Consider the following 72,089-nt stretch of genomic DNA (forward strand, 5'->3'; position numbering starts at 1 on the left):
GAGTAAACCACATAAATCTCATGTTTATGTATATGCGTATGATTTACAAATTTTATACATTTGTTTTTCTTTGTTATTTGTGTCTCACTTATTCTTGTTAGGTGTTTGTTTAAAATTCCTAACATATGATGTGTATGAAACATTATGGTGGTCATAGTGGATGATGTCAAAATGATAGTTATGAGCGGCGTAATTGAATTGGTGGCTCAGATTTTTTGAGGGAGTGAAGACAGGGACTAGCAGGATGCGAAGATAGTATAGTTTTTAGTTTTAGTTTTAGTTTTTGTTGTTGTTTTTGTTTTTGTTTTTGTTTTTTAAGTTCGGAAAATAGGTAAAATGAAATCATAACAATTAAATAGTTTTTTCATAAATAAGAACACCTTGTAACCTTGGTTTATGCATAAATAGGACCGCTACCTACTTCTCCAACTTCTTAATCTTTATAGAAATCGAGTAGATCCTTCCACCTATCAAGAACAGCATACCTAGCAAAATATTTTCAATCAAATTTTGAAAACGAATACCTGCTAATTAAAAGCAACTACATTCAATGTGCTTCATGTCAAGAATAGGGTATCTCTCTCGTACTCTCATTTTGTTGTGGTAGAGAGTGTATTTGGGATCGGGAGACATGAGAGAGTGGGATGTGGAGCATGTCCATCTAACATGCAACATGGATGTTTCAACAAGTACGCTGTTTCTTAGGTCACTCTGTTACAAATTAAAAAGCATAGATGCCAATTAGTAAATATGATTTTATGTAAGAGCTAGATATATATAACGTCAACCCTGGAGTTTTTAACTTGAGTTTTTGACTTAATACCTCTCTACTATCTTCACTTTCTCTCTCTTATGTTTACACATTATTTTTTAACTTAATTTCATACTAATCAATTCAACTACTTATAAACTCAAATATACCTAATTTTATGACCCAATTTCCAATTTAATTACATCTTTAAATATGCAAACATACATACATATATATATATATATAAAGAAATTCAAAATTGGGGTGTCATTCCACACTAATTCTTCCCCCCTCCCCCCAAACAACTTATTACAAGGAAGGTTCAAACTTTTGAAGTTAACGGTCATGTTTAGACTCATAGGTCTATCTTGAGTCCCGTTTTGAAAAAGAAAAATGATTTGCACCCCCAATTTTGAAGACCCCCAGTGACCTCCAGCTGATGTGGCAGCACGCGATTGGCTGAATTTTATTTATTTATTTATTTATTTTTATTTTTACTTGGTCCACAGCCTCCCACGTGGAGTGGGGGTGCTGGGGGTCACCCCCAACTGGGGGTCCCCAGCACGGCTGTTTAAAAAAATTGAATCATTTATTTTGTAAGGTTATTTGTGTATATCATTTAATGAAAAATAAATAAATCAATATGATATTTTTATCTTTCTTATTTTAGCCCGTTTTTCTCTAAAAATAAATAATCTATTATAAAAAATAAAAAATAAAAACCCTCTGGCTTTATTGGTGATGAAATAACAATTCAGCCTCCGTTTGGGAAGTGGATTGACTTTTTGGTTTTTTGACTTTTTTGACTATTTTAGCTTGGGGCTAAAAAGCCTGGTTTGGAAAAGACTTTTTGATTTTTTTCATTTGTTGGTAAGGTGTCTTCCTGTTCATTTACCAAAGTGCCCTTGTTGTTGTTGTTTTTTTTTTTCCTCTTCTTTCGGTTTGAATTTGGCTTTTTTTGCTAACCTTTTTTTTTTTTTGATTTTGAGTTTGGATTTGGCGTATTTTGTTTAAATTTTTTTATTTTTTTATTTTGGGTTTTATTTTGGCGTATTTTGGTAAAATATTTATTTTTTTATTTTTTTATTTTGGGTTTGGATTTGCCGTATTTTGTTTTATTTTTTTATTTTTTTTAAATTTATGTTTTAGTCATTTTTATTTTTTTATACATTAATTAGTTATTATTTTTTAATTTACGTTTTTTGCCTTATTTATTTTTATTGGTATACAATAACATTTTTTTTTATTTATGTGTTTCATTTATTTGTAAATTACGTGGCGAATGGTAATTTATGTTTTTATGTTTTTTTTTAATGTATTTTTGATGTGTTTTATTTCAAAAATAGGTTTTCATGTGTTTTATTTATTTATAAATTACATGGCAAATGGTAATTTCTATTTTTTTTTTTTTGATGAGGCTTATTTTTGTCGTTCTTTTTTTTTTTTGAATTTACGTTTTTACAATTTTTTAAATATTTTTGAATGAGGCATATTTTTTTAAAATAATTTATGTATTTTAAGTTTTTTTTTTTTTTTTTTTTTTTTTTTTTTGCAAATGGTTTTTTCATGTGTTTTTTATTTTATTGTTATTTTAATTTTTTTTTCATTTTATGTGAAATGATAAAAAGTGAGGTTTTATTTTATTGTCTTGCCTATTTTAAATAATTTAATTTAAATTTAATTTTAAATATTTAAATAATGTAAATAATCTAAAAAATTTAATAAGCAAAAAATTAAAATAAATATTCAAAAAATTTAAATCGTAAAAATTTAAATAATTTAAATATTCAAAAAATTATTTTAACAAAAAAATTTAAATAATTTAAATATTTAAAAATTTTAAATAATTTAAAATGTTAATATTTTAAATTTAAAAACAACTCTACACTCAAATCGTAACCAAACATATAAAATAAAACTCAATTAGTAAATTATTTTTAAAACTCATAACCAAACACATAATTCGAAACTCATACTACTTTCACAATTCTACACTCAAATCATAATTAAATACATAACAAAAAAATTAAAATATTTAAAAATATTTTTATAAACAGGTTTGAATTTATTTTTATAAAATATTTTAACAAAAACCAAAAAAATGTTTTTAATTTTTTTTTTTCAACGTCCTGTGTATTTTTCTGGGAATAGGTGTTTTTTGGGAAGTGATGTGAAGCTTTTGTCTGGGAAACGTTGAGGTGATGCCCCTCTCTCATGTGGGGGTAATTTTGTAAATTTACCTTCACAATTGTTGGTACCAAGTGATTGCCTCCGTTTTTGTTTCCACGTGGCTAAAATTAATTTTTTTGTCCTTACATGGCTAATTTAGTCCCAAAAGCCCTTCCCAAACACCACCTCAGTAAGTTTGCTCAAAAAATAAAAAATTAAATTAAAAAAATTAAAAAAAGGGGCTAAACATACACTGGTCTGATCCCACAAAAAAAAAAAAAAAAAAAAGAAAAGAAAAAAAAGAAGCTCAACTAAGGCCAAGTTTGGGAAGACTAAATAAGTGTACTTTTTGACTTTTTATGAAATATGGGTTGGATTTGGGTTGGGTTTGAAGTGATGTGTTAGAGAGGTGATGTGACTTAAATGAGATGATGTGACTTAAATAGGATAGTGACTTTTTGACTTTTTGAATTTTTGAATTTTTTAAAAGATGTCAAACTTGACCTAAATACATGAAGTGGTATTTTGTGCTGTAGCAATGTTTTGTGTATTAAAGTATATATCCTTTTTCTATGAAGAGTCGGGCGATCCCAGCGTTGCTAAAGCTAGAATCTTCATCGGATGCTTTAAAGCCTTTTTTTCATAGGCAGCTCTGCACGTTAAGTATAACACCATGTCCTTAAGGTTAAGGTGTATTTAGATTATAAATTTTGATACGAATTTAAAAAAGAAAAAAGAAAAAGAAAAAGAAAAAGAAAAAGAAAAAGTAAAAGTGAGTGATGTGCATTATATTTTATCCAAATTTGTTTTTTTTTTTTTTAATTTAAAGTAATGATCAACCAACAGTACATCGGAAACACATATTGGAGACACCTTGGTTGCTAACAAAGACTTGTGTGGTTAGGTTTAACCCCTTTATTTTTTTATTTTTTTATCTTGTAAAAATATTTGAGCAAATTATATCTGTGATTCCTGTAATTTGTTTTTTGTATCAATCTGATTTCTATAGTGCTAACTGTATCACTTTTATCCTTTAATTTTTCACATTATGTCAATTTTAACCTAGTTGATAACATCCGCTAAAAAATTAAACAAAAATCAAGAACAAAATAATTTATTCGAAAGGGAATGCACTATTTCAAATTAGACGTCTACCTCTCAATCACTTTGACGAAAGTGAATGAACTAGTTTTTCCTCTTGATTTCAATCAAATTTCTAAAGAGAGTTATTAAATGGGCAATATTCACACAACGTGAAAAAATTAAAGGTAAAATTGATGCAATTAAAATTATAATGACTAAATTGACATAAGAAATTAGCTATAGACATTATTAGTGTAATTTGCCTAAATTATTTTTGGAAATGTAGACACCCCATTTTTGACCGTCCTCAAGACTTGGACGTCACCGTTTGAACACTCGGTGATTATCCATGTTTGTGTTCGTTTGGAGTTCCCGGAGGTCTCGGCTCGCGCGCCTTGCCTCAGGATCTCCGAACTTCACTGTTTAGTGTCTGGTTTTACACCAAACACTTGTGTTTTGCCTTTGAGAGGCAGGGTAGGGGTTGTGGACCATCCCCACCCACCACTGACAGTGGCTAGAGGCCACCGGTTGGTCTTTTTCTGCCATCGGCACTATTTGTTGCCGGTCGGCACATTTTATTGCCGGTCGGCATAGTTTGTTACCGGTCGGCACCTTTTTTTGTCGAAACAACTTTTTTGGGCAGCCGACCACTGTTCATCCACTTTATAGAGATATTTTGTGCCAGCTGTGATAGCTGGCACCAACTCTGCCTCCCTCCATACACGTGTATGGAGGGATCTCCCTCTAAGCAAGCTTGTTGTATAAGCTTTGCAAGAGGGAGTCTTATAAGAGGAAGGCTTTCCTTTTTGATTTAGGTTAGAAAGTTGGAACCAAAAACCAGAGCTTAGAGATATAGATACATATTATCTCTATATCTCCCTCTTTCTCCTCCTTTGTGTGTGTTTCTTAGCTCAAAAGTGTGTTTTTACCTTACTTTTGCACCATTACACACACTATTACACCTTGCTCCGAGATTGAGGGACTTTGGGGGGTGTTTCTTGAGTTTTTGGACTGATTTTGATCAAAAGAAGAGGGTTAGACCATTTGTTCTTCAAAGGTTCTTCAAGGGTGAGCATCTTGCTTTATATTCCCCAAACTTGCAATCATCTTTTACCTATTTTGCTTTTTGATTTAGCTTTTGTGTATAACATGAAAAAGGCTTATATTTTCATGCTTTAGAACTTTCATTAAGGTTGTTTGGTGTTTTGAGTGCAAACTCACTCTATTAGGCTTTGTTTGGCCACTTTTGTTGCCTCTTTGGTTAAGCTTTGGTCATCTTTGTATTTTGATCTCTTCACCACTGAAAATCAGTGTATTTTTAGTGTTGAAAAAGTCGGTTTGAAGTCTTGCATAGGGGAGGGACACCCCTCTCCCTTTATTGTCTTGTTTCCTTGAGTTGTGGCCCAAAAGGATGACATGCATGCTTGCTTGGTTTTTGCTTCATTTCAGAACTTTTTGGGTGTTTTTAGGTCATGTGGGATCTCTATTCTTGGCCGAATTTGTGCCTCCTTGTATGCTTGTAGTACTTGCTTTGTATTGCTCCATTTGGCCTAGAAATGTCCCTTGTGTTTAGACCATGATTTTTGCATGTGTTGGCTTGGTTCCATGAAGATATTAGCACTATTTTTCCATGCTTAAAGTCCGTTGGTTATCCATTTGGTCATGTTTGACATGTTTGATATGGTTGCTATGCACTTTGGCTTGTGAGCCCTCAAGTATATGAGTCACAAGCATGCCTTAGTTGGTCCACTTTAATGAGTTGAAGTTGTTTGCCATGCTATTTTAGTCCCTAAATCATGTTTGCATGCTTGCATTTATGATCTCTTTTGTGTCTTGAGGGTGTGCCCTTTTGTGCCTACATTTGAGCCTTGGTGCATACACTCCTTTGGAGTCATTTTAGCTGCCATATTAGGAGGGTTTGGGATCCTATCTTGGTCTGTAAAATTCTGTTTTTACTTGTTTTAATCATGCCATGAGAGGTCATGTTGGTGGGGGTAAAATGTCTCCTTTTTGTGCCTTAACCTTGAGACCATTAGTTTGCTTGTTAGCATGAGTATTGGTCCACCTTTTAGATATCTTTTGGCCACTGTTTTGGGGGGGATTAAGGTCTGTCCCTTTATGGCTTAAGGCCCCATTACATGCTTGTTCCATGTTTGTTGCATGGTTGCTTCATTAAGCCTCGTGGCATGTTAATCCCATTCCCAAATTGGTCCATGTTTGCATCACATTTGCACCTTGTATGCTTGGCATTACACATTTGTCATGTTGGTTGCATAGTACTTGTTGTGCCTTACATCTTGGTATCATGTTGCATTTTGAGCCATGCTTGCATAACATGCATTGCATTTACTTGGTTTGGGGTGTCAAACCAAGTGTGGTAATCAAGGAACATTCATACTTCAAGTGATGTAATGTGCCTCGATTTCCGGTCACCGGGGCCTTTGACTCCAACTTGATAAGGCTTCGGTTCTCATTTTGTTTGTTGCATGCATCTTTATATCAAATGGCAAATTTGATTCTTTGAGCCACCACGCACCATTGATGGTTCGGGGATCGAGGGACATGTTTCCTTGAGTTCAAAGCATGATAGGAAATATGACCATGCTTACATGTGCCTGAAAACCCCATGCCATGCACTGTCTGTTCTCTGTTTGCTGTCAAACTGTCTTCTGCAGGAAGTTTCTGCCGACCGGCAGAATTTGGTGCCGACCTGCAATCATTGAAGTGTCGATGAGTCCAAGAACAGCCGGTGGAAATTGTGGAGTGCCGGTGGGAATTCTGTCTGGCCGGTGGTGCTCTGCAGAGTGTAAGGAACCTGCTCCTGGACTTTGGCAATTTTTAGAGAGACAAGGCAGTACAAACAGAGGTGGCAGGGGTACGGTACGGGTTTTTCGGGCGAGTCAAGTTCCGAGCATGCATCATCTGCGCATCTCGAGGCAGAGGCTGTGGCCACCCTCTTCTTTCTTTTGCATCCTTTCTGTTAATTAATTAGAAATTTTGTAATAATTTTATTTCTTTATTATTTGGGACTGTAATATTTATTTGGATCTTCCGAGTGAGGGCAATGATGTAATAAGTGTGGGTGAGTGTGTGTATGTCTTCCAATCCCCACCTCTTCCTTCCCTTTTATTTACCTGCTTATGATGGTAGATTAGGGCATTTTTTGAAATTAGCATACCTTATGTTATGTATGCGTGCATTCATGCATTTGTACTGCATACATTAGGCTCGGTACATCACGCTAACTGCATCTGTACTTCAATTCACAAATTGAATATGTGGTAGTTGATCGCATTTCACATGCCATGTTTAGGGTTAGCCGAGCCTGCCTAGATGGCATTTTTGCATGTGATGCATTAGTCATTTTTAACATGAACTAGGACATGCATATTTGCTAACTAGTTTACTGTTTTGGCACGGAGTACAATGTAAGTAGTTATGCTTTAGCATCCCGCATGCGTGTGAATGTTGCCATGACGGTATGCTTGCCATGTGGCTAGATGCTTATGTGATAAACTGTTTGAATGCCTGTGGGTGAAGGTTGGATTGTTTGAGTTGGAAAAACTCGTTGAAATCCGTGTTTTAGCCTACTTGCGAGTAGCAAATTCCAAAGTATTTTCAAAACAAACGGATATGCAATGTTTGTTTCCAAATTAGGCAATCTAGTCTATACTTGTTTACTGTGCGCATAACATAGTAATTCTAGGCTAATAAATGGAATAAGAACACATAACGTTTTCAAAACTGGATATCACGGTTAGTAGAGGCCGGTCTTCGGACCGGGCGAGAGGGGGTGCTCATAGCTGACCTTCCCCAATCGTACCCAAGTTCCCGAGCCGAGGCAACTTTGGTGATGACGGACACGTGGCCTTAGGCAACGAGTCAGGGTTTCCTAAATTTCCCAAAATAAAATATTTAGGTGGCGACTCTGTATCTGGCAAAGCAGTCCATGTTTGGCACTTCTTTCAAAAATCTGTTTTCTCAAAACGATTTGCCGGATTTGGACTCTTTGGTTCAGATTTAGAACCGTGGCAATTTGAGAGTCCTGAGCTGTAGTGACCCCAAATGAACAGAACGGGAGCTCGTTTCTCCCGGGGCGTTCGGGGACGTCTACAGGAAGCTACGCTTACTTTTTTTTTCTCTTTGTATCATTTTGACTTGATCGTCGGAGTGCCCCCGGGTGGAAGAGCCACCGCCGGAGCCTTTTCTTTCTATTACAGGTTGACTGAAGCCATCTATTCTGCCGGTGCTCTCCAGCTGGTCACAAGACGGGCAGTGTGGTTAGATTTTCACCCACACAATTTGGCGCTGTCTGTGGGAAGCTTAGAAGAATAGATGGCCAGTAACGGACAGAGGGAAAACATTGGGGGCGACACTCCTGTTGGGAGTGGCAGACCAATTAACCTTGACGTTGAAGGAGACAACCACAGTACAGAAAATCATGACCAGGGCCACGGAGAGAAAGACGTCGGCCAGGAGGGCGACGCTTCGAAGAGGACAGACCAAAGCAAGTATTATAATGAAGATAACCTTCAGGTATGGAGGGATAGGTGCCTACGGAGAGATGGGGAAGTAAAAGACTTGGCAAACAAGTTGGCAGACCTACAGGCAGTGGTCAACTTCATGATGCAAAACAATGTCATGCAGCCACCATACCCGCTGCAGGATACGCCAATGCCAGCAACTAACACCTAGAAGGGAGGAAGAAGAACGATTACCGAAGTCCCTCAGCACACCAGGAGCGGAAGGCACTCTCATCAACCTTCCAAGGAAGGCGGACGAGAGGAGCCGAGACGAGAGGAGTCCCGAAGAACATATCACACGAAGGATCCAGAGCCCAAAGAACATCGCCATGTTCAAAGGCAGGCGCTTTGCTTTGATACAACACATGGAGAGAGATCAAAACGAGCCCACCACGAGGCCGAAAGTAGTATGCCGAAGAGATTGAAATCAAAAGATAGCCGAGCTCCAGGAAGGAGTAAAGAAGACTTGAGAGATTACCTCAAGAGGAGGCAACGGAATGCTGAAGCCGAGGTAACTTCCCCGGTTAAGCCGAGGACACCATTCTCCGTGGAACTGGACAAATTTCAAGCACCAAAACGATTCAGTATGCCAAGGTTCCAAACATATGATGGTAAGACAGATCCCAACTTCCACGTCGGTCTATATCTGAATTCGATGGCTTTATATAGTGGGAACGAGCCGTTGCTCTGCAAAGTATTCTCCTCGTCTTTTGGGGAAATTGCATCAGATTGGTTCCACAAACTACCGAAGGGAAGCGTAAAGACTTGGGAAGGCCTAGCCGAGATGTTTGTGGCCAGGTTTGTAACAAATAAACTACAACCCTTGAGGGTCGACGCACTGATGGCTTTAAAGATTGCCAAGGACGAAGGCCTTAGGACCTATGCAAAAAGGTACTATGAGGTGTTCAATCGAATACCTGATTGTAACCAAGAGGTGGCGGTCGTGTCCTTCAAAAACGGCCTGAAAGATGATTGCCCATTACGAAAATCTTTGGCAAAAACATTGCCAAAAAGCATGGAAGAACTCATGGCGAGAATAGAGAAGTACGCCAGAGCCGAGGAAGATACGTCGGGAAATAAAGAAACAAAGCAGGAGAAAGGAAACGGCTCGCCGAAGCGAAGCCGAGGCAACAATGGACCAACCAAACAAGAGACTGAATTGAGGGGTAAACAGGCGGTATTCCGAATCCCTATCCATAAAGTCCTGGATCAAATTCAAAACCAACCTTATTTCAGGGCACCAGCAAGAGCACCAGGAGAATTTATGGGAAGAAACGTTGGTAGGCGTTGTGCTTACCACAATGAAGAAGGGCACCCAACTCAGGGTTGCAGAGCCTTAAAAGCACACTTAGAAGACTTGGTAAGGCAAGGCCTTCTGAGGGACCTGGTCGATAAAGCCAGGACAAGGGAAAAACAGGCAGCACAGCAACCACAGGCAGGAGGACCACAGGTGGTTAATGTGATCCACTCAAGGGTCAACGAGAACGAAGTCAGAGGAGAGACCCAGAAGGTAAGGCATTTACAGCATGTCTACCAAGTCGGGGAAAAAAGACATCGGCCAGAAGAGCGCCAAGGACCGGTGATAGCCTTTACTGAAGCCGACCTGGAGTTGGTCCAACATCCGCATAATGATGCCTTGGTAGTATCCCTCCAGGTTGGGGAATGCCAAGTGAAACGCATCCTGATAGATCAAGGCAGCTCTTGTGACATCATGTATGTTAGATGTTACAAGGAGTTGGGCCTTCACTCAGATGACATGGAGCAATCGAATGGCCCGATGGTCGGCTTCAACGGAACGCCGACGTGGCCACTTGGCGCAACAAGCTTGGAAGTTCAAGCCGGCACGAAGAAAATCAAGGCGGAATTCATTGTGATTGATACACCCTCGCCGTATAATATCATCCTGGGAAGGCCATGGTTGCATGCAATGGGGGCAGTTCCCTCAACGTTGCATCAACTGCTACGGTTCCCAACAGAACAGAGGATTGAAGAAGTCAGAGGAGATCAACTGCAGGCAAAGAATTGCTCCATGGCAGCAATGAAGTCCACCTGCAGCATACGAGAACCAGAGAAGGCAGAAATTGAAGATGAGGACGTAGAAGTCCTAGAAGACGTCGGTAAAGAACCAGCCGAGAAGAGCGAAGAGACGCTAAAGAAAATCCTTGTCCAGGATGGGGATGAAGAACGGTTCTTTCTTCTCGGCTCAGGCCTAGCCGAAGAAGAGGAGAAAGAGTTGGAAACTTTTCTAAGAACCAACATTGAGGTGTTCGCCTGGACACCCTACGAAATGCCTGGCATTGACCCCGAGGTCACTTGCCACAGACTGAATGTCGACAGGTCGGCAAAACCTGTAATTCAACGAGCCAGAAGACCGACGTTGATGCACGTGGAAGCAGTAGAAGAAGAGGTAGACAGACTTCTGGAGGCCAGGGCCATCCGAGAAGTTCACTACCCGACATGGCTGTCCAACACAGTAGTGGTGAAGAAGAAGAACGGCAAATGGAGGGTCTGTGTAGACTTTACCAGTCTCAACAAAGCCTACCCCAAAGACAGCTTTCCTCTGCCCAAGATTGACCAGCTAGTAGATGCTACTTCAAGGCATGAAAGGATGAGTTTTCTGCATGCATACAGGGGGTACCACCAGATTGCCATGTACCCTCCAGACGAAGAGAAGACCGCGTTCATCATCCCTAAAGGCCTGTACTGTTACAAGGTAATGCCTTTTGGGTTGAAAAACGCAGGAGCAACTTACCAAAGGTTAGTAACAAAGATGTTCAAGCACTTGATTGGCAAAATGGTAGAAGTCTACATCGATGACATGGTCGTGAAGACCAAGGAATCTAAGGGTCATTTTGCCGACCTAAAAGAGGTCTTTGATATACTCAAAGCATACCGGCTCCGACTCAACGCATCAAAGTGCGCGTTTGGAGTTGGATCAGGTAAGTTTTTAGGGTATCTGGTAACAAGAAAAGGCATTGAAGCCAGCCTAGACCAAATCAAAGCCATCTTAGAGCTGAAGAGTCCGATGTCGGCAAAACAGGTTCAGATGCTTACTGGAAGGGCCGCAGCCCTAAACAGATTCATCAGCAGAAGCTCAGATAAGTGCAGACCCTTCTTCAACCTGGTGAAAAAAGCCACAGACTTCCTGTGGACAGAAGAATGCGAAGCCGCTTTGACCGACCTGAAGAAGTACTTGACCACAACTCCGGTTCTTTCCAATCCAGAACCAGGGGAAGAATTGTTTCTGTACTTGGCAGTTTCAGAACACGCAGTCAGTGCAGTACTCATTCGAGAGGAAAAAGGAGAACAAAAGGCTATTTATTATGTAAGTAAAACCTTGGCCGATGCAGAAACAAGGTATCTACCACTGGAGAAATTAATGCTAGCCTTAGTAATGGCTTCAAAGAAGTTGAACCGTTACTTTCAGGCGCACAAGATTGTGGTCCTAACAGAGCATCGACTGAAGTCCTTGTTACAACAAGGAGACTGAACAGGAAGGATAGCAAAATGGGCAGTAGCCCTGGGTTAGTATGACCTGGAGTTCAGACCGAGAACAACAATTAAAGGCCAAGTTTTGGCCGACTTCGTGGTAGAATTCACGCCCGAAACCATTGAACATCGGGCTCCGTTAAGCCAGGATGAGCATTGTCCCAGCAAGCAAGGAGAATCCCAGCCAAAGGCAAAAGAGCAAAGGCAGGAAAAACTCAGACCTTGCAGCATCTACATCGGCGACTCATTCAGACTATTTGTCGATGGAAGTTCGAACCGACAAGGAGCAGGGGCAGGAGTACTGCTGATATCTCCAGATGGAGAAATAATAGAACAATCCATCCGTTTAGGGTTCAAAGCCTCAAATAATGAAGCAAAATACGAAGCATTAATTGCAGGGCTAAAACTGGCAGCAGCAGCAGAAGCAGATGAGGTAATAGTTTTTTGTGATTCACAACTTATTGTTAACCAGTCAACAGGAGAATTTGCAGCCAGGGACGAAAGGATGTCGGCATACGCAAAAGAGGTCATCAGATTGGCAGCCCTGTTTCAGAACTGCCGACTACTCCAAGTTAGCCGAGATGACAACACCCACGCCGACGCGTTGGCTAACCTGGCAAGTTCAATACAAACTGGAAAAACAAGGACAATTATGATCGACTATATGTCGGGCCCGAGCATAGAACCACAGAGCACAGAGCAAGAAGCAATATGCGTGGACTTGGGACCAAGCTGGATGGATGCAATCGTTGCATTTCTAAAAGAGGGAAAGCTGCCAGAAGACCATAAGGAAGCACATAAAATCAGATTGAAGTCGACCAGATTCAGTCTGACAGCAATGGGCCATCTCTACAGAAGGTCCTTCACTGGACCCCTTTTAAGGTGCGTACACCCTTTGCAGGTTGAAGATTTTCTATACGAGATTCATGAAAGGATTTGTGGAAGCCACGCTGGGGGCAGATCATTAGCCCACAGGGCCATGACCCAGGAGTATTGGTGGCCCTACATGCAAAAGGATGCTGAAGCCTACGTAAAGAAGTGCGAACAATGCCAAAGGTTTGCACCTTTGATACATCAGCCAGCTGCCGACCTGAACCCAGTATCCAGCCCTTGGCTGTTTGCCCAATGGGGCATGGATCTTGTTGGGCAACTTTCCCAGGCAACTGAGCAGAGAAAATACTTGCTGGTAGCAACAGATTACTTTACGAAGTGGATAGAGGCAGAACCTCTTGGCAAAATCCGAGATATGGACGTCAAGAACTTTATATAGAGAAACATCATCACCAAATTTGGGATTCCAAGAGCAATAGTTGCTGACAACGGAACACGGTTTGACAGCAAACTCATCAAGAATTTTTGTGCAAAATTCAAGATCAAGAATTACTTTTCAACACCAAATTTTTCCCAAAGCAATGGGTAAGCAGAAGCATCCAACAAAGTAATTTTGGATGGAATAAAGAAAAGGCTGCAGGCAGCAAAAGGAAAGTGGGTAGACGAGTTGCCCAACGTACTTTGGGCATATTGGACTACGCCGAGAAGATCAACAGGGGAATCCCCCTTTGCCATGGCTTATGGCACAGAAGCAGTCATCCCATTGGAGATCGGCATCCCAGGGATCAGAACCCAGGGAGTAGAGAATGGCACCAATGACATACTCTTAGCCCGAGATCTGGATCTTTTGGAAGAACGAAGAGAGAAAGCTGCAATTCAGCTCGCAGTATACCAGCAACAGCTTGCTAGAGCTTACAACAAGAAGGTCAATCCAAGAGATTTTCAAGTCGGCGACCTAGTCCTGAGAAAATTCGTCGGCAACAAGAAAGATCCCAGAGAGGGCAAGCTTGGCCCAAACTAGGAAGAACCCTACAGAATTACTTCGGTATTAGGCAATGGAGCTTATCGGCTTGAAGATAAAGAGGGCAAAGCACTGCCAAGACCTTGGAACACTTGTAATTTGAAATTCTTCTATCATTAGATGTGTAGTATTTTTGGCCGATGTCATCAATAAAATCTTTTCCCTTTTCTTTAAAACACATATGATTGATAAAGTTACATATTGGTGTTTTTGGAGACATGAATAATGAGAACCCAAGTAGAACTCAGGTTCACATTGGGGGCATAGAGAAGACAGAGACACTTAATTCACTTGTTGAAATTTGTAGCAATTTACAAGTTGGAGTTAAACTGATTCCTTATCTTCACTTGTTGAAATTTGTAACAATTTACAAGTTGGAGTTAAGCCGATTCCTTATCTTCACTTGTTGAAATTTGTAGCAATTTACAAGTTGGAGTTAAGCTGATTCCTTATCTTCACTTGTTGAAATTTGTAGCAATTTACAAGTCGAAGTTAAGCCGAGATTATTCCTTAATTCACTTGTTGAAATTTGTAGCAATTTACAAGTTGGAGTTAAGTTGATTCCTTAGCTTCACTTGTTGAAATTTGTAGTAATTTACAAGTCAAAGTTAAGCTGAGATTATTCCTTAATTCACTTGTTGAAATTTGTAGCAATTTACAAGTTGGAGTTAAGTTGATTCCTTATCTTCACTTGTTGAAATTTGTAGCAATTTACATGTCGAAGTTAAGCTGAGATTATTCCTTAATTCACTTGTTGAAATTTGTAACAATTTACAAGTTGGAGTTAAGCTGATTCCTTATCTTTACTTGTTGAAATTTGTAGCAATTTGCAAGTCGAAGTTAAGCCGAGATTATTCTTTAATTCACTTGTTGAAATTTGTAACAATTTACAAGTTGGAGTTAAGCTGATTCCTTATCTTCACTTGTTGAAATTTGTAGCAATTTACAAGTCAAAGTTAAGTCGAGATTATTCCCTAATTCACTTGTTGAAATTTGTAACAATTTACAAGTTGGAGTTAAGCTGATTCCTTATCTTCAGTTGTTGAAATTTGTAGCAATTTACAAGTCGAAGTTAAGTCGAGATTATTCCTTATCTTCAGTTGTTGAAATTTGTAGCAATTTACAAGTTGAAGTTAAGCTGAGATGGTTCCTTATCTTCAGTTGTTGAAATTTGTAGCAATTTACAAATTGAAGTTAAGCCGAGATTACTGTTTCTCTTCACTTGTTGAAATTTGTAGCAATTCACAAGTCGAAGCAAAGCCGAGGTTATAGTTTGCACACTTATAACAATCTACAGGTTGGTCCGAACCAAAGAAGATGCTTAACACTTGTTGAAATTTGTAGCAATTTACAAGATAATGTTAAGCCGACATGTAATCATATGTTGAAATTTGCAACGATTTACAGGTTGATTAAAAAACTAAATATATTGTTTAAACACTTGTTGAAATTTGTAGCAATTTACAAGTAGATCATTGCTTAAACACTTGTTATAACTTGAGAAAAGTTTACAGTATGTGATAACACTTGTTGAAATTTGTAGCAATTTACAAGTAGTTTAGATTAAGATCACTGTCTAAGCACTTGATTGAAACATTGAGAAACATTCGCAAAGTTGACATTAAATAGTATATGTTTTACACTTGTTGAAATTTATGAAAAATTTGCAGGTCAGTATCTTGCCGAAGTAAAGCTTGTAGTTATTATACCCGAGATATGTGACCCCAAGAAGATTGCACAAAGGTGGCAAGATATGAAGGTCATACAAAATATTCTAAGTATAGAACCATGCAGAAGCAAATCAAGAGAAATTAAAAGTTTGAAGCATCCATAGAAAAACAGTTGCAGTTGTATACAAAAGAAAGCACTACGGCCTACCAGAAGTAAATTGTTTCGAAGTAACAAAGAAAGGCACATCGGCCATGAGAGGAAGCTTACATTGTCCAGAAAACAAAACAAAGTACAAGGGTGCAAAAAAAAAAGACATGAAAGTTAAGACTTTTCAACATTAGCATCTGGTTGGATCTGAACCTCAGAAGTCTCCTGAAGAGATACCTCGGCTTCCTTATCTGCAGCAATTTCGGCATCAATCTCGGCAAGGGTTTCGTCAATACTCTTGTTGACCTGAGGAACGTCGGACGAACCCTGCTCCGGGGTAGCTTCCTTGGCAACTGCATCACCATCTTCATCTTGAGTCAGGTTCAAGACCTGCTCATTCAGAGAAAGAGACTTAGCCCTAACAGCCTCCCTGGATTTCCTTACCAAAACTTCAGCCTCATCCTCGTCCTCACCTCCATCTTCATCCTCAGATTCAGAAGCATCCTCAGGATGACTTGGAGGTAGAGGTGATGGGAAGGGAAGAGGGATAGCATCGGCATTGCGGAAGGGTGAATCGGCAGGAAGATCAAGTTTCTTTATCAGGGACATCCAACCAAGGGAGAAGCCCCTGTTGCATGCCTGCCTGACCTGAAGTTTGTATTCTTCAGTGACGTCAGCCATACCCTGGGCGTATGCCTTTTCGTCGGCCTTCTTAATTTCAACATCCTTGGTGGCCAGGGCCTCCTGCAGTTCCTTTTCGGCTTGGGCCTTTCTGTCCTCGGCCTCTATCTTCTCTGCTTCGGCGACCTTCCTTATGGCCTCGGCTGATTCAGCTTTTTCCTCGGCTATCTGTTGGGCCTTAGTTGCAGCCTCGGCCTGGTCTTCCAACTTCTTCATTTTTAGTTGAAGACCTTTGTTGGTCTTCTGCAGGGCAGAAAACTCCTTCTTCATCTCGGTCATCCTTTCCCGGTTCTTAAAAGATTGCATTGAAAACGAGTGAGCATGCTGGATGGCCTGAGAGAAAACAGAAGTGTTAGAAAATATTTTAAGTATGAAACAGAAAGAAAGTCAAAAAGCAGGAACACTTACTTGAATGGAGTGCTGGAGCATTAAGGTGTAGTTCTCATACTCACTCATCTTGGCATCCCGCTTAAGATCGCCTGGGAGGAGTAGAGCAGTACTGAGTGCCACGCCGACGTTTATATCATCGGCGCTGTCGCTGGCAAGGACAGGCTTATCTTCTAGAGTAATCTCAGGTGTCCAGGGGACTTTTGGTATTCTGGAACCCGAGGTCATCGCAGACGATGATCTCGGCTTCTTTGACTGTGTGGACTCAGAGGGTTGGGTTTCAGCAGACCTTTTTGCAGGAGCAGAAGAAGTCTTCTTACTCCCAGCCAATTGTGAAATTGGTAGAGTATCTTCAGTCTCAACTACAGTGGCTTTAGCCTTGGGCTGAGCCTTTTTGACTCTTTTTGGCTTTGGTGGGGGCATGGATTGAGCTGGAACAGCGTCAACGTCGGCAGGTAGGTCGGCTAAGAGATCAATAGCAACAGGCTTCGGGCGACCCATCTCAGCAGTCTTGACAAGTCGTCGCCGACGTTTTCTTTCTAGTATTGGGATTAAGTATGGGGCTGAAGTAGATGGCAGATCAGCTGGGTCAGAAGTGGATCCTTGGTTTACTCGTGATGTGGAAGCAGTGGGAAGAGTTGTGGCAGAAGGTGGAGAAAGACTCTTCTTCTTCTTCTTGGGGACGTCGGACAGAGTGGATTTGTACGTAGGAATAAAGTTTAGAAGAAGAGGTGCTTTCCTTTTGTGGACAGGCAAGTCCAGGAGCTTTTTCAGGTCCTTGCTAGGAACGTAAGATTGGCGAAAGTCTTTCGCTGGCTTGCGAACGTCTGCAAGAAGAAACAGACGTTAGAAACAGATAAAATATTGAAGACTTGAAAAAAAACAACTAAGTAAATAACACTGGGCTCTTACCCTTGCCCTCTTTAACCATTCGAGGAAGAGGGTATAGATGGACATCTTCGTCTAGGGCAAATTCCCAATTTCCAGAGACAATGAAGTAGTCATCTCCAGCCCCCTTGTTGGAGTCTGGGAGGTCGGCTACGATTTTGAATTCAGTGGACCTCGACTTGAGGTAGTAGACGTAACCTTTTTCCTTCAGGCTAAGGGGGCACATGGTGTAACAATACTGTATGTCGGCTAGGGTGATTCTAACGTTTTCTTGTTTGGCTAAGGCGATGATACCAAAAATCACTCGATAAGAGTTTATGGCAAGTTGCATAGGGTTCAACTTATAATAATGCAGAATCTCGCGAAAAAGAATGTTAAGTGGAAGCCGAAGTCCACACTCAGTAAAGGCTACAATAGGGAGAGGCATGGTGTTTTCGGTAGGCATGATGGAGTCATCATTCCCAGCCAGTCTCAGGTGGACATCAGCAGGGACGGAGAACTCCTGCCTAAAGTACTCAAGTTTGGTCGGGGTATCAACCCTATGTCTCCACATACCCATAACATCGGCCTAAAGACAGAAGGCTAGGTTTCAGAAAGAAGGTGCTCTTAAGGGGTTATCGGGACCTCGGCGAAACCCTAGGTATATACTGGTAAGGATTGTTTCAGTTTTCCCTAAAAATTGAAGGTTCTATAGACAAAACCCAAACCTAAATCTATGAAGGCAAAGATTGAAAGCAAAAATTAAAGGCAGAAATCTGGAAAACAAGAAACAAAGAACGACGTTTCAGAATCAAAGAACAGAGGGATGGTTCTCAGAAGCGAAAGAAATACAGAAGTAAAAGGTCAAGAACAGTGGCAAGAAAAGTGTTGAAACAGTGCAAGTGTTCAAAATATGAGTGAAATCATGGAATAGACGCATCCAGATGAATAGTTCAGCAAATCAAAGGTTTGAACAGAGCAATAATAACAGTAAGTAAACGAAAGCACATAGAAGAAATTGGGAGTGAGAGGAACAGAGGCTTACCAGAACAAATGAAGCCGGAATGAAAGTCGCCGAGATAAGGCAACGGTTACAGACACGACGGAACGGCGAAACCCTCGCTGAAATGGAAGAATGAAGACGGTTGCAGAGCTTGAAGCTAGAGTAATGGCAGATTTGAGAAAGTTTAAGAGAGAGAGAAAGCCAGAAAATCGAGTGCAAAAGTAAAGAAGTAAGGAGGGAAAGAAAAGTTTTATCAAAAAACTTGAAGTGGCGGCAAAACACGGCATTTATTGCGCCTGGAGGAATGCGTGCATCAGACGGCGCAGATGGATGAAAGACGGCTTACAAGCGCGTCACAGACACAGGCCAATGAAGATAGAACACATAAGGGGAACGGTTGAGAAGAGGTGCATGACAGCTCATGCGCGTGGGGGAGTTCATTTGAGTTCTTGTTCTCTGATGAAGGCATGTCGGCCTAAAATGAATGATCTCGGCTGAAGAGCTCCTACGCCGACGTACTGGAAAGAGGAACGATATAGGTTCCATCACCTCAGAATGCCGAGGTAATAGAACCTAGGGGGCAGTTGTGGGGATATATTTTCTGAGTACCAACACGTGGCATGGTGACGCCGACGTGTCAGCCGAGGTGCCACGTGGCCTGGTTGTGACGCCGAGGTTATCTTTGAAGATATCGGAATCCGAAATAAATGGATAAAAGATAAGGGACAGGAGTCCTAGAGTAAAGAGAAGACTTTGCTAAATATACGAATAAAGCTCTTAGGGAGTTTATCTTTATCTCTTGAAGAATCCAAAGTAAGTATTGAATTGGAGTCCATAGAAGTCAAGCTTCTAGTGGGACTAGGATTGAGTAAATTATAAAAAAGAGGCACCCCCGTGGGTCTAAGGTATGAGTTTTATGCTTTGAGCAGTAATTTTGGCAATTGATTATCTTTGAGAGATATACTGACTTGATCGTCGGAGTGCCCCCGGGTGGAAAAGCCACCGCCGGAGCCTTTTCTTTCTGTTACAGGTTGACTGAAGCCATCTATTCTGCCGGTGCTCTCCAGCTGGTCACAAGACGGGCAGTGTGGTCAGATTTTCACCCACACATGTCTCATATAGGTGTCAGACTTACATGGGGCTCATATGGTGTGAGTTTCACACCCATGTGAGATATTTGATAAAAAATTTGATAGAACTTTTGGGGTCTCTAGTATTACTCTTCCTCAATTGTCATTTTGCAAACTTTTGTGACCTAATTGTAATTTTCCTTCAAGTTAACTAGTTATTTTAGTTTATGCGGTGGTGGTAAATTATCATTGGACATGCAATAGTTTTGTGTTGCTTAGCTAGTGTTTGGACCATAATTTGAAAAAGAAAAAAAAAAGAAAAGAAAAAGGCAAGTGAAATATAAATAAAATGTAACTATATTTCACTTATATTTTTCTTTTCAAATCCCTAATCAAATTTATGATCGAAATATGATATGGTCAAACCCTAGCGAAACAATTTCTTCTTCGTTTTCCTGGGTGACAATCTTTTCTACCTTCATGCAGCGTGCACCTGCTAGACTTTGTAGATTGACAACAAGGACCTTGGCCGTGGAAATTGTGAATATATATGTCAAGCTATCACACCCCTTCATTTTTAGAGATTTTAGATTTCTGAAACAATGAATTTGTTTGGGAACACATTTCCATATATGCATCAGCATAGGCAAATACTTCAATTCCAAATTGTTTAACAGAGTCATTGATGTTTCTTCCTCACCAACACCAGCACATAAGTCCCCTTGGAGGTCAATTATCATTTCTAGCGAATCACACCATCACCTTTAGCCCTTCTATTTTGTGCAGTCTTTGCATTAAATTGGACGAGACAATACTTGATAATTTCCCACCACATTGGACCCTCATGAATATTTATATGTTGGTTGTGCCATATCTCAGTTGGCTCATCTACTCCTATGGTAGTAAGTTCCCCATTGCTGCTTGAATTAAACTGCAATTGCAATAATTTCAATTATGTTAGTGACATTTACTAATTATTGAATGAAACAAACTCCACCTTTGAGACTACACATTAACTTAGACCAATATGACAATAAAAAAATAAAAAATCTTAGACAAATGTGATATGTTCATACAACTTCAAGACCATTGGACATAATAAAAGATGGGGCGGAAGAAGAAGAAAAAAGACAAACTCAAAAGATACATTTATGTATTTACATACCATTAATACTTTCAGTACACACTATTAATAGATTAAATTTATATTCTAATAATATCCTCCAATGAAATGATTATTAAAGACAACATGATGTGTACTCATTTAAAAATTTTATATTTAAAAATACAAAATACATTTCACATATCATCATTTTATAGGATTTAGGATTTAGGGTTTTAACATATAACCATTGTATTTGTTCATCATCTTCAGCATTAACATACACTTATAATATCATTCATTATCAATTAGTTTACTTCATTCTTTTCTCCATTATATTTATTTTTTAAACTCTGAACATTATTGCCTTAGGGTTTAAGAATATTGAAATCAATTAGTTTTGAAGATTTGCACACTATAGATGACACTGGGATGCTTGGTTCCGATATAAATATTGAAAATATTGATTTGAATATTGAAAAGGTTAGTTTATGATTTGATTTTTTATTTATTTTGTTCGTATGTTGGGAAGATGAGTTTGTTTGTCGTGTTCAGATAACCAGAGTTGAACTTTTACACAATGTTCAATTATTTATATTCAACAAAATAATTTTGTTCAAATTATTAAGATGGACCAAATATTAAATGTTCATACATAAAAAATTGAACATTTTAAGTTAGTTTAGTTAAAATAAATTAAGGGGTTGTTTGGGATGATCTAAATAAGTGTACTTTTTGACTTTTTATGAAATATGGGTTACATATGGATTGGATTTGAAGTGATGTGTTAGAGAGGTGATGTGACTTAAATAAGATGATGTGACTTAAATAGGATAGTGACTTTTTGACTTTTTTCAAACCTGCCAAACCAAGCTTAAATTTTTATTCATTGTTTAGATATAAATTTTTAAACACACTAAGTTTGTTCAACTCTATATTTATAAATATGACTAATTTGATGAATTTGAAACGATTACGAGAGACGAGAGTTTAAGGCCGACAGTGAAGATCAATATGGGCGAAGATGGAGGCCGAATGAAACACTTCGTCAGTGATTTGAAACAACATGACGACGAGATGGGATACGACGAGAGTTCAACATCAACTATGGAGATCAACATTGACGAAGATGGAGGCCAAATGAAATCTCCGCCAGCGATAAAGATCAAGACTGCTGAAGATGGTCTTTGTTGATCTCTATTCTGAAGATTGTGGGGTTTTTATTTTGTGTAGTAGCGAAGATAAAGAATTTTGAGTGTGTGTAATGGTGTGTACTGAGTATTAGTGGTGTATAAATAGAATCACCCTTATGTCATTAATCCCCAAAACAAATCGGTCTAAAAAATATTTCCATAACTAAGGCTATACCAATAAACATGCTAGCTAAGACACAAAACATGCATGTGCTTAGTATATTTGTTGGTATGCTAGTTACTATTTTTTTCGTTATCTCAAATATTATCATATTGAAATATTTCTCACGTTATTGTTTCTTCGACATTTTTTTCTTGTTATTTTTACATAACGTTCATTCATATTATACGTTGTACAAACATCATACAGAGTGAAAGAGACAGCTTGCCTATTTAGAGAATTTACTCTATTGTATATTTGGGTATGAAACTTGCCCAATTAGCATTGCGGTAATTAAACTCAAATCAGTACAAATCAGTTTTAACCCTGTTTATTTGGGAATTGGGACATAATTGATAAAAAAAATATTGATATACAAAAAGGAAAATCCTTGGTAGCTCGAAATCTCTCTACCCCGAATGGCTCGACTGCCCAAAACGACGTTATTTTGGGTAGTTTTTTTTTTCCCCCTTTGTATGTCTGAAACAGAGAGCAGAGAGAGAATAGAGAAGAAGAGGAAGAAAAAGAGAAAGAGAGAGAGAAGAGAGGGGAAGAGGGAATAGAGAGAGAGAGAGGGTCAATCGTCGCCTCTGATCTCCTATTCTTCTCAATCGCTCGTCAATTGCCGTCTCCGATCTCCACCGCTCGACCTCCGATCTCTGATCTCCGCCTCCGATCTATGTATGATGATGATGTGTTGAAATTTTTTTTCAGATTTTTACATTTTTTTTGGGTTGATCTCTATGGTGAGTTTGCTTTTTGGTTGATCTCTATGTGTGATGATGATGATGATGATGTGTTTGGTTGATGATGATGATTCTCTCTCCCTCTCTCTGTTGTGTTAATGATAATGTGTTGGGTGGATTTGATTTTTGGTTGATGATGATGATTCTCTCTCTCTCTCTCTTCTCTTCTTTTCTTTCTTCTTATTCTTCTTCTTTGTTCTTCTTCTGCCAATTATAATAATAATAATAATAATAATAATAATAATAATAATAATAATAATAATAATAGTAATAATAATTTAAAACGACGTCGTTTTGAATTCGGGCCAATTTCGAGCTACGTAGTGGAACTGATACAAAAATAACATGGGGGTTCTATTTGCACCCAAAAAATTAAGTTAGACATCCCAATTTAATTATTTATTTTTATTACTATTAAGTCCCTATTTAAAATGACTAAAAAAGAATTGTTATTGGAAAAGTATAAATAAAAGTGTTTTGAAACTTCATTAATCATCAACCTCAATATTTCTTTCCTCTCTTCTCTTCATACTTTTATCACTTTACATCTTCATACCCAACCCTAATCCAACCCTATTTACTTGAATTTATCATTCTTTCATTCTATTTCATATTGAAATAAACAATGGATAATAAAGAAGATATTTTCAAACAATTTTCTATAGAGAAAGTAGTTTTTAATTGTTGTTCATCATTTTTCGTAATTTGATTTTCTAAATTCATTTAGAACTGAGTTTCCGAACAAATTCCATATGTTTGGAATTAAGTATCTGGACATATATATTTTGTTCGGCACTGAGTATCCATTTGAAACAATTGGAACCGATTTTTTTGTGTTCGACACTGAGTATCCGAACAAACTTCATATGTTTGGAATTAAGTATCTGGACAAATATATTTTTTTTGGCACTAAGTATCCATACGAAACAATCAAAATCGATTTTCTTATGTTCAACACTGAGTATCTGGAAATCGATAGCCGCTGCTGGATGTAGAGTGGGAGGAGATCTTTGTCTGATGTAGAGTAAGAGGAGACCGTCGGTGGATGTAGAGTGGGAGGAGACCTTCATTTCTTGGAATCCCTCTTCTTCTCAGATGAACCCTCTTCATTGCTTGAAATTCTCTTCTGATTTTGTTTCTCTATTTATGGGTAATGGGGTGTACAAAATTGATTTGTATATGGTTTTAGGGGTTTTAGGGGTTTTATGGTTAGGATAGTTATTATTTAGGGTGTCCAAACAAATAAATAAAACTTCAATTTTATTATTCGGATGCTTAAAATAATGGGGTGTTCAACCTAATTCTTAGGTGCATTTAGAACTTCTCTATAACATTAAGCAATGTTATATAACATTAAATACAGAATGATATAGTTATAACTTACATTGAAACTTATTGTTTTAAAACAACATGTCCATTAAAAGACATTTAATAGCAGAATTTGTATATGATTTACATGATTTATGTGTTAATTGCTCTTGCCCTTCTAAACTTCTTATTTTTATTTATTTATTTAACTTATATACTATATTTTGTAGAATAGTTACGAGCTTTTGTAGTGTTAATACAAATCATTATAATTATGTTATGAATTGATGCACCCAAAAAAAAAAAAAAAAAATTGTTATAAATTATTATGATTATATAACGAACTATTATAATTATGTTATGAATATTAAATATTACGTACTATTGTGCTGAAAGAAGTTATTAATTATTGTGATTTTATAACTAATTATTGTAGAATAATTTTAAAAGGGCATACGGTATGCATTTTTAAGAGTGTGTACCATAGTTTTGGTCATTTTATTTTTTATTTTTTATTTTTTTTAAAAAAAGGAAAACTAAAAATATTTTCATCTTTCATTCATTAGTACGTGACAATTTCAAAAATTTTGTATAGCGATCTATAAAATATTACAATTCATGTACTGGATAAACTATATGATATTACTTCTTATTTGCATTTTTCTAGTGTTATATCACTGAAATTTAAGTTCATGGATTATATTTTTTTAATAATTTTTTAGTTTAGGTTTAATAGTGATTTGTTGATTTTAGTAGTCAAAATTGGACTTGATCTGACCGCTTAGACTTACTTAATACTGGACCTTTTAATAATTTTTTAGCTTCGTTTTAATAGTGATTTGTTGATTTTAGTCGTCAAAATTGGATTTGATCTGATTGCTTAGACTTAATACTTGACTTGTGAACCCCCAATGTTATAATCCTAGCTTTGCTCATGAGCAGAAATGCCACCGGATTCTATTCCTTGACAAGATCTTTGACCACATCCATGATAAAGAGTTTACATTCTATGATTTTACTTTGTTTTGCTTTGTTTTGTTTTATTTTATTTTATTTTATTTTGTTTTTTATTTTATATTTTTTTTGCCAAAGTTCTACGATTTTGTTTACCCAACAATTCTTTCAACTTCAAATGTATAGAGGTTTAGCCTTAGTTTAATGAATATTGGAAACATTCTCTTTGAAAGAATGGAATGTTAATGGTGAATACTATAATTCTAAGATAACAAATTTACTTTTACATCCAAAAGATGGTGTTGAGTTAAGGTAAAAAAAGTTTGCCTTTCGAACATTGCTCCTCTGCGGCTCTTGCATGTGATGCTGAAGGGGAGTCCGGATCCTCTCTAGCCAAAGCCTCCAGCCATTCCTCCTGTCAAGGCTAGGATTTGGCCACGTCACCAGGGCTAAAAGCTACGGCTCAGATCAAGTTTGATTAAAAAAAAAAATTGAATTTCTTTTCATTCAACACAGCAACAGAGTTTCATTCCCATTCACTTTTTCCCTCCCTCTTCAACTCTGGTGAACGACGACGCCATCTCGTGACATCGACGGCGGTGAAGCCAAATTGGCAACGAACATCGGTGGTCTCTTTCTCTCTCTCTCTCTATCTTACTCCGAAGATTTGAGTCGCGATTTGAGCCACGAACCATAATTAAAGGTAATATGTTTTTTCCTGTTGTTTCCCCCAAATAATCTGTTGGTCGACTACATCTTGTCCCTTTCTTGTCGTTCACCAGAGCTGACCAACTTGTTCTCTTTGTTCTTTGTTCTATTGGTCGACTCCATCATTTTAGGTTGAAATGTTTAGTGAAATGGAAAATGAAGGAAAATCTTTTGGTGTTTTGCACTTATCGAGTCTATAAATGACAAAAAAATCTATACATGTTTATATTACTCATGAAATAGGCTATACATGTTCATTTTGCTGTTTTGCAGACTATGAATGCCAAAAAAAATCTTTTTGATGTTCTTTGGGGGTTACAAAAAAAAAATGTGAGATAATCTGTATGGAACATTCTATGTTTCGCATGGCATTTATGACAAAATTATTTTTGAATTTTTTTTTAGCATTGTTGTTCAGAAAATAGTCGTAGTTTTCTGGCATACCAAGATTTCTATGTCAAACTATTCTACCTGTCAAGTTAGTCTTGAATTTTGGATTCTATCATGCATTCATATTACATAATCAATTTTGGATTCTATCATGATTTCTATGTACAATAGTAGTTGACTTGTGAGTTGTATAGTTTTGCTGAGCTTTTTTGCATTGCATTGACAACTTTCTCATGGTTTGCTGCAAAATTAATTGATCACATTGCTTCTCTAAACAAGTTTTCTGAAAGGTAAATGGTTTGTAGTAGTGAAAGTGAAATTAATTCATTAGATGCTTGAGTGTGTTTGCTGGCTAGTTGATTTTGTTTGAAGGTGTATTCCTCAATTACTGGGATTAAAATGGTTGTTTAAATATGCATATTTTGAGTGTATTGCCTTGTTTGCCTTGCATCCTATTTTACTTGTGCCTTTGTTTTAACATATTATTTCATGAGGCAAATATTACTCCTTTTGATTGGTGTCTAAACTAAAGATAAGTCAAATTGTAAACAAATTTTCCTGAGAGCTGTCTTGATGTGCTTTACTATTTGATATTTTTTTATAGGTCAATGTCAATGTCAATGTCAAGCACAAGTGCAAGTATGGGCAGCATTCATGAAGTTAGATTTGACAACCGCAATTGTCGATGTAGCAACAAAGCTATGGTTAAGATTTCTCAGTCAACCGAAATAGTGTATGTAATGTAGGGTAGAATGAGTATGACTTGTATTGTAGGTTGAATGTATAAGTAATGTATGGGTGGACCACTACCATTTTGTTGAAGTGGTAATGAATGCAATGGCTTTTTTTGTTTGATGAAGTGGTAATGATTTATTTGTTTAAGAGTTGAATGTAATGGCTTGTGACATTGCCTCAAATAAGAAGAATTGCATTGCACACTGAATGATTTATTTGTTTAAGAGTTGTGCAAAGTGACCTGCTTGTGACCTTGTAATTCCAAACAAAACAAAAACAAACCCTTGTAATTCCAATGAGATGACAGTAAAATTTTTTTTTAGAGAAGTGTGTACATATCAAGTGATTCAATCCATTTATTTTTCTCAATTCCACTCATATAGATATTTGCACATATAGTGTAGATATGTAAAAACTTTATTGCTTTTTGAGTATTTTTCAAAACCATGCAACATCAATGTTAAATACTACAAAAAGTGTGATGCTGCCATGTTAATACTTCAAAAAGTGTGATGCAACAACAATGTTAAATACCATGAACAACAACTAAATTGAATTTCAAAGAACCAGGCTTCAACCCAATTAACTCCACATTCTGCTAGTTAAAATTCATTCATAATACTCATAGGCAAAAAAAAAAAAAAAAAAAAAAAGAGATTAGTTTCGCCATTCTTCAAATCTCATCTCAATTAATTCTAACTATAGCAAACAATAAACTTTACTATTGTTGTGAAGCTTCACTACAAAAACATAATAGACGCATTGTGAGCCAGTGGGACAATTCTATGTTGCTGCTGTACATTAGAGGCATAATAGATGCTGTGTTGCGACTGTGAAGCTTCACTACAAAAACATAATAAATGCATAATAGATGGTGTGTTGCTGCTACACATCAGAGGCATCTCCTATGCTTGAAATTTGAAGTGCCTTCCACCTCTTCGTAGCCATCCAAACCTTGAATTTTTTTTTTTGAAAAACAGCAAAAATTTAGCACCAAAACAGTGTTTTAGCAACACAAATTCAGCACCAAAACAGCATTTCAGCAGCAAAATATCAGCTCAATCACTATATTCTAAGAACAATCATAATTGTTTTGAAGGTCTGCTTTGAAGTGTTTAATTTATTTTTTTGGAACCAATTAATAAGAACCAAGAAATAATAACTATGCTAGTTTCAAAAAATGATCTTGCAGAACCACATTATAGATTACACTATATATATATATATATATGTATATTCAGAAATCCTACGCCAAACCATCAAATGTAGGCATAAAAATTGAAAAAATCAAGTCCAATGTTTTCAGTCTCTTCTCTGCCATTTTCATTCTGCCTCTACGTTTATTTTTTATTTTTTTATTTTTTTTGGGCCTATTAAACAATGAAAATGGCATTTTATCAATCATAATTGCTTTGAATAGGAAACACACATCAACTATAAGTTTTAAAAATGCCAACTTTGAACATGACAGATTATTTGGGGAAAAATTAATGAAAAAAAATATTACCTTCAGTTTGATGAAGTGCAGCTCTGGTTTGCAGGATCGCCGGAGCTTTGTTCACGACTGAAATCGCGGCTTAAATGTTCGAAGTAAGAAAGAGAGAGAGAGGGCGAAATCGGCGGCTGAAATAACAGTTGAAATCTTCGGAGTAAGACAACAGGAGAGAGGGAGAGACCATTGATGTTCGCTGCCGGCTTCAATTTACCGTCGATCGTTATTGATGTTCGCCGCTGACTTCGCCGATCGTCGTTCACCCAAGCTTCAAAGAGGAAGGGAAAAAGTGAGGCCAATGGGAGAGAAGTTGTTGCTGTGTTGAATGAAATAAATTCAATTTTTTTCATTTATTAGCATCTAAGTCGTAGATCTTGGCTTAAGTGACGTAGTCAAATCCTAACCCTTGACCAGAGAATTTGGCTGGCGACGGTCCGGACTCGCTGAAGGGAGGACCTTCATGTTGGACAATCGATTACTTCCACGGTCTTGTCTCGCTGAAGGGAGGGCCTTCATGTTGGACAATCGATTACTTCCACGGTCTTCAACAATGACCCTTCAAACGTGTAAGCTTGGAGGCAAAACTCCAAAGGTTTGGCACATCCCTGAGTTTGAGATTATTTAGTTGAGGGAACATGAGAATATTATCCACTCACACTTGTTTTTGTGTGTGTTTTTGCTTTTAAACAAACATGGCTCTCATAGCAGAGAAGACCACCACAGGCCGTGAATACAAGGTCAAGGACATGTCCCAGGCCGACTTCGGCCGCCTCGAGATCGAGCTCGCCGAAGTCGAAATGCCGGGTCTCATGTCCTGCCGGGTCGAGTTCGGCCCATCACAACCCTTCAAGGGCGCCCGCATCACCGGTTCGCTCCACATGACGATCCAGACCGCCGTCCTCATCGAAACCCTAACCGCCTTGGGAGCCGAAGTCCGGTGGTGCTCCTGCAACATCTTCTCCACCCAGGACCACGCCGCCGCCGCTATAGCCCGCGACTCCGCCGCCGTGTTCGCCTGGAAGGGAGAAACCCTCGAGGAGTACTGGTGGTGCATGGAGCGGGCCCTCGACTGGGGCCCCGGCGGCGGACCCGATCTGATTGTCGATGACGGCGGTGACGCCACTCTGCTGATCCATGGGGGGGTGAAGGCGGAGGAGGATTTTGAGAAGAGTGGGAAGGTTCCAGATCCGAGCTCTACTGACAACGCGGAGTTTCAGATCGTGTTGAGTATTATTAGGGATGGACTGAAGACTGATCCCAAGAGGTATCACAAGATGAAGCAGAGATTGGTTGGAGTTTCGGAGGAGACGACTACTGGTGTCAAGAGGCTTTATCAGATGCAGGCTGATGGAACTTTGTTATTCCCTGCTATCAATGTCAATGACTCCGTCACCAAGAGCAAGGTATCGATCTATATTTGTTCATTTATAGTTGGGTCTGTTTCAGATTTGAGATTTATAGTTGTTAGATCTGAAAGTGACAGCAGTGTGTGTGTTCATGTACTTCTTTGATCTGGTTTTTCAATCTCTTTATTTTAACAAATTATATCTCAATTTACAAGTGTAGATCTGAGATTTACAGTCTCGGTTTTGTAGATTGATCTGATTTTGGATTTGTTGGGTTGATTTTACTAGATTTGTTCTCAGTTTTTATTGAAATGAAAATGATAGATTCGCTCTGTGATCTGTATATCGTACTTGGTTTGTTAAAATCTAGATCTATCTAATCTATGCTTTTTTTTGTTGTTGACATTTTTGCTTCAGATCCTAAGCTTCACATATTCACAAATAAAGAATATACTGCTAGTGATTTTGTCTTTTTGTTGATTCTTTCAGTTTGTTCTATTATCTTCTGTGAATCATACTTGTATTTCTACAAACTGTTGATTCAGTTCACTCTATCTCAATTATCTAACAGAATTGAGTTTCATTTTCTGAGAATTGCCCCAACTATTACTCACTTACTGATCTAACTGATTATGTTTAATAAATTTGTAATCTTTGACTACTCTTGGATTTGAAATTGAGATTTTGGAAACCCTTTTCTTCTACTGCTTGTTGACTACAATTTTGAGTAGCTGATCTTGTATTTTCAAGTAACATGTAGTTTCTTATCTTAAAAATCACTGATTTTGAACTCTTGATTTCACTCCAATGATCTTTTTGTTCTTTATGTGAACAGTTTTATAACTTGTATGGCTGTCGCCACTCACTCCCTGACGGTTTGAAGAGAGCCACTGATGGTATGATTGGTGGAAAGGTCGCTGTTGTCTGTGGTTATGGTGACGTTGGCAAGGGCTGCGCCGCTGCAATGAAGAAAGCTGGAGCACGTGTGATCGTTACTGAGATCGATCCAATTTGTGCCCTTCAGGCTCTTATGGAGGGCCTCCAAGTTCTAACCCTCGAAGATGTGGTCTCAGAAGCTGATATCTTTGTCACCGCCACTGGCGACAAGGACATCATCATGGTTGACCACATGAGAAAGATGAAGAACAACGCCATTGTCTGCAATATTGGCCATTTTGATAATGAAATTGACATGCATGGGCTTGAGACATACCCGGGTGTGAAGAGGATCACGATTAAGCCCCAAACAGACAGGTGGGTTTTCCCCGACACCAAGTCAGGCATCATTGTCTTGGCTGAGGGGCGGCTTATGAACTTGGGTTGTGCCACAGGGCATCCCAGCTTTGTGATGTCTTGCTCTTTCACTAACCAAGTGATTGCCCAGCTTGAGCTGTGGAAGGAGAAGAGTACTGGCAAGTATGAGAAGAAGGTGTATGTTTTGCCCAAGCACCTTGATGAGAAGGTCGCAGCACTTCACCTTGGTAAGCTCGGAGCTAAGCTCACCATTCTCACCAAGGACCAGGCTGATTACATTAGCATTCCGGTTGAGGGTCCTTACAAGCCTGCTCACTACAGGTACTGAGGAAAGAGAGCAGAGAATAGAACATCTGAATGGCATGGTTGTTTTTGTTTTCTTTTATGCTTTGATTTGAAGTAGAACGGAATTTTTTTTTTTTTTTTTTTTTTTTTTTTTTTTTTTTTTTTGTGTGTGTTATATAAATGATGGGGGTTGTGTTTGGTGGTGGTGAGGGTTGAGAGGAAACAAATGGATTCTTCTTTGTGAATTGAAGCCCATAAAAACCCTAATCGGCCCCAATAGCATAGTAATCATTTCTACATGTTAATATTAATTATTTAACTATGAGGCTTTTGACCTTTGTAATTTTATTTTGAGCTTTACTTTTGAACTATTTCAATAGATACTCTTGATTCCTTATTTGTTTTCAATTTTAGCTAGTCGCACCAATTGAAAACTCGCAAATCTTGATTGAACTTAAGAACTCAAGAACCATTTCTAAAATCTTAATAATAATTAAATTAATTTTCTAAATGTATTTTTCACACAGAAACCTTAGGTTTTCGGTTTTTATTACAATTGCGCCGTTTAAATCAAAATAAAGAAATTTTAATGGAATTAAATTTTCAACTTCTAAATAAATTATATACTACACTTTGTTAAATGTTCAAATTTATAATTTAAGATTTTGGCCCTTATGTTTTTCTTGAACCACATTTTGACTCTAAACTAGTAACTATTTTACATATATATATATGTACGTGCACCTTTCTTAAATAAATAATTTTATACACAAAATATCTTTATATATATAATTGCACACAAGAAAATCAACAAAAATCTCCTAAAATTATTTGCACATGGCCAGCCACCCTTGGAAAGAGAAATTGATACATCTTTTTCAAACATAATCCAAGAAATCATAAAAAAGTGTTCTGGTACACATCATAACATGGAATCATGTTTTCACCTTAAGTTCAATCATAACCAAGGCCTAGCTAAATCATGACTAATTGCATAATTAAAACCTCTAATAATTTACTATTCCATTGAGTTCCAATTAAATCCAAAATATCCAATCCAATTCCAACTTAGTGTTTTTAAAAGCTCAAGGCGCACTAAGACGCTGAAGGTCTCTAGGGACCTAGGCGCAAGGCGAGGTGTTGGCTTTATTGAAGTAAGGCTGCGTCTTAGTAAAAAATAGAAAATAACATAGACTAATCATTCATAGTACTAAGACAAATTTTTTTTAAAATAAAAAGTAATCAAGATTCAAGACAAATTATAGAATAATTCTCAAAGTCATGAAAGTGCATATTACATAGCATTCTAATTTTCAAAGATAAAATAATCCACATTCAATAAAATAAAATAAAAAAAAACATAAATACTAAACATTCAAAATATAAATATCCAACAAATACTAATATATGTCTTAACACTTAAAAGCATCAATATCATAAGAAAGGATAGGTTAGGCCGGTCAGTCAATCATCATTCTCAACATCAATGGCAAGCATAGTATCCTCTTCTTCTCCATTAGTTGATTTATATCCGTCAACATCTTCCTCCTCTGTGTCATCTGAGCCCGCTTCCTCTTCATCTATTAATTGAAGTAGAGTTAATCTTGATGATTTAGATATCATCGGTTGTGCCTTTGAGCGTGAACTTGTTGCTCTACTTGCATGGCTACTTTCTTCTACCCCAGAAGCTCTAGCAACAGTGGCCCACGTCAAGCCATTATCATCATGAAACACTGGCTCATTATCTTCATCTGATTTTCCATCCATCCTCCCAAGCAACCACTCATTGCTTGCATCAATATTTTGTAAAGATATGGGATCAAGAGTGTTGCGCATGTCATACCTAAATCTCAATGTTCTATTATATTTGACAAACACTAAATCATTGAGAAGTTGTTGTTCCAATCTATTTCTTTTCTTGCTATGAAGCTGCAAGTATTAAAAACGATATTAAATTATATATAATGAGAATAAAAAATATTTGAATTCAACAAAAAATTAGTTAGAATGTTAAATACTCGCATGTTCAAATACACTCCAATTTCGTTCACAACCCGATGAACTACATGTTAGACTAAGGACTTTTATGGCAAAAGTTTGCAAGTTTGGGGTTTTAGAATTATATGATGCCCACCAATCAGTTGCGATAATCACTAGTTAGAAATAATTGTTACCAAGTATTGAGTTTTACTAAAAGTATTACTAAAAATAAACTCTATGAGTCTATAATATATTACCTGGTACCCTTGTATTTCTTTGCCTAATCGCAATAGGCTTGCCAAAAAGACTCTCAGCCTTCGTATAAATATTCATCTCATTAGTGATCAAATCTTGAACAGTGACATCCGGGACCAACCCTTGCATGCATTCATAAAATCGATTCATCACTTCATGATCTTTTTGCACCTCTAAAGCTTTTGGGTGAAAGGATTTTGGGTTAAGAAAGTGCGTAGTTGTATGTAAAGGCTGATGCAAGTGGACATCCCATCTTTTATTGATGATTTCGAAGATTTCATTATACTTCTCTTCTTTATGATCAAATGAACTTGCAATGCATTCTTTTACCCTATCCATTGCCTCATAAATGTATCCTATGGGAGGTTTCTTCTCGGTATCAACCAATCTAAGCATTTTGACGAGAGGACCCGAGACCTTAAGGGCAAACACAACAGTATTCCAAAATGAAGGCATCAACAATGTTTGTGTCGTTCTTTAACCTTGTGGCTCCGTTGCCATTTGCTTGAGGTTCAGTCTTCAGAAGTGACTATCTTTTTCAAATGTTTTTTTGTTGATGCATCCCAGACAAAGTCAAAAAGGCAGTTGCAAATCTAGTTTTTGCAAACTTGATCAAATTCTTCAGATTTTTATAGCGCCTCATCATGTTTAGCAACGTAAGCCGGTTGTAAATGTAGCCATGTATTGCAATACCCCTTTCAAATGTCTTTTTCAGTCGAGGTATCTTGAAAATGTCTTCTAACATCAAGTCCAAGCAATGAGCAGCACATGGTGTCCAATACAAGTGTTCATACTTGGCTTCCAAAAACCTCCCTATAATGTAACAATTACGAAGAACTATTATTTTTAAGGTTTTAAATTTTAAATACAAAACAAACTATGAGTAAATAATTTTGACGTAAGGAAGGGAGAAATATTCTTACCTGCCAACACATTAGCTGCAGCACTATCGGTGATAACTTGCACCACATTCTCTTTTCCAACTTTCTCCATAAAATTGTCTAGTAATTCAAATAGTTTCTGCCCATCCTTTGAATAGCTATAAGCATCAACCGACTCAACAAACATGATTCCTCTTGGAAAATTAACTAAAAATTTAATCAATATCCTTCCTCTCTTATCAGTCCTGCCATCAGCCATTATGGAATACTCGTATTTTGCACAATCTTTTTTATGATTCTTCATCAAATCTTCAGTATGTTTCACCTCTTTTTTTAGTTGAGTAACCCGCACTTCATGTAAGTTGGTGGTTTCATACTGGGACCATATTGCCCAATGGTTTCAATTATTGGTCTAAAACTCTCATAATTTACTGCATTAAAAGGGATACCAGCATCATACATCCACCTTGCAAATCTTTGCACTGCCCGAGCTCTCATTTCCTTTTTGTAAGGGTCATTCGCATCAATTTTGGTTTGCTTCCCTTTTACTTGATCTCTTCGATTTTTCACCATTGATTTAGGATTTGGTGTGAAGTAAACATTCATAGGCCCTTTTCTCTTTGGCATTTTTGATTTGGATTTGGATGAACCTTGGCTGCTACTTGTCAACTTACGGCGTTGATTGACATTGATCTCAACAACATCATCATCTTCATCTTCATCTTCCATGTCCATGTCATCGAAATCAGATAACATGTTGATTTCTTCTTTTTGTGTCTTTTTTTTTGACATGAACTCTCTAATCTCTTCTCTTACATGAGGTGGACACTTCGGGCAAGCAGTGACATTCCTATAACCTCCCGTGAGGTGTTGTTTCACCTGATAAACACCTCCATTTGATGCTTTACCACAAAAGTTATACTTAAACTTGTTTAAATTATTTTCCTCTACCAAACGGGCATGTTACTATGCCGGATCTTTCTATTACTTTCCGATGTCATTTTCTACACAACAAATTTAATAAATGGAAAATAATTTCAATGTAATGTAATGTGTGACGAATTAATTATTTGTAATTTTTTTCTTAACAGGGAAAGGAAAAAAAAAAACACCAACAACACAATGTATTAATTAATTATTTGTAATTTTTTTAAGTGTATTTTTTTAGTTAATCAATCTGAATCAGTAATATAAGTCTTATTTTGTATTGGTATTTTTTTTTTTTTGGTTTCTAACAGAGACTCAAAGGCATAATTGAACAAAAAAAAAAAAAAAAATAGAGCAGTCGACAGAGACAAACAAGCAGCCCAAAAGAAGAAGGAGAAGGAGAGAGAGAGAGAGAGAGTCGAAGTCGAAGAAGCCCAAAAAAAAGAAAGACCACCGAAGCAGCGAAGAAGAGAAAAAAAAATAGAGCAGTCGACAAAGACAAACAAGCAGCCCAAAAGAAGAATAAGAAGAAGAAGGAGAGAGAGAGTCGAAGTAGAAGAAGCCCAAAAAAAAAAAAAGACAGAGCTGAAGAAGTCGAACCAAAAGAGAAAAAAAAAAAATTCACACAGCGAACTAGAAGAAAAGAAGAAGAAGTTGAAGTACACCTGAAATGTCGAAGTTGAAGTCGAAGTCTAGCAGCCTAGTCGAAGTCAAAGTCTAAGGCGAGAGAGGAAGAGACGACATAGATTAGGGATTCATTTGAGTCGTATCTGGGTCATATTGTGTATGAGTTGTAATCCTCTGTGGTTAGAGCCATTCGAACACCCGTCTTCGGGATCCTTTCCATGTTATTGAGCCTACCCGTGTAGTGCTAAGTGATGACTACACTTATGAAGAACGGCCTATTCAGATTGTGAACCGACGAATCAAGAAATTGAGGAATAAAGAAATTCCGTTAGTGAAAGTGGACTGGCAAAACCATGGTGGCATTTATGCCACTTGGGAAAGGGAAGACGATATGATGAAACGGTATCCTGAATTGTTCCCTTTGAATCCAATGTTCCTCCAATGTGAAGGTACTCTGAGTTTGGAGGACCAAACTCTTTTTAAGGAGGGGAGACTGTGACAACCCTCACCTCTGATTAGTGCTAATCTATGATTAAGCATGATAAGTAACTGATAAGAACGAAATTCTGAACTGATTGTATGAGTGTATTGTTTTGAATGCATTTCTATCTGTTTGATTTCTAAATGAATCTGTTCATGTTTTAACTTTGAACTGCGAATTGAAGGTCTTATCGGTGACCGAACCAGAAATTGATTAGTGTTTTATGCTAATTAGAATTTATGTGATTTTATGGTAGGTTTAATTGAAGGTCGATTTGGAATGATTAAACTAGATTAATTAAAAGTTGTATTACATTAGTTGGCTTTTATTTACACAATTGCGATTTAGTGGGCACTTTAGGCCATTGATTGATTTTATATCATTTTGATGCATCATCTTCATCCATTTGGAGACCAAAACCGTGAGCAAGAGAGGGAGAGTAGGAGAAGTTTGGTTTCAACAAGAATTAGCTTGGAAAATTAGAAGACTTGAAGAGTGATTGCAAAATTAGACTTCCATACTTGGAATTCAAGACCTAGGTAAGGAAATCATCTTCTTAATTGTGAATTTAAGCTATTTCTTGCATGGTTCATGGAAAATTTAGAGTTTAAAGTCAAGAATTAATTTAAAAAGTTGAATTGTGAGCTAATTCATGCATGCATGTACATGTTCTAACATTTTGAAGTTGTTCTTCATGAAATTCTTACATGCAAGTCCATACTTTGGTTGTAGTCCATGAATTCACCTTGATTTTGAGCTCAATCTTACATTTGATCATGATTTGGAGCATTGGAGTCCATTACAACTCATGCATGTTATGTTCTTGCTTAGTTTATGATAGTTTCTTTGAATTGTGTTCAATTGGCTTACCTTTGGGCTTGATTTTACAAAATTGATCTACAAAATATGTTATAGTATGAGTTTTCAAGTGTTTTCCAGAACACGGGCCCAAAAGGTTGAGTTTTGAAGTGTTGAATGCTTGGTTTGAGCTTGGGAGGCAAATCTGGAAATTCTAGATTTTGGCTTCCACGCTCGAGCGAAGGATTCCACGCTCGAGCAACCATATTTTGTTCAGAGCTCCGCTAGAGCGAAGGAATGCTGGCTCGAGCGTAGATTGCAAGCTCTCAGGTTTTTGGTGCACGCAGACACATGCTCGTGCGAAGAAACCTACGCTCGAGCGAGGATTGTGTCTCACGCTCGAGCGAGCATCGAGCGAGTGTCGAGCGAAGATTTTCAACATCCAGCACTTTTTGCATTTTTACAGACCACTCGAGCGAGGAAGTCCACGCTCGAGCGACCCCTCTGTTTTGGCACGCTCGCTCGAGCGTAGAAAGCCACGCTCGAGCGAGACCCCTGTTTCAGCAAAAATTTAAAAAGTGTTTTAAAGTGCATTTTGGCATCCTCATTCCATCCTAGGCATTCCTAGGCCAAGTTTAAGACATCTTAATGAGGATAATGTTATAGAATCACACCATGTATAGTTAGGGACTAAGTTATTGATCCCGAGTGTGTGTTCGTTCTGTTACTCTGTAGGGTTGGCATCCAAGGACGCTCGTTAGCTTGTTTATTGCCCAGTGCTCTGTGAGTAACAATGTTGTAAAGATATGTTCAATTATGATTATTTTCTGAATGATCAATTGTACTGCTTATTGAAATGTTATTGTTCAATGAATGAATGTTTGTCCTATTTGTAATCTGTACTCGTGGCATCCATAGCAACCTACTGTTACTGTTATTGCTACTGTTATAGAGATCTCTATCAGTTCCCATGTTGGAACTGCTACTGTTTACCGTTATGATGGCCATCAACTGACTGTTCGGTCTATTAAGACCTGCTGTACAGTTTTGCTATTGGATGTACTACATATGACTGCTTTGGTTTCTAAATGACTAATATGACTGTTTAATTATTGAAAGGACATTTATTCTTAACCTCTTTACATAACTGTTATTTACTAGGCTTTAGCTTACTGCTTATATTTATATGTAGGTGTCCAGGCACCAGACCGATGCTATGAGCGTCAAGTTAAGCTCCCGTTTTGTCAAGCCAACCACCGTGCCTCACCTCGAGGTTCTGAGTCTGTTCAGGCTAAGGCTATTTTGGGGTGTCTCAGTTTCACCATTTTGGTTCTGATTTGTAATAAATGTTTAAGACTTGACTGTACAGTTATAGTTAGGGATTTGGTCCCTGACATGGATGTTTGTATATATGTTGAATGTACATATGTTTTGGTTATCAGGTGTGGCATGTTTATAAAAAGTCTTTTTGCATCCAGATTGTCACAGCTCATTGGGCATCTTTTATCTACTGTTTTGGCTTCCGCCAGCCCCTTTACTCTGTATTACTGTCATTACTGTTAACCAGGCCTTCGGTAATCACGGATTACTGGCCGGTTACGGTGCTAAACCCATAGGGGCGGGTTTGGGTCGTGACACACAGCTTGCGCTTCACTTTGCCTTGCGCCTAGGCGTGCGTCTAGGCGCGCTTTTCTCAACATTGTTCCAATCAATGGGCATTTTGGACCTTTTACACACATTTTATTATAAAAACAAGGGTTAATTACACTAAGAGTTCCTATAGTTTGGGACTTGTGTCACTTTAGTCCCTGACTTTTCAATTGTGACACATTTGATCTTGAATTTTGAATCTTGTTTCAAATAAGGACAATTGAAAATATCATTAGATTTTTCAAGGGTAAAATCATCAATTTGATAAAATATAAACTAATCTGAAAAAAAATAAGTGTCAAAAAAATATTTTTAATTTTTAAAAAATTATTTTTATCCACCAATGATAAAATTATGTAAAATTAATAAAAATTACATGATTAATTTTTTAAAATTAATTTAATTAATTTTATATGATTATCATCCAAACACATAATAAAAATTAGTTTGGTAAAAAAATAAATAAATGTCTAAAAAATTTATCAATTTTACATAATTTTATTTTTAGTGGGTAGAAATAATTTTAAAAATTCAAAAATATTTGTTTGATATTTATTTTTGTCAAATTAGTTTATATTTTATCAAATTGACAATTTTACCCTTGAAAAATTTAATGATATTTTCAATTGTCCTTATTTAGAACAAGATTCAAAATTCAGGGTCAAATGTGTCACAATTGAAAAGTCAGGGACCAAAGTGACACAAACTCCAAACTATAGGGACTATTTATGTAATTTGCCCTAAAAACAACCACTCCCTTATCATTTTTCAGACAAGAATATACACACAAACACCCATTCAGCTAAGAGGGAGAGAAGGGAAGAGAGTGAGCTTGGTGGAAGAAAGGAAAAAAAGAGAAGGTCATGCTAGTTAATCAACCAAGCCTCAAGTATGTCATAATACAACTCTCTCTTTCATTTTCCTTTTTCAAATACATATTATTAGAGGTTTAATATAATATTTTCAGATGTGTTGTAATGGTATTCAAGTGTTCAAAGTTGATGAATTGGGCTTTGATTATTCTTCTATTCATATTTCCTCTTAATAGATGCAAAAGTACCTTTTTCTTCTCACATCTCACATTTTTTTAATGGCATACCACCACTATAAAAATTTGAGTTATTATTACATTATTTAGTATGTTTTCATTACAAAAGAAGTGAAAAATTTCCCTTAATTGACCTCTTTTCTCACCAATCTTCTTATTTTGAGTATTGTGCATGAAAAATCTATTTTACAGCCAACTTTCAAAAATTCTAGAAAAATGTAGAAAAATTTTATGGATCTCGATTTTATGCCAAAAATCTTACTTAAGGTGTTATCTTTCAATGAAAATTGGTTTCATTGAAAAAGAGTGAGTGGTTTGTAAGAAAATCCGATTTTCGTAACGGTTCATGACTCTGGACACCGCTGGAGCGTTTCTTAAATAACCAAAAATCTAGATAAGCTATTCCATTTCCGAAACATCTTCTGAAAACTAGATTAAATTCTCTATGAACCATAGGAAGGTCGAGTTCAGGAAAAATTTGAAATAGCCCTTTTGATTTTAATCTTTAAGTAGTACTGAATTTGGAAATTTTGTTTGGCATTGGTATTTGATGCTCTTGTATTCATGAATATGCTTCTTAATATATAATCATGTCTTGGTATGATATTACATATGTCATGGATGTATACCTTTTATTTTAGTCCTTCGATGATGCTTACATCTATGTAAATTTATTCCTTTGTTACTTGCTTGTACTAACCAACTTAAAATGTTAATCTCAACGGAAAACTTAATGAGGTGGCTAATGGAGTTTCGATCACATGACTATTGTTATGAGATAAATTTATGTTCAAATTGAATTAATTAATGGAACGTGCTCCCCTTGGAAGTAAAATCTTGAGCAAGTGGTTCTTTCGAAACCCTTGAACAGAGCGGTTGTATTCGGACCCTAGATATTTTGGTGTAAGGAGGGATTTGGGCAAGGCCTATTATTACCATCTCTTTTGAGGCCCTGTGGTTGGCGCTACACGGTAGATAGCTGTTGGTAGATAACTGTTGGTAGCATCCAAGGTAAGTTCTGCAACAAAGCAGCAAAAGCGTGGACATACCGAATAATCCGTGTCTGATTCTTGTGGTTGGGAGAACGAAGTCTCTTTGGGGGATTTCTAGTTTACTAACAACTAGCCTTGTAACCTTTGTTATTTTCTTGAATATCATGTTTCTTTCTCCATTTTTATAATTGTCATTGTGTATTGAATTAGGAAAAATGGACGGGGTGTGTGTGCGTTTACTGGGCCTTCAAAACTCATGGCGTTTCATGTCAGGTATCGATGAAACATACGAGGCCGACGAAGAGCCAGCGACATTTGAAGACTTATGTTTGCCTTAGAAAAAATTAGAAGCCATTTTGCTTATGAATTTGTTCGTGCTTTTTGGAATGTAATAGACTAATAGTAATGGAACTCATTTTGAGATTCAAGTTTTGAAACACTGTAATTATTATTTTCTTATATATCTTTGTAATCCTATGACTATCTCTGTGTTACTTATGAGACCTTGCGTTAATACCTCTTAAGATCTGTCAAAAAGATAGCTTGCTATCTAAGGTGGTTGGACTTGGAAGGGAGGCTATATTGACTCCTCCAACCTTCCTGGGATCTTACCTGGCTATTGACCAAGGGACTCTTTAGTGACGCTACCCTAGCCCTTGGAGTAGAAATTGGGCCGTCACAACTTGGTATCAGAGCTTAGGTTCAACCCTCAACCTACGTAACCCGATTTGCGACTTAGTTACTTTTTCCTATACACTAGTGTATTATTATAACACTATTATTTTAAAATTTACTTAAAAGAAAACTAATAATTGATCCCCTCTCCTTGACATAGGATGGCCAGTGACCCATTAAACGTCTGGTACTACGACCACTGGGACTATTACCGTTTCCAAGAAGATCAACACATTGAACTGCTTGACCCACAAGTTTATGACCAATGGTGTAAAAGGACGGGGAAGGAAAAATTGATTGAGGAAGTAAGGAAAGTGGAGAAAGCATGCCCCTATCTCACCCCTAAACAAAAGAGAGCCGTAATTCAATGCCAACTCAAAAGTTAGTATCGGGCTCTTAAGCATGCCTTGAGCTTGAGAAGGATGACGAAAAATTTATAGAAGCAATTTTTGGGCACTTCAGAATGGGCTTGAATTTTTCTCACATTCTCCAATTCAGGAGCAAAACTTTTTATCCGGAGTTAGTACTCAAACCAGAATCCCACCCAATTGGACCAGTGGAGATTCCCCTGAAAGTCAAGAGCAGTAGGCGCGTCGGGGTCAACGTTCCTCATACTAGGGCAAGAAGTTGGCTCATTCCAAGACCTTGACCGATTTAGTAGCAACCAAGCTTAGAGTTGTAAACCGTAATCTCTAAGTATATGTCAATATAGGTGCAGTACGATCTAGTATAACTCTAAGAATAGTAGTAGGAAGTGTGGCAGCCACACTTGAGCTGTCAAGATGTAACCTTTTGTAATGAAGCCTACTACCTTTTGTAATGGCACATACTATTATATATGAAGTAGTATTGTGTTTTTCCCTTAATTTATTATCTACTATTTGATCTTATTGTTTCAAACACCCTAAAATAACTCTAACTTAAGATTAGTTGATTACCCTTTTGCATCCATAATTAAACTCCAACTGATGCTTTACCATGCACTATAAACAGAGAAAAGGTGGACTACACTCGAGCCCAATGCAATAGGAAAATGGTGCCAGGAACTCAAAATTCTAAGAATGAACTAATGCACATGATTGAAATTTCGCACATCGGGGGTCAAATTTCGAAAGGATTAGGACACCTAAGTGGAAATAGACATGAAGGTAGGACTCACCTCTTTTAGAGTTCAGGGGACAAAAACCTCCCAAGTTTACAGGAGTATTAGATTCAAGGATAGTAGAAAACTGGCTTCAGCAAATTGAGGGAATACTAGATATAATGTGAGTAACAGAGCATGTTAACATAACTACTCTAGCTGGCTATGAACTAGGAGGGGAAGCATACCATTAATGGACCTTAATCAAGGAATCTAGGGACATCACGATGATGACATGGGCGCAATTTAGAAATCTATTCTTAAGAAAGTATCTCCCGGATGCGATAAAGCAAGAAAGGATTCGAGAATTTCAGAAGCTAGAGTAAGACACGGTAACTCAATATGTAGTAAATGCCGGGGAAAAGACACGAAGATTCGAGTGGGGCCTATACCCTAGAGGAAGGGTCTTACTCAAACGACTCCAAACATATGCTGAAGTAGTAAACACTGCCTTAGAGAAAGAAGTAGCCGACACAAAGAGGATTTGGAACAAGAGAAAAAAGCGTCAATCATTTGTAGGATCCCAGAGAAACCAAAAGGGAAACGTGGCACAAAACCCTTATTCCAGGCTACCACCACAACAACCACAACAACAAAATTTGAAGAAAAGTTTTCAGGAAAGACTAGTAGGGCTGATCTAGTGCTGTCATTGTCAATAGATGGGACATAGAGGGTTCGAATGTCCCCAGCATGATAGAGATTAAGAAAAACACTTAAGACAACAACCATGGGTGATTAAGCCAGAGACTGCTAAACAACGAAATTTCAAAGTAAAAGATATTAGGAACCAAGCCAAATTAGCACTTTATAAGAAAGGAACACAACGACAACAAAGACGTAGTGAAGAATAGAGGAATATGATGAGGAAATGTTACAAGTGTGGCCAACCAGGACATTTTAAGAATGAGTGTCCTCAACTCGCTCAATATAGCGATCCCGATTTTGACTCGACCTTTGTTGTATTTCCAGACTCGAGTTCTGTGGTTTAATATTGGTATCCATGTCTTATTTTCCCTCTTGTGTCTTTGATTTTGAGTTTTAGAAGGTGTTGGGAGTGTTTGGAGCATGTTGGTTGTTAGTTGGCCTAGATTGATGTTGCCTAGATTTTGGCTTCTTCGCTCGAGCGAAGCTTCTTGCGCTCGAGCGAGTTTTGTGATCTTCCAATATTTCCTTCAGACCTGCAAAATTTCTAGGAAGGTAATGTTCTTCGCTCGAGTGAGGCTTCTTGCGCTCGAGCGACGGTGTGCGTCTGTAAAACTTCTGAAGATATGTATTCTGCGCTCGAGCGAGGTCACTTATTATGTTTGGTCACTAGAGCGACAACATTTTTGCTCGAGCGAGCCTCGTGTATATCAGTTCGCAGCAGAGCAGTTGTACATCACTTTTTGATTTCCTTTTTATTCAAAACCCTAAATCAGCTCATCCTCTCTCTAAAATATACTCTCTCTCTACAAATACACCTAGATTTAGGGATCTCTCAACCCTAGTTCCTTTGTTAAAAAGATAGAGCATCTTGTGGGCTTCCATTTGATCCGAACAAAGTGGAGTTTGGGCATTCTTGAAGTTCTTCCTTTTCTCCTTTGAGCTTCTACTCTAGAGGTAGGGATACTCTACACCTTAATATGAGTTTTAACCTAGATATTTGTTGTTATGTATAAATGATGAGATTTGGGAGTGATTTTGGGTAAACTAGGGTTTGGGCTCAAATTAAAAGAGGGGTTTTCCATGTTGGGTTGCAAAATGAATATGGGGCTTTGATTATGAAGCTCTCTTGTGATTAAATGGCGAAATTTAGCCTTTGGGTTGATATTTGGATAAAAGGGGAAATTTGCCCTAATTTTTGTTGAATAATTGTTTTTGTGTAAATAATTGAATTGGTATGAAAAATGTAAAATTGGGAGGATGCATGAATGAATGGTGTAGTTGGATTTGTTAAATCACTCACCTATGGAAATTTGATAATTTATCTGTTATAAAGATTGTATATCTACTTAGAAATAACTATATTGGGCTCTCGGTAGAGGATAGTTATGAGTATTGTAGAAATTGCATGATGATTAGGTGAATTGAAACTAATCATTTAATTGTGTCATTGAATATGACGGTATCTTTAAATATATTGTATATGTATAATGTTTAGGAGGAGAAAAGGGATGTACTCCATATTTTGGGAGGAGATAGGGGATGGACTCCATTGAAAATTAAGTTGGCTGGAGTGTCCAGGGTGAAAGTCCCGAAATCTTATGTATACATGGGTGCCGATCCCACGGACGAAATTTTCGTAAAATGGCAAGATTTATATGATAGTTATATTGATTGAAAACCACTGAGTTGTAGTCTCAGTTGCGTTATTCGGAAAATTATAAACGTGGTCTTTGAGTTGAAATGAAACGAATTAACTTGAAATGGATAAATGGAAATGGATTGAGATATGAATATCAATACTGAATGGTCATAGGATGAATGTAAGTTAGTCATGAATATTGAACATTTATCGAACACTTATATTTTAGTTAAATCTCATATATTGTGTTAGTCTATCTCTATTGGGCTTTGGCTCACTCTACTTGGGAAATCATTTTTAGGTACTGGTGACATGCTTCCTCCAAGGACGTAGCTTGGAAGGATTCAGGAGCTGGAGGCTCTCTTTTGTTGTTGTGTTTAAATGTTTATTCAAGCCGAGGGCTTTATATGTATAGAGCTTATGACTCTCTTTTGTTTTAACCAAGTAATGTCTTGGAAAGATGTAAGCCTGTAGGGCATATATTTTGTTGCTATTAGCTAGTGTTACATGCTTTAGTTTCAGAATGAATGTTTATGAAAGTATAATGCATGTAATATCTTTTGTAATATGAACCCTGATGAATGGAAACACATTAATTCTATTATATTCATTTCTCTTATGAGTTGGGTTATTTATACTATTTTGGGGGCGTTACACTCAATCAGGATATCAGGTAAAAGGAACTGGAGCAAACACGCAAGGGATTAGTGGTCAGAAGCCATGGACAAATAGAACAAGCTGGTTAACTATACCAGTGGGAAGGAAACAAAAAGAGGCCTAGACTCAGTAGTACTTAGAGGCCAATTGGCAGAGCATTCACACTATAAGCATAAGAAGATCTCACCGCGCCACATCTAAAAGACAAGTAAGGTGCCGCAGGCGAACTTGAAGAACCGCAAAAAGAGCTTAAGGAAAATACAACCAGGTTAATAGTTAGAACCCTCTTTGAAGGACTTTTTGTAATTTGAGTATGAGGTGTAAATTCTCTTTTATTAATCCAAGTCTTTGTACTTTTACATTCGTACATCATCAATCTTGAGTACATGTTTTACATTCCTTCATGACTGTAGTATATCAGACCATTAAAACTTGTATGTGGACATTTAGGAATACCCAACATTAACCGAAATAAATTCGTTACTCGTACATCAACTATTGATAGTTACTAATAGAAGGAGATGACTTACCCATCCAACAGAATGCTTTAAGGGGGATAGATTAGTTTCCATGATTCAACAAATCAACAAACACAATGGTATCAACAAATTACCAAAGGAAAATGTAGATCACTACATCAAGAATTTGGCAATAGAAGTCCTCACATTGGAACAACAACGCCATTATCCATATGATGAATAGTTCAAAGTTTTCACAAAACGCGGAAGATTAACGCATCTCCTTAGTCATTAATCAAGTAGGAATTCGATTCAAAACACTACTATTAGAACAAGACTAAAAATAGAATGGAGAATAACTTAAGTGGGGAAGATAATCTGAATGATTAAAATATGTTGGCGGCACTAGGATGCAATTGAGCACAAAATTTCGAGACATGAAGAATGGCTAAAATTTCGAGGACGAAATTTATTTAAGGGGGATAGGTCATGAGACTCCTAACTTTTGTAAACCCTATTAGGTCCCTAAATTTTGAGTTATTATAATAAAGCCCTTAGTTCTTCGTTTATTCGCAGATTTAACGTTAGAATCGAAAACGCATTGCAAATGGACCCGCACAAACCCTAATCGACTCCGATAGCTTAGTAATCATTTCTACACGCTAATATTAATTATTTAACTATGAGGCCCTTGGCCTTTGTAATTTTATTTTGACCCTTACTTTTGAACTATTTCAATAAAGACCCTCGATTCTTTATTTGTTTTCAATTTTAGCGATAGACTCGAAAACACAAGCCAACTGAAAACTCGCAAGTCTTGATTAAACCCAAGAACAGGAACCATTTCTAAAATCCTAATAATAATTAAATTAATTTTCTAAATATATTTTTCACACAGAAACCCTAGGTTTCCGGTTCTTAGTATAATTCGCCGTTTAATTCAAAACAAAGAAATTTTAATTGAATTAAATTATCAAATTCTAAATAAATTATATACTACACTTAGTTAAATGTTCAAACCACATTTTGACCCAAAACTAGTACCATTATACATATATATATATATATATATATATATACTTGTACCTTTCTTAAATAGATAATTTTGTACACAAAATATCTTTATATATATATAATTGCACACAAGAAAATCAACAAAAATCCCCCAAAATTCCTTGCACATGGCCAGCCACCCTTGGGAAGAAAATTTATACATCTTTTTCAAACATAATCCATGAAATCATGGAAAAGTGTTCTAGTACACCCCAAAACATGGAACCATGCTTCCATCCTAAGTTCAATCATAACTAAGGCCTAACTAGATCATGATTAATTGCATAATTAAAACCTCTAATCATTCATTATTCCATTAAGTTCCAACTAAATCCAAAATATCCAATCCACTTCCAACCAATGGGCATTTTGAACATTTTACACCAATTTTATTATAAAAACAACCCCTCCCTTAGCATTTTGCACACAAGAATATACACACAAACACCCATTCGGCTAAGAGGGAGAGAAGGGAAGAGAGTGAGCTTGGTGGAAGAAAAGAAAGGAAGAGAAGGTCATGCTAGTTAACCAACCAAGTCTCAAGTATGCCACAACACAACTCTCTCTTTTATTTTCCTTTTTCAAGTACGTGTTATTAAAGGTTTAATATAATATTTTCAGATGTGTTGTAATGGTGTTCATGTGTTCAAAGTTAATGAATTAGGCTTTGATCATTTTTCCAACTTTGCTACAAACCCCCACTGGGGGTCGACCCCCAGTGAGGTGGCAGCCCCTCATTCGTCCAAATCACAAAAAAAAAAAAAAATAGTTTTTTTTTACCAATGGGAAAGCTCCATTCATGACCCCCAGTGACCCCCGCTGGGGGTCTGAGGTATTTTTCATCATTTTTCTATTCATATTTCCTCTTAATAGATGCAAAACTATTTTTTTCTTTCCATATCTCACATTTTTTTAAAGGCATACCACCACTATAAAAATTTGAGTTATTGATACATCATTTAGTATGTTTTCACCACAAAAGAAGTGAAAAATTTCCCATAGTTGACCTCTTTTCTTACCAATCTTCTTATTTTGAGTATTGTGCATGAAAAATCTATTTTACAGCCAACTTTAAAAAATTATAAAAAAATGTAGAAAAATCTTTTCGATGTAAGTTTTATGTCAAAATCTTACTTAAGGAGTTATCTTTCAAGTAAAATTGGTTTCATTGAAAAGGAGTGAGCGGTTTGTAAGAACATTTGATTTCATAACAGTTGACGAATTTGGACAGCGCTAGAGTGTTTCTTAAATAACTAAAACTCTAGATAAGCTATTCCATTTCTGAAACATGTTCTGAAAACTAGATTAAATTCTCTGTGAACCTTAGGAAGGCCGAGTTCAGGAAAAAAAAATCTGAAATAGCCCTTTTGATTTTAATATTTAAGTAGTATTGAATCTGGAAATTCTGTTTGGCATTGGTATTTTATGCTCTTCTGTTCATGAATATGCTTCTTAATATATGATCATGTCTTGGTATGATATTAAATATGTCATGGGTGTGTACCTTTTATTTTAGCCCTTCAATGATGCTTACATCTATACAAATTTATTCCTTTGTTACTTGTTTGTACTAACCAACTTAAAATGTTAATCTCAACGAAAAAATTAATGGGGTGGCTGATGGGGTTTCAATCACATGACTACTGTTATGAGATAAATTTATGTTCAAATTGAATTGATTAGCAGGACGTGTTCCCCTTGGAAGTAAAGTCTTGCGTAAGCGTCTGTTTCAGAACCCTTAAATGGAGCGGTTGTATTTAGACCCTAGATATTTTGGTCTAGGGAGGGATTTGGGCAAGGCCCATTGTTACTGTATCTTTTGAGGCCCTATGGTTGGCGTTACGCAGTAGATAACCGTTGGTAGGCATCCGAGGTAAGTTCTGCATCAAAGCAGTAAAAAAAGGGGCATTCCGAATAATCTGCGTCCGATTCTTGTGATTGAGAGGACGAAGTCTCTTTGGGGGATTTCTAGTTTACTAACAATTAACCTTGTAACTTGTGTTATTTTCTTGAATATCATGTTTCTTTCTCCATTGTTGTAATTGCCATTGCGTATTGAATTAGGAAAAATGGACGGGGTGTGTGTGCATTTACTAGGCATTCAAAACTTATGGTGTTTCATGCCAGGTATCGAAGGAACATACGAGGCTGACGATGAGCCAGAGACATTTGAAGAATTATGTTTGCCTTAGAGAAAATTAGAAACCATTTTGCTTATGAATTTGTTCGTGCTTTTTGGAATGTAATAGACTAATAGTAATGGAACTCGTTTTGAGATTTAAGTTTTGAAACACTATAATTATTATTTGCTTATATATCTTTGTAAGGGTTGTAACAAAATCTATGGTGATGTGCTTCCACTTCCATTCCGCTATAGGTAAGGGATGTAATAACTCAGCTGGGTTTTGGTGCTCCGTTTTGACTTGTCGGTACGTTAAGCATTTAGACACGAATGAAGCTACAACCTTCTTCTTACCCTTCCACCAAAATTGATGACACAAGTCAGGATACATTTTTGTGCCTCTGGGATGAACGGCCAGACGGGAGTGATGGGATTCTCGTAGTACATCATCTCTACAAGATTGTGGAACAAAAAGGTAGTTTACATATCGAATGCTTGAGTCGGAATGCACCCTTAACCACTTCTCCTCTTTTCCTTGTGAGATTTTCTCTCTCATAGCCTCCACTTTTGGATCATTTCGTTGTGCTTTCAAAACTTGAGTGACTAATTGTAGACACTCCATTTTTGACCGCCCTTAAGACTTTGACCGCCTCAGGTTGAACACTCGATGATGAAATACCATCTTGTACAAACGTTTGATTTCTTCAACAAGAAGCCTCGATTTTGAGTTTCAAAGCCTAGAACCTTGCACCTCATTTGGATCAAAACCAAATGTTTTCTAGCCTGACCACTCAGAGGCCTGTTGCCCAGCAAGTGGCAGGCAGGCCGGCCAACTTTTAGTGGCTAGCCATCCCCCTACATGGCCAGCCGGCCAGGTTTCCCAGTTGGCAGATATTTGCTGTCAACTGTCTCTTCCATGTGCATGCACTGCACTAGCAGGCTCAATACAGATATTTCCGACAGAGGAAACTATTTGTCCATATATACTTGACCATTCCTCATGATTTTAGGTTGGAAAATTTTGCCAAGGGTCCAAACCTTGCTAAACACTCTCCCTCTCTATCTTGTAATATATATACACTATACATGCACTTCCCAATCCATTGTTTTGAGGCTCCTTGCTGAGATTATTAAGCTAAAATTTCAGCCATTGAGAGTGAGCACCTTGTAGTTTGTGAACAAAAGAGTGTCTTCTCTTCAAAGGTATAACTCTTGCCATCTTTGCCTACTCTTCTCTTCTCTTTTTCTTGGTTTTATACCCTATTTTGAGACTATTTTTGTGGGCTGAAACTTGTGATTTAAAGCTATCAAAGGTGGAGGGGTTAACCGCCCTTGCTTGAACCTTATCAAATAAGCTTTTATCCTTGTGTTTCCCACTTGTTTCTCTACTTTTAGCTACTGATTTTCAGAGTTTTTAGATGCTAAAACATGTGGTTTTAAAGTCCAAAAAGTGGAGGGGTTAGCTACCCTTCCTTAGGCTTGCTTACTAACCTTGTTCTCTTTAATTTTTGCTCACATTTTCTAGCTTTTCAAATTACCTTTTCAGCACTGTTTTTATGAGTTTTGGGACTGTTTTGATGTGTTTACTTCATTTATGCTTTGAATATTATGCTTGCGCTGTTGTAAGTCCTCATAAGTTTGGTGGTTTAGGCCTTAGACACCAATTTATTTGAGTTGATAGCTTTTATTTCATAATCTTTATACATATACTAACACTTGTAATAATCATTTCTGCAACCTTTTTTTTTTTTTTTTGAAGAGTTGTTTCAAAAAATTGATTATTGTTCAAGGTATGAGAAAGAGACCTTCCATGCTTAATGGTTTAATTTCTTCGGAGGTTCATTACCAGGGTATTACATCTCTCTCATGCTAAGTGCAACTTCTCGTTTGACACTTCTCTTCATTAGTGGAGTTCAATATCACTTTTGGACAAAATGAATAAGGAATGGCAAGGTAATGTAAAAGGGGTTAAAATTGGACTAAAAAAAAGTAAAAAGAGCAATAAAATCAAGTCGGGTTCAATCGGACATTAATTGAACCTATTGCGTCTTGACTCATTATGTACTCTCTAGTGACGTTTAATGGTTCAAAGAAGCAATGTTTACCACTTCCCTTGAGGTAACTCCATGATAGGGGAGAAGTTTTGTTACTCTTTCATTTCCATTCATTGAGCTTTTGTCCTATTGGTTCATAGATCATCATGCAATGACCTTGCAACAATTAATGGTTTGTGAATCGGGTTTACTCCTCCCTTGATCAGTTTCATGATAGGGAGAGGCAGAAAGGATAAACATCCCCTAGAAACACTCTATTTTTGCTCTGTTTCTTTTCTGTGGCAGCAGGGCAGACCCTCAAAATAGTAGCTGTAGACACCCCATTTTTTACCGTCCTCAAGACTTGGACGTCATCGTTTGTGCGCTCGATGATTGTGTGTTTGTGTTCATTTTGAGCGCCCGAAGTCCTCGATGGAATGCCTTGTCTTTGATCCTTTGAAACTTGTTCTTTCTCTACCTTGTTTTGGACCAAAACTTGGTGGCTGGACCTATTTGTGACCTGTAGGCCACCCCCAAGGCTGTTGGCCATGGATTGTGCCTGTCGGCCATGGATGTGGCCGGTCGGCTACCAGTGGTGGCCGACGACCACCAGTCTCTTTTTCCAGATATTTATTGACAGCTGTGCCAGCTGTTGCACACGGAGCTGCATCTTCATACACGTGTATGGTAGGATGTATCTAAGCTCAACAGGTGGATTTCTATAAATAGGAGGTGTCCTCCCCCATTTTTGAGGGTTAACATTTTTAGAACAAAAATCTCTCTATCTCTCTATCTCTCTCTCTCTCTAGAATTCTCTCTCTCTCTTGTTATTTTGCATACACTTGCCCAGTTTCTCTTAGCTTTTGCACATCAACCCTTAACCAAACACTCTTACCTTTGGGCTGAGATAACTTGGGACCTTGATAACTTGGGACCTTGTTTGAGCTCTAGAAGGAGGTTTGAGCTTGAATTTGTGGCTGTTTTGTGCTGTGCTTCAAAGGTATAGAACTTACCTTGCCTAGACTTGTTTTCAGTACTTGCTTTGCCATCTTTTTAAACTATTTTGGGGCTGGTTTTGGCATGTAAAAAGTTTTGTTTTTGAGACCTAAAAGTGGTGGTTTAAGCTTTTTTGAGTTAGGGGGTTGTCTACCCCTTTTGCTTTTTAGCTTATTAAGCTTTTGTGCAATCTTTTCATCACTTTGAAAACAAATTTTTTGGGCCTTTTAACCACTGAATCTCAGAGCTTTTTTAGTGGTAAAAACCTTGTTTTCAAGTTCAAAATTGGAGGGGTCAGCCTCCCCTCCTATGTCTTGTTTGCATGCATAGTCAGCTTCATGAGTTAGCATATTTTTCTAGCTCACCTTAGCTTTAGTCTAGCATGTTTTGGTCTCTATTTTGACCTATTTTGCCTCTGTTTTGGGCTGGTTAATTCAGTTGAAGCTTGTATTGCATAGTTGTAGTGCTATTTCCTTCACTAGGTTAGTGTTTTAATGCTTTGATCATCATTGTTTTGAGTTGGAAGCATGTTTTAGTGTTGTTTTGCACTCCATTTCAGCACTTAAATCTTTGCAACCTCCCTCCATTCTTCACTTTTATGTTTTCTTTGAAAGCGGTTTCAAACCACTTGTTTGCCTAAGTGTGAAATTGAGGTGTTGCACCTAATGGTTTAATCCTTTAGGAGATTCATTACCAACAGTGTAATGCCTCTTTCATGCCCAAAGCAACTCGTGGTTTGAGCCATCTTTCCATTAGAGGACACTCACTTTTGGACTTGATCGATTAAAGAATGAATCGTTAATACAAAATGAGTAGACAAAATGAACAAGTAAAAGAGGCAAGATAAGCATCTTTTGTGTTGCATTGCATGTGTTCGAATCGGACATTAATTCAAACACGAGGAAAATGGGACATTTCATACTCAAAGTGATGAAATGTGCCATTTTCCTTGATCACCATCACCCTTGATCATGCGCGGGTGATGGTCTTTTTGAGTCTTGTTTTGCATTCATTAAACTTGTACAAACTTGGTTCTTTGGCCATCATGCGTGGAAATTGCTTGATTGGTGGTTTGAGAGCCAAGAGTTACACTCCTTTGAGCTTGTTTGATGATAAGGAGTGTAATAGTACACACAAACCTGTGAGAATACACTGTTTTGCTTTGTCTGCACTCTGTTGCAGCAAAAAAAGGAGTTCATGTCATCAGTGGCCGACCGGCCACCATTGGTAGCCGATAGGCCCCCTGTCGGCCACCAATGAAAATTAAAGTGGAGATGTTTTGGAAGTGGACATCACTGTTGGTGTTTAAATGTGCAAACAAAGGCTCGCAGCAGCAAAATAGTGGCTTTTCGGGTGGAGGAATCTAGCATGCATGCATCCCTCGCTTCCCGAGGCCATTTAGTTGCTTTGCTTAGGTTTTTTTTTGGGTAAGTAAGTCATAAAGTAAAGACAATGAAATTTTACAAGTTTACAAGGGGCATATCCCAGGCACGCCCAACAACAAATGAAAAAAATAAACAAACCAACATAAACTACCACTGCACTCCCTAAGAAAGGGGGAATAGACAAGAACAACTGAAGGCATAAAAACCCAACTTTGCCCATATATCCTTTTTGTCCCCAGGTAACCCCTACCATCAGAGATAATAAATGGGAATTTGAGATGGATATATGGGCAAAGAAACAAAAAACACCACAAAGCTTATAAACACAAACAGATACACTCACAAGCAACAACCCTCAAGCCGAATCAAAGATGAAAACCAACCCCACATGCCCCCAATCTCTACTGCAGATAAACACATGGAATCCAATAAGCGACCCACTCTTCATAGCCGTGACGGAGGAAAAAGTCTACCCCATGAGAAATCCCAACAAAGACACATGAAGCTAGCATGATCAGTAACCGTAAGCTACGGTCTTGGGAGTTATAGTGAAAAAATAATAGCCCCATAGCAACAAACCAATACATAGCCAACAAAATCATGAGAGCAATCATCACATCCCCCAGTCCCTTCCTTGGTAGATCACAAGCCTCAAACCCCACGGCAGTGTGCCCTTCACTCCATGTCTGGCGTGGCAATGCAATCAATTAGGATGGGTCACATGAAGACAAGAAGCGACCAGAAAACCGGTAGCTATCCTCCCGCTCATCTCCCAATCTCTAACTCGACTAGTTATCGAACCATTATTCCTCATAGCAGTGGCTCCCCAATCACTATTGGCAGAGATGGCTCAAAACCACCCTCATATCGAGTCACATGAGGATCACACGATCAATCATCATGAAATAATCAACTATCAATGGCCCACTGCAACGAGACTAAACAAAAAGAATTTTCCAAAATGAACCCAATTATGGCCTAATAACAAAGAAAATAGTGAGCCCATTTGACACCATAATCATAACCTGAAATTCCATTGGTCAACCACATAACCATTTAACCAAACAGAATGAAATTTCCTTCATGCTCCACGTGGCAATCAATAACAATCTCCATTGAAAACTTCTGATGGCCCCACCATAACAAAACCACAATAGAAAACCAGATGGTGGTTTAAAACAAAACTGTGGGCCAAGTGAGAACCCACTGTTTTGCAGTAAACAACCTAGCTGAATATACATGTAAACTATTTAAAATATTGAATATCACATCAGTGTAATTGTAGACGTCCCCGAACGCCCCGGTAGGATGGGTCCCGTTCTGTTCATTATGGGCTCACTACAGTTCAGACTCTCAAATCATCACGGTTCTTAATTTGAACCAAAGAGTCCAAATCCGGCAAATCGTTTTGGAAAACAGATTTTTAGAAAAGAAGTGCTAAACATGGATTGCTTTGCCAGATACAGAGTCGCCACCTAAATATTTTATTTTGGGAGAATTTAGGAAACCCTGACTCGTTTGCCTAAGGCCACGTGTCCGTCATCACCAAAGTTGCCTCGGCTCGGGAACTTGGGTACGATTGGGGAAGGTCAGTTATGAGCACCCCCTCTCGCCTGATCCAAAGATCGGCCTCTACTAACCATGATATCTTGTTTTGAAAACGTTATGTGTTCTTATTCCGATTAATTAGCTAATCTTACTATGTGATGCGCATAATACAAAAGTATAGACTAAATCGTCTAATTTGGAACAAAGCATTGCATATCCGTTTGTTTGGAAAACGTTTGAAATTTGCTACCCGCGAGTAGGCTAAAATACAGATTTCAACGAGTTGTTCCAACTCAAACAATCCAACCTTCACCCACAGGCATTCATGCAGTTATATCACATAAGCATTTAGCCACATGGTAAGCATGCTGTCATGGCAACACTCACACGCATGCGAGGATGCTAAAGCGAAAAGACTTACAGAGTACTCCAAGCCAAAACATAAGCTATGTTAGAAATCCATGCATGGTCCTAATTATACAAAAATGCCTAATGTATCACATGCAGGAATGCAACTACAATAGGCTCGGCTATTCTAAAATGACATGTGAAATGCTACAGCTAACACGTATTCAGTTTTGGATTGAAATACAAATGCAGTTAGTATGATGTGCCGAGCCCGGTGCATGCAGAACGAATGAATGTATGCAAACATTTTATCATAAGTATGCTAATTGAAACATGCCCTGAACTAACCATTGAAAGCTAGTAAATAAAAGAGAAGAAAGACGTGGGGTTGGAAGACATACACACACTCACGCACACTTATTACACAATTGCCCTTGCTCGGAGGGTTCGAATAAATATTACAAAACAAATAAATAATTAACCCTTCTAACTAATTAAATATTACACATCTTCTATTTAATTAACAAGTTAAATGCAGAAAGAGGATGGCCGCAGCCCCGCCTCGGAATGCTAGGATGATGCATGATCGACTAGCCCCGTCCAAAAACTCGTGCCATGCCACAGTTGCCTCTGTTTATATTGCCTTACTCCTCTGAAAATTCTGAAAGTCCCCAGACCCATTTTGAATCACACTCTAAGTTCTTTGGGGTGTCACCGGCCACAATTCAAGTTCATCGGCCATGGGTATGGGCTTATCGGCCAAAAGTTACACCACCGACTGGAAATTTATGATTAGTCGGCACTGTATGTGGCCGGTCGGCCATTTCTTCCTGTAGAAACCTATTTTTGACAGCAGCAGAGGGCAGACAGTGCATGGCAAGGAAATTCAAAGCAATGTATGCATGGCGACTCTCCCAATCATGCTATGGACTCGTGAGAGTGTGATCCTTGGTACTCGGGCCACCAATCACGCATTCCAATGCATGATGGCCTAAGACACCAAGTTTGCCAATTAATGTAAATGCATGCAACATAACAAATGAGTACCAATGCCCTATCATGTTGAGATCAAGGGCATTGGCAACCGAGAATTGAAACGTGTTTCGTCACTTCAAGTACGAACACTTCTCAACCATCATACTTGGTTTGACACCCCAAACCAAGCAAAGGGCAATGCGACGTATGCCATGTACAATGCAAAGTAATGCACCTAATGCAATGCCATGCTACCTATTCATGTAAGCTAAACATGAACATATCAAGCATGCAACAAGACTATGTGATGCAACTAACTAAACAATATGCAAGCATGCAAACAAGACATAATGCAAGCATGCAACTAATGGAATGCAACATGCAACATGCTAAGTATGCAACTATATACAAGGATGGTCTTAAACTGAAATGGGAGGCCTCAGCCATACCCCAAAACAGTGGCCAAAAGTGCCAAAAATGATGAACAAGTGCTTATGCAAACATGCACACCAATGAGCCAAAAACCCAAGCATGGAAGGCTACTCTCAAGAACACTCAAAGGTGATATACATGGACATTAAATACTCATGTTAAACTCTGAAAAGCATGCGAAGAATGATGCCAAAACATCCTAGGGGATGGGTGTAAGATTGAAGGCATTCAAGGGCATAAAAGAGGGCATTACTCAACACCTACCCCAAGCAAACATGGCATGAACTTTTCAATACAAAACAAAGTTTTAGCATACAAAAAGGACCCTTAAAACCCACTGATATGGCAGCTAAGGGACACAAAACAAGAGGCATACATCAAGACCTATTTCAAGGCATATAAGAACAACGTTTCAAGGCATGAAAGGGATGATGAATGTAAACATACATGCATGGATTAGTGACTGAAATGGCATGAGAAATGATTCCAAATCACTAAAGCAACCCAACTCAAGCATGCTCATGACTCACACACTACAGGCTCACAAGCCAAAATGCAAAGAGGCTATACCAAACATGGCAAATATGATCAAATCAGTGCCTAACAAACTTCAAGCATGATGAAATATGACCAAGAACTTCACAAAGTTAGGCAAGAACATGCATGCATGATGGTCTTAAAGGCAAGATGCATTTCTAGGCAAAGAGGAGGAATGCAAAGCAAGTATATCATGCATGCAAAGGGGTATAAATCTGACCAAAACAGAGATGTAATAAGACCCAATAACACCCAAAAAGCCTCTGAAATGAAGCCAAAAGCAACTAAGCATGCATGCTACCCTTATGAGCCAAAATGTAACCAAAAGAGAGACAAAGGGAGAGGGGTGTCCCTCCCCTATGCAAGACCTCAAACCCTCTTCATCACCACTGAAAATTCACTGGATTTCTGTGGTGAGAAAACCAAAACACAATAGTATTCAAGGCTTAACAAAGAGAGCACAAAAAGGGCCAAACAAGGCCTAAGAGGGGGAGGTCGACCCCGAACAACAAAATGACCTTAATGAAAGATCTTAAGCATGCAAATACAAGACTTTTTCAAGTTATACACAAAGTCTAAAACAACATGCAAAGTGGGTTAAAAACTAGTGCAAGATTGGAGAATATAAAGCAAATAGTGTTACCCTTGAAGAACACTTGAAGAACAGCAACCTCAGCATCTTCCTCATGACCAAAACCAACTCAAAACTCCAAAGACAACCTCTCAACACCTCCCAAGTCGAAGTATGGTGTAATAGTAGGTGCTCTAGTGCAAAAGTAAGAACAAACTACACTTTTAGGGCTTCAAACACATATAAATGAAGAGAGAGAGAGGGAGATATCGAGAGAGAGAGTGATATATATCAAATATATATCATATATGGTCTGGTTTTGCTGAACCTCTCAAATGGAGAAGAGAGGTCTCCTTATATAGACAATGGAAAAGGCTAAGCTTCCAAGAGAAGCTATCCTAAAGGGGTCAAGTCTTTGTTGAAAGCAAGACGCGTAACGAGCGTGCTAATCATAGTCATGTCAAAGCAATGTAATACAACATGTTTAAAGCGATTTGCGGACTCCACGAGGTACAAAAGGATACGGGAAAGGATGCTCCTTGCACGCACCGAACATCGCACACAGGAGACATGACTCGAGGTTAACACGAAGACCAGTTAACATTCCAAAGCGCACTTTCTTGCACTATCTCGAGTAATAAAGGTCCCAAACCGTATAATTGACCCAAACAAAGGCGCGGGAGGTGCATCTACCACAAGGGGAGGTTACTGGTATCAATCTCGACACTCTGCTGCCCTGCTCTCCTTTTGCTTTACTTTCCTTCTCTACTGTTAGTTTTAAGCACATTGCACTGCCTCAGGCAGGTTTTACTTTCTTCAAAACTATGCAAAAGACATGATGGAAGTGAAACAACTATTTTGTCCAAAAAGGTGTTACATTTGTTGTTCTATGCATCGCATCTCGTGGCATCTCATAACAATGTGAATGAAATTGAAATTTTGTTTGAAAATTAAGCACTATCCTCGTAATAATAAGGTAGTGAGCTGACCAACGACAAAATAACTCGATAAGCAACAACAAAGAACTCGATGAGCTGACCAGGTGTAAATACAACTCGATTAAGTAAATGCAAAGATTTGAGGAATGTGACATACAACTCGATAAGCAAATGCAAAGACTCGAGGAATGTGACATACAACTCGATAAGCAAATGTACAACAACTCGATAAACAAATAGACGTGACTTCGCAAGATCACCACCGGAAGGCATCGGGGGAGGTTCCAACCGCAATTCTTCAGCATGTTCAACTCATAAGCAACTTATGGAATAAGGGGGAGGCCCATCGGCCAGAGGGAAAGGCCATTGGCCATGAGAGATGGTCACCGGCCAAAAATGGTGGTCGGTCGGCATTACATTTGGCCAGCCGGCCATAAATGGTAAAGACCACCAGAATGCTGACACCTGTCCTCCACTCACACCTTATCCCCTACAAAGGGTCTCAGTTTCGTAGTTTTCCTCAATTCAACACTGATTTGCCCCAAATGGAAGAGTTTCTTGCCCAAAATCTCACAGCTTGGATCGCCAACTTGGATGGTTCGGAAAAGTTAAATTTCTGGGGCTTTGGCGTAAACGCACTATTCACGCTGAGTCACACTCCGCTGCACTTTCCGTTTCTCCATGCCGCGGCAAGGTTTTGGAATCCGGTAACACATGTCTTTAGCTTTGGCGGGCAAGAGGTGTGTCCTACCTTCGAAGATTTCCAAGCTTTGATGGAATCCGAGCGCAATGAGGAAATCTTGCCTCAGCTTCACTTTGGCCACGCCCAAGCCTTAGGGCAAATGTGTGGACTTACTATGCACAACGCTCGATCTTTGATTTGTGACGGAATGCTGGATATTCCGAGTTTGATTTGTCAGTTTTCTAATGCCGGTGACCGTAGTGACCATCATTGGCAAGGCTTTCGGCGACATCCCCTTTGTTTGTGCATGTTATCTCATTTCCTGTTTGTCTCGGGCTCCGGAGGGTCTAGCGTCCGGTTGATCGAGGTTGCCCAAGGTTTGAAGGAGGGCATGAACTGCATTGCCATGACCTTGGCTGAGACGTTAATGGGCTTGGATGCCTTTTATCGCCAAGAGACGGCCAGATTTGCGGGGAGTCCGCTACTGCTGCAGGTAATGTTTCCCACCCAATCTTACATATGTATTTGCTCACATCACTAGACCCTCAGGCTCGGTTTTTCTCACAAAACCATTTTCTCACTTTTCTCTCATCGTATCTCTATTCTTTATTCTCTCATTTTTCATCCCTTCCTAGGTGTGGTTGATGGATAAGTTGCAGGTTGTGGACTCTTGCCCAGCATACTCAGCTCGCCGCTACTTCTTCCGGCAACGCCTGGTCAATGCCCTTGATGAGGGATGGTGGTTCGATTGGATGTGCTGCTTGTCCGCAGACCGCATTGCTTGGCGATGCCCCTGGCTCAATCTACCGGCAATGAGTTACAGCATGTCCGGGTAGACCGGGATTTAGTTGATTGGCTTGGCGCACTGCGTGTTCTACTTTCCTTTTTGGTTCCAATGCTAGTTCGGCCATGATCAGATTTGCCCGACGGAGGGAATAGAGTATCCAGCTGCATTCCCAGTTCGAGGTGCGCAGCTCGCTCGGTACCCCACAGCGTGGAGGACTAGAAAACTCCTGGCCCCCGCTCCCACTTTCAGTTGCACTTTGTCTGATGAGAGCATAGATTGGCTCAATGAAGAGGCACAGATTGGGCCCAGCTTGGCATCGGAGGCTTCGACCAGCTCTGGGAGGGGGCGCAGGAGCACCTGACTTACCTATGCCTCGGATTTATTGCTTTATTAGAACTTTCAAGTTTTCTTTATGAATGTAATAAAAAAGCAACTTCAATTTGTATGCAAGCGCAGGAGAACTCTGTATTGAAATCAATGAAATTGAAGGTTGTGGGTACTGAAAATTTTCCGCTTTGGTCCAAAAATGGTCCAAGTTGTAAAAAGATTAATTTTGAACAAAGTCAACTTTTATTAAAACTTTTCAAAACTGTTTTCGGTATGGATCAGAACTGGACACGTCTGAGATCTATCACTGAGATGCACAACCCCAGATCCCAGTAACTGGAAAGTTGCCCCTAATCTGAATAGTACCGCAGCACTTCATGGCAACGGAAAGTTGCCCCTAGTTTGAAAAGCACTGCACCGGAGATTCATAACCAAAATGCTGAATAGACAAAGATGGTCGAGATGATCAAATGGACAAAGTTGATCGGGGAAAAGTTTATGGCTGAACTTCAGGATGAAGTTGCCTACGTATCCCAAAGATGGGAATCAAGCCTTACGTAGTTCAGGCTTGGGTTCACTCGAGTATTTTCACTCTCCTTTTGCGCTCTAACTTTTGCCAACGCCGCCCTTTGCGGGTTTTTGACCTTGCGAGCTCAGATTTTATAATTTCAAATTTTTCAATGCTCTAATTTTTGCCTAGGTCGCCCTTCCGGGTTTTCAGCCTAACGAGCCTCTCAGGGGTAATATTTCTTCAACTTGTCCATGTTGATCGGTTGGGAGAACTCTAGGCCATCTAGGTCCATCAGAACGACAGCTCCACCCGACCAGATAGACTTGATGATGTAGGGACCAGTCCAATTGGGTCTGAACTTGCCCCTGGGGTCGTGGACGGGAGCTCGATTATCTTTGAGCACCAAATCTCCTTCCTTTAGATTCCTGGACTTAACTTTCTTGTTGAAAGCCCTGGCAATTCTGCGCTGATAACCTTGAACATGGTACAGTGCTTTCAGTCTTCTTTCGTCAAAGAGCATGAGTTCCTCGAACCTGCTCTGCTGCCAATCTGCCTCGGCTATCTGGCACTCAGCCAGCACTCTCAAAGACGGAACCTCAATTTCAATAGGTAGAACGGCCTCCATCCCATAAACCAATGAATATGGAGTCGCCTCAGTAGAAGTTCTAATTGAAGTCCGGTAGCCCCACAGAGCTAACGGCAGCTTATCTGGCCAGTCCCGGTAGGTTTCCACCATCTTCTGCAATATGTGTTTGATATTCTTGTTGGTGGCCTCAACCGCTCCATTGGTTTGCGGCCGGTATGTAGATGACTTATGAAAAGCCACGTTGTATTTTTCCAACAAGTCAATCACTTCTCTCTTGAAGTGGGAACCGTTATCTAAAATGACCTCGTTTGGGACACCATAACGACAGATGATGTCGTTTCTGATAAACTTTGCAACGTGCGACGCCTTCAACACCGCATAAGATTGGGCCTCAACCCACTTCGTGAAATAATCTATCGCGACTAGGATGAACTCATGCCCATTCAACCCCTTCGGAATAACAGCCCTGATTACATCGATTTCCTAAACCGAAAATGGCCATGGCGACGTCATATTGTATAGCTTCGACGGCGGAATGTTCATGCGGTTTGCATGGGTCTGACATTTGTGGCATCACCGAACAAAGCCGATATAATCCTTCTCCATGGTGGACCAATAATAACCTTGTCTGAGGATCTTTCGCGCTAGCATTACCCCGTTCATATGCGCACCGCATTCCCCTCCATGGATGGCCTCCATCAGGCATTTTGATTCTTCAGCTTCAACGCACAGCTTATACATTCCCAGATGACCTCTCTTGTACAATTTACCTCCGCAGATGATGAACTAAACGGCCATTCTTCTGATTGCCCTTTTATCCTTGGCACTTACTCCTGGTGGATACGCTTCATTCTCCAAGAAATTCCAAATATCGTAATACCAGGGGTTCTCATTTTGAACCTCATCTATAACGGCAATCGACTGGTAAGCCGGCACAAATTTCTGGTCGATAATGACTGGACGCATCCGGACTCCAAATGGGATGTCTATCATGGAAGATAGAGTTGCTAGTGAATCTGCGAACCTGTTGTTTTCTCTTAGTAGATGAGTGAAGTTTAGCTTTTCAAACCGAGGAACCAGCAGGCCCAAGGTCTGATGGTACATTATCATCTTTTCCTCTTTGACCTTCCAGTCTCCCTTCGCTTGAGACACAACAAGGTTTGAGTCCCCGATGATGTCCAACCGTCTTGCCCCTAGTTCCAGGGCTACTTCTAGACTGGCAATGCATGCCTCATATTCTACTTCGTTGTTCGAGACTTTGAATCGAAGTTTAAATGCTAAAGGGATGCGAAAATGTCGGGCGCTATTAGCAATACCCCTATCCCATACCCATACTGGTTTGATGCTCCGTCAAAGTACATCGTCCAAGATTCATCGTCGATATGCAAAATGGCCTCATCTGGGAATAAGTACTCAACCGCTTCACCCCCTTCCACCGGATGATCGGCTAAGAATTCTGCTACTGCCCTTCCTTTAACTGACTTGCGCGTCATATATGTCAGATCGAATTCGGAAAGCAAAAGCAACCAACGAGCCAGCCTACCTGTAAGTGCTGGTTTCTCGAAAAGGTATTTGATGGGATCCAGTCGTGAAACCAACATTACGGAGTGAGCTAACAGGTAGTGCCTCAGCTTCCTGGTAGCCCATACCAAGGCTAGGCAAGCTTTCTCCAACGGCGTGTAACGAGTCTCATACTCTAGCATTTTCTTGCTCAGATAGTAGATGGCTCTCTCCATCTTGTCCTCTGATTTTTGCGCGAGCATACAGTCCATTGTAGTGTCAGTTACTAAAAGATACAAAATCAATGGCTCCCCCGGCTCAGGCGGTGACAGCACAGGTGGGTTCTGTAAGTACCCCTTGATTTGTTCAAAAGCAGCTTGGCATCGGCCGTCCCATTGGAATTTCTTTCCTTTCTTCAGGAGGCCAAAAAGTGGTTCACAAGTCAAGGTTAATTTTGAGATAAACCGTCTTATGAATTGCACTTTACCCAGAAAGCCTCGCACCTCCTTTTCAGTCCTCGGTGGTGGCATTTCTAAGATGGCCTTGATTTTGGAAGGATCGACTTCGATACCTCTCTGTGTAATCAGGAACCCCAGCATTTTCCCCGCTGTAATGCCAAACGTACACTTTTGAGGATTCAACCGCAACCGAAATTCTCTGATCCTTTGGAATAACTTTTGCAAGGCGGTGTAGTGGCCCTCTCTTTCTTTGGACTTGACAATCATGTCGTCCACGTACACCTCAACCTCTTTGTGGATCATGTCGTGTAATATCGTGGTCGCGGCCCGTTGATATGTAGCTCCAGCATTCTTCAACCCAAATGGCATTACTCTGTAGCAGTATGTTTCCCACGGGGTAGTGAAAACAGTCTTCTCCCGATCTTCAGGTGCCATCACAATCTGATTGTAGCCTGAGAAGCCATCCATGAACGAAAGCAAAGCATGCCCTACTGTGAAGTCCACCAACTCATCGATATGCGGTAAGGGAAAGTCGTCCTTCGGACTAGCTCAGTTCAAATCCCTGAAATCCACGCATACCCTGATCCTACCATCCTTTTTTGGCACCGGAACGATGTTGGCCAACCAAGTCGGGTATTCGGAAACCAACAGGAACCCTGCGTCAATTTGCTTAGTGACCTCTTCCTTAATCTTGAGGGCCTAGTCTGGGCGAATCCTTCTGAGTTTCTGTTTGATGGGTCGGGCCTCGGGGTCAAGAGGGATCCGGTGCTGTACAATCTCAGGATCGATTCCAGGCATGTCTTCGTAGGACCACACAAAAACATCTTTGAAATCTTTTAATAAAGCGACTAAGCGCTTGCGTTCCTCTGAAGACAACGTGGACCCGATCTGGACTGGCCGCGGGTCCTTCTCAGTACCAATATTCACAGTAGTGATTTCATCCATTAAGGGTTTAACAAATCTCTCCTGCTCTTGCTCGATTAAGCGTTGCAAAACCGGAGGAATTTCTTCCTCGTCGTTTTCATCAAAATTTTGAAAGTCTGAGTTAATGCAATAAATCAAGGACACAGAAAAGTACTCAGAAACCACAGTCACATCATTCTCATTAAGCATATCCAAATCGCCCGATTCTTCGGTTACAATAGACTCAAAAGAGAAAGAAAGAGACGACCTAGACAGGACTGTGGCATCCGGGTTGTCAGCCCCAGGAATACCGAACTCAGACTCAGTCGAGCTGGAATCTGATTCCAACTCACAAGACTCGGTGGAATCAGATTCCGGCTCACTACCTGACCCGGTGCTGCTTGACAAAAATCCCTCTTCATACTGCCAAATGAGAGAGGGTGCGATAGATGCATCCAAAATATTTACTGGTAGACCCGCAGCCATTTCATTCCCGATCATGGACACTGAGAAGTTATCCCCCAAGCACTTCTGTTCGATCGGAGGATCTGAAAGTAGACAAGCCAGTGCTACCCTCATTTCAATTTCAACATCCTCAGACTCTACTTTCTTGCTCTGCTCAGCCTCAACTAATGGGTCCGTCTGCTCTTCGACAACGTCATCCCCGGATAACTATAGGTCGAAGAAGATCTCAAACCCCGACACGCGCTTCCTCTCCGCGTTCAACCACGGCTCTGGGAAGCCACAAAATGGAAAGTCCTCCCCCTCCCGGACGAAGCGTCCGTTTAGGGTACCCTGGATGGGTCGGTGCATTAACTCAAAAGGCTTCCCTGCCCTCTTTGCTTTGGCTCTCCCAGCCATCTCCTTACCCTTCCTTATCCAATCCTCTTTGGTGGGCAGATAACCCAAACCAAAGGTATGTGGGTTGTGTGGCACTTCGGCCAACGCTACAACGCCCTTCCGGCCACTCTTTCCCAATCCCATCCCGGGGATGTGTTGAAGCTTGTTCATGAGGTATACTGATTGAGCACTGACATACACCCCCTCATTAACAGCCAAAATGTTCTGCACGACTCGGGCCTCAGCTAGAGTGAAACCGAATAAGAACACATCCTCCATACCGTGCTCGATTTCTAGGACTGGTGTAGACACCTCCGGCGGTGGATGGATCGATGAATTCCAAAAACAATGGCTACTCCCTTCCCATGGGGGTATTTCACCATCTGATGCAAAGTGGACGAAACTGCCTTTACTTGGTGCAACCACGGTCGCCCCAAAAGTAGATTGAAGGTCGCAGGAACTTCTAAGACATGAAAGTCTACCTCATGCTGTCCCGACCCAACCTTGGTCTGAATTTGCACGGTCCCCTTCACCTCTCTACTTGTATTATCATACGCCCTTATCACCTGGGTGGTTGGCGCAAAGTCTGCGGGTTTCAACCTGATTGCATAGGCGGTCCTTGCCGGGCACACATTGATGGCGGATCCGGTATCAACAAGAACCACCAGTATCCATTTGTTCTTACATTCCACAGAGATGTAGAGTGGCTTGTTGTGATTCGCACCTTCAGGTGGCAATTCTTTGTCAGAGAAGGTCAGCATCGGGGAAGCTCCTCCCGGAAAGACCAGTCCCACCAATTGTTCCGGCGTGGTTTCTATTGAGAGCTTAGCCTTATCCATTGCCGATAGAACGGCCTGTCGATGAACACGTGATGCCATAAGTAGTCCCCATATGGAGATGTCTGCTTGTATCTTTTTCAGCTGCTTCAGTACAGCCTCTTCTTTGAGTTGCTTCTCTTTTTGTTTCTCCGTCTCCTTATCTTTCCCAGACACCTCTGGCTAATCTAGATGTGGGGGCTTAAAATACCGCCCGCTTCTAGTCATATGATCGACTTCGCCGATGTACCAGGTATCGTCTGGCTGATTACTTCCTCAATCCTCATCCGTGTGGGCAAGACATAGATCGTCGTCTTCCCACCACATTCCATCGGCAACCGACAGACACTTGTTCGGCTCCGGTATGACTGTTCTTGTACTCGCAGTACCTCCCGTCCATATGCTTGCAGCACTCCCCATTCTCGTGTATACAACACTTTCACTCTCCTCATGGGCTTTATCTTTCCGGATTCTCTCAGACTCTTCACTTCTTTCCTGTTCTAGTTGCGTCAATGTAGTCTGCTGTACATAATTCCCTGTATCCAAAATGCCCAGATCCTGAGCGAAATTCTCGACACCGGCGCTCTCCGGCGATGTACTCTGCTCTTCGGCCCTTCTGGCCATCACTGACATTCTCACCCCTGCCGGGCCTCGTTCTGGTTGGAACTCTTCCACAATATTCGGTTGATCGTCCAGCCACTCGGTAGCCTCTGCCTATTCCTCATAATCAAACCAGTTGACTGCTGCGTCCCCTGGATCTTGGTCATTGAAAAACTGGAGGTTGGCAAGGTCCTCTTCCATAGCTGTCAAACCATCTTTCCTCTGTCCAAATCCATCCCCTATGATCACACACAGCTCTGCCCCTGTCGGCAATTCCACACTTGATCTATCCTAGCATGCTGACAAAATGTAGTCATTCGGACTGTATACCTTTTCAGCGAAACTCCCAGATTCTGGCTCAACAACCCCATTCTTCTCTGAAACTTCCCCTGTTCTGTCTTCGACAGTCACCCCCATTGGTTCAGGTTGGGTTCTGGAGATGTCCAACATGTACAAGTCAGTGTAGTTAGGAAGGAACAACTCTGGCTCAGGTCGGTGGGAAGGGCTGATATATATGCTAGGATCGTAAGCCACGACCCTAGTCTGGATAAAGTTGATTCTCTTGGGAGGTGGAGCTTGGTTGTGCTGTGGGAGAGGGTTTGTTGTAACATTGGGTTTCTCAGGAGGCAAAATCACCCCGTTATCGATGAGATCTTGAACCTCATGACGTAATCGGAAGCACTGGTCGGTGTCATGACCGTGCTGTTGGTGAAATGCGCAATATTTGGCCGGGTTGTAGGTAGGGGGAGTCTTTCCGGTAATGGCCGCGACTCTAGGGGCTTCAAGTGCCCTTTTCTGATTAAAACCCCTAGAGCTTTGGACAGGGGCATATACAGTGGAGCAAAGGTTCTTTGGTTTTTGGGTGGGTATTTGGCTGTTTGTGTATGGCTTCCGGACGCACCGGAGAATGGCGTAGCTGCCATGGGTCTTGGAGGAGGAGGGGGAATGGTGGTGACCATGCTCACTTCTGAGGCTTTTGCAGTTGTAATGCCGCTCGGGCCTGCATTGTTGTTGCGATTGAAAGTTCTTCTGGGTTGCTCCCGGTCATTATCAATTAAGCCCTGCTTCAAGGCATCCTCGATCTGTACTCCCATCTCATGCAGATCTGAAAAGGTAGGGAAGGGGAGCACGATCATTTTCTGCATCAGCATAGGCTGGACATTGCGCACAATCATCCTGATCTGATCTTTATCTGTGGGCCTTAGGGTCATCATCGAGGCCTTAGCCCTCCATCTGGTCACGAACTCCGAAAAGCTCTCCTTAGGCTCCTGCCTTGTTGTCTCAAGGTCACGGGTCGTAATCTCGATTTGCGTGTTATACGAGTATTGTGCAATGAAGGCCTCAGCCATCTCATCCCAGTTTCTCTTGACATCATCTTCTAATTTCGCGTACCAGATGGCCGCCACACCTGACAGGGTTCGGCCGAACAAGGACAGCTTCTGTAATCTGGTAAGGCCCATCGGCCTTAAGATATCCGAAAACAACCGTAGATGTACCATGGGATCCCCGGATCCATCAAAACGGTCAATGTGTGGCATCTTGAACCGATCTGGCAGCGTCACAGTCGCGTCAGTATACCCATCTTCAATATCAGGGATGGTCTTGACTCCCTGGGATTTCTTAAACATCTTTTCCAGCTTGTTCAGCTTTAATGCTGTGGGGTCCACTTCGAACTCGAAGGGAGAATCCGGTGCATTGATAGGCGTGGGTGCCTTGGATAGTTGCGGTAGAATCAGGGGCGGAGCCGGCCCCGTTGGGACGTCTATATCTTCTTGAGCATTCTGGACGTTTGCCGTCTCTTCAGGTATTAGGACTCTTGTTGGGGAAGGAACCTGGTGTGAAGCAGATGCTCCGATTTGTTGCTGTAACCGGGTAATTAGCTCTGCCTGTTGGGCCATGACAACGGCTTGCTGTTTGGTGAATTCTGCTTGACGAACAGCGTCTTCTTGCATAGCTTTCATGCTTTCCTGGAGTTGGCGTACCATATCTTCCATCCCTAACATACTACCCTGATTTATCTGAACTGCCGATGTATCTGCCTCTGTAGTAAGTTCGGAAATCCCAACCCGACTGTTCAAAGACCACTGATCTGGTAATCTTGGTACCGATACATTGCGTCTTCTCGACCTCCGTCTGATAACCGGGGGTAGGGAATGAAACACTGGTTGTCCGTCGACCAGATCCTCAGATCGATTGAGTCGGCGACCTCTAGTCCAGAGTGCTTGGGGAATATCTACTGGGTCGGAAGCAATCGTGCTAAATTACCTAGTAAGAAGATAAATAAAGCAATAATAAGGAAATAAATAACCAGACAAACGGACAACATGACAGCGTAAAATAAACACACAACACACAGTTGGGCATCACAACACACGGTTGATAAGCTGAATACACTGTTCCTCAATACTAATTATTGTCTCTGAATCACTGTTCCCGAAAACCAAGTCTGATACCCGCAGATAACTGATTCCCAAAATACTGAGCTGGTGCCCGCAGGCCTGATACCCAAACTTGTGAGCTGATACATGTATTCTTGTAGAGGCCAACTCTAAAGCACATAACAGATAAGTGAGAGCCAAAACACCCCTATGTTGGGGTAGGGTTTCCCTGTCCTATTTTGTCAGGAGCTAGGGTTTCACTACGCATGTAGCGATTTCAAACAACTTAACACTGAGTAAGCAACCTGTTCTAGTTTGGAATGGTCACTATGGATTCCGAATATGCACTAAGTCGAATGGTCAAAAGGGTGCCCCGGTAAAACCGGGGTTTGTGTTCCCATACTGGCAAAGCCCGTAACTGGTCAACCTTATGGCACGCAGCCGCAGGCTAACCGCTCTAGGGCTGAGCAAGGAATCCGTGAAATCCGTAATCCGATCCAGTCCAGTCCAATCCAGTAGGTTTGGATTGGTTTTTTGAATCCGTGGTTCGGTTTTGGATTAAAAAATTAAAAATCCGTAGTTCACGGATTGGTTCCGGATTGAACCCCACGGTTCCGGATTGGAACCGATCCAGACCGTATACAAATAGTCTATATTTTTATTATACACCCTCCTGCATAGTATCTTCTCTTATTTTATATAAAATTTAAATCCAAACCTAAACTCGCATAGTATCTCCTTTTATTACTTTTGTTTGCTAGTTTTTAATGTTAATTTGTAATGGCCTAAATACTTATGGTGGAACCAGTTTTCTTATGGTTGTTTAAATTCTAGAACAATATGTCGCTATTATGAAAAGACATGTTGTTGTGAAACTAATATGGTGCTATATTTATATTTTTATGGAATTAAAGTGTTAAATATATATTTTTTGTTATTTAATTATGTAAATCCATGGTCCTAAACCGATCCAATCCGTGTTTAAATGGATTGGTTCGGATTGGTTCCATGATTTAAACGGATTGGATTGGTTCCAATTTTTCAGGAACCGTAGATAACGGATTGGTCCTGGTTTTATCCCAATCCGGTCCAATCCGGACCATGCTCACCCCTAAACCGCTCAGGAATAGCAGATGGCAAACACGGTGTCCTAGGCGCACCAATGTAAATGCAATGCAAAGAGACACATAAGTGTAATCAAAACAGGATATCATGAGTTCGAGTCAAGTTCTCTAAATCCCCAGCAGAGTCGCCAGAAACTGTAGACGTCCCCGAACGCCCCGGGAGGATGGCTCCCGTTCTATTCATTATGAGCTCACTACAGTTCGGACTCTCAAATCGTCACGACTCTTAATCTGAACCAAAGAGTCCAAATCCAGCAAATCGTTTTGGAAAGCATATTTTTAGAAAAGAAGTACCAAACATAGACTGCTTTTCCAGATACAGAGTCGCCACCTAAATATTTTATTTTGGGAGAATTTAGGAAACCCTGACTCGTTTGCCTAAGGCCACGTGTCCGTCATTACCAAAGTTGCCTCAGCTCGGGAACTTGGGTACGATTGGGGAAGGTTAGCTATGAGCACCCCCTCTCGCCCGATCCGAAGATCGGCCTGTACTAACCATGATATCTTGTTTTGAAAATGTTATGTGTTCTTATTCGATTAATTAGCTAATCTTACTATGTGATGCGCACAACACAAAAGTATAGACTAAATCGTCTAATTTGGAACAAAGCATTGCATATCCGTTTGTTTGGAAAACGTTTGAAATTTGCTACCCGCGAGTAGGCTAAAATACGGATTTCAACGAGTTGTTCCAACTCAAACAATCCAACCTTCACCCACAGGCATTCATGCAGTTATATCACATAAGCATTTAGCCACATGGTAAGCATGCTGTCATGGCAACACTCACACGCATGTAAGGATGCTAAAGCGAAAAGACTTACAGAGTACTCCAAGCCAAAACATAAGCTATGTTAGAAGTCCATGCATGGTCCTAATTATACAAAAATGCCTAATGTATCACATGCAGGAATGCAACTACAATAGGCTCGACTATTCTAAAATGACATGTGAAATGCTACAGCTAACACGTATTCTATTTAGGATTGAAATACAAATGCAGTTAGTATGATATGCCGAGCCCGGTTCATGTAGAACAAATGAATGTATGCAAACATGTTATCATAAGTATGTTAATTGAAACATGCCCTGAACTAACCATTGAAAGCTAGTAAATAAAAGAGAAGAAAGACGTGGGGTTGGAAGACATACACACACTCACGCACACTTATTACACAATTGCCCTTGCTCGGAGGGTTCGAATAAATATTACTAAACAAATAAATAATTAACCCTTCTAACTAATTAAATATTACATATCTTCTATTTAATTAACAAATTAAATGCAGAAAGACGATGGCCGCAGCCCCGCCTTGGAATGCTAGGATGATGCATACTTGACTCGCCCCGCCCGAAAACCCGTGCCACGCCATTGTTGCCTCTGTTTACATTGCCTTGCTCCTCTGAAAATTCTGAAAGT

At 39.4% G+C, this 72,089-nt stretch overlaps 3 protein-coding genes and 1 long non-coding RNA gene across 4 annotated transcripts; 1 reads left to right on the top strand and 3 right to left on the bottom strand.

The window, feature by feature from the left end:
- Positions 1-27,658: 27,658 nt before the first annotated feature.
- On the bottom strand, positions 27,659-28,635 carry LOC114302873 (uncharacterized). The gene is made up of 2 exons (XR_003643544.2): positions 28,497-28,635; positions 27,659-27,943 (listed from the first exon to the last, which is right to left on the bottom strand). It is a non-coding gene; the product is annotated as an uncharacterized LOC114302873 (long non-coding RNA).
- Positions 28,335-31,709, top strand: LOC114302872 (adenosylhomocysteinase-like). Its single transcript, XM_028247948.2, has 2 exons — positions 28,335-29,884; positions 30,663-31,709. Exons 1-2 carry the CDS (start codon positions 29,174-29,176, stop codon positions 31,407-31,409), a joined length of 1,458 nt encoding a protein of 485 aa, XP_028103749.2. The 5' UTR covers positions 28,335-29,173; the 3' UTR covers positions 31,410-31,709.
- A 1,121-nt stretch (positions 31,710-32,830) lies between these two features.
- On the bottom strand, positions 32,831-33,997 carry LOC114302882 (uncharacterized). Its single transcript, XM_028247962.2, has 3 exons — positions 33,604-33,997; positions 33,401-33,519; positions 32,831-33,295 (listed from the first exon to the last, which is right to left on the bottom strand). The coding sequence occupies exons 1-3, from the start codon at positions 33,995-33,997 to the stop codon at positions 32,831-32,833; spliced, it is 978 nt and encodes a 325-aa protein (XP_028103763.2).
- Positions 33,998-34,139: 142 nt separating this feature from the next.
- LOC145818982 (uncharacterized) lies at positions 34,140-34,741 on the bottom strand. Its single transcript, XM_082912957.1, has 2 exons — positions 34,525-34,741; positions 34,140-34,414 (listed from the first exon to the last, which is right to left on the bottom strand). Exons 1-2 carry the CDS (start codon positions 34,739-34,741, stop codon positions 34,140-34,142), a joined length of 492 nt encoding a protein of 163 aa, XP_082769083.1.
- Positions 34,742-72,089: the final 37,348 nt, after the last annotated feature.

Source organism: Camellia sinensis, chromosome 2 (genome assembly GCF_055761805.1).
Source record: "Camellia sinensis isolate YWXY chromosome 2, ASM5576180v1, whole genome shotgun sequence".
Lineage (NCBI taxonomy): Eukaryota > Viridiplantae > Streptophyta > Magnoliopsida > Ericales > Theaceae > Camellia > Camellia sinensis.

Coding starts and splice junctions, on each gene's coding strand:
- LOC145818982 (XM_082912957.1), bottom strand. CDS start 34,741: ATGGCTGATGGCAGGACTGATAAGAGAGGAAGGATATTGATTAAATTT. Junction 34,415..34,524: donor TGCAGCTAATGTGTTGGCAG/GTAAGAATATTT, acceptor GTTACATTATAG/GGAGGTTTTTGGAAGCCAAG.
- LOC114302882 (XM_028247962.2), bottom strand. CDS start 33,997: ATGCTTAGATTGGTTGATACCGAGAAGAAACCTCCCATAGGATACATT. Junction 33,520..33,603: donor AAGAAATACAAGGGTACCAG/GTAATATATTAT, acceptor ATTTCTAACTAG/TGATTATCGCAACTGATTGG. Junction 33,296..33,400: donor GTTGTGAACGAAATTGGAGT/GTATTTGAACAT, acceptor TAATACTTGCAG/CTTCATAGCAAGAAAAGAAA.
- LOC114302872 (XM_028247948.2), top strand. CDS start 29,174: ATGGCTCTCATAGCAGAGAAGACCACCACAGGCCGTGAATACAAGGTC. Junction 29,885..30,662: donor ACTCCGTCACCAAGAGCAAG/GTATCGATCTAT, acceptor TTATGTGAACAG/TTTTATAACTTGTATGGCTG.